This window comes from Macaca thibetana, chromosome 10, assembly GCF_024542745.1.
Source record: "Macaca thibetana thibetana isolate TM-01 chromosome 10, ASM2454274v1, whole genome shotgun sequence".
Taxonomy (NCBI): domain Eukaryota; kingdom Metazoa; phylum Chordata; class Mammalia; order Primates; family Cercopithecidae; genus Macaca; species Macaca thibetana.
Genome location: NC_065587.1, coordinates 87,785,108 through 87,857,196, shown reverse-complemented (window position 1 = coordinate 87,857,196; position 72,089 = coordinate 87,785,108). Strand labels below are relative to the sequence as shown.

Below are 72,089 nucleotides of genomic sequence, written 5' to 3'. Positions count from 1 at the left end.
ACAAACTGTCTCTCAGACCACAGTGAAATCAAACTAGAACTCAGGACTAAGAAACTCAATCAAAACCGCTCAACTACATGGAAACTGAACAACCTGCTCCTGAATGACTACTGGGTACATAATGAAATGAAGGCAGAAATAAAGATGTTCTTTGAAACCAATGAGAACAAAGATACAACATACCAGAATGTCTGGGACACATTTAAAGCAGTGAGTAGAGGGAAATTTATAGCACTAAATGCCCACTAGAGAAAGCAGGAAACATCTAAAATCAACACCCTAACATCGCAATTAAAAGAACTAGAGAAGCAAGCGCAAACACACTCAAAAGCTAGCAGAAGGCAAGAAATAACTAAGATCAGAGCAGAACTGAAGGAGATACAGACAAAAAAAAAAAAAAAACTTCAAAAAATCAGTGAATCCAGGAGCTGGTTTTTTGAAACAAAATTGATAGACCACTAGCAAGACTAATAAAGAAGAAAAGAGAGAAGAATCAAATAGATGCAATAAAAAATGATAAAGGGAATATCACCACTGATCTCACAGAAATACAAACTACCATCAGAGAACACTATAAACACCTCTATGCAAATAAGCTAGAAAATCTAGAAGTTTGTAAATTCCTGGACACATACACCCTCCCAAGACTAAACAAAGAAGAAGTTGATTCCCTGAATAGATCAATAACAGGCTCTGAAATTGAGACAATAATTAATAGCCTCCCAACCAAAAAAAGTCCAGGACCAGACAGATTCACAGCCGAATTCTACCAGAGGTACAAAGAGGAACTGGTACTATTCCTTCTGAAACTATTCCAATCAATAGAAAAAGAGGGAATCCTCCCTAACTCATTTTATAAGGCCAGCATCATCCTGATACCAAAGCCTGGCAGAGGCACAACAAAAAAAGAGAATTTTAGACCAATATCCCTGATGAACATCAATGCAAAAATCCTCAATAAAATACTGGCAAACCGAATCCAGCAGCACATCAAAAAGTTTATCCACCATGATCAAGTTGGCTTCATCCTGGGATGTAAGGCTGATTCAACATACACAAATCAATAAACATAATCCATCACATAAACAGAACTAAAGACAAAACGACATGATTATCTCTATAGATGCAGTAAAGGCCTTTGATAAAATTCAACATTGCTTCATGTTAAAAACTCTCTATAAACTAGGTATTGATGGGACATATCTCAAAATAATAAGAGCTACTTATGACAAACCCACAGCCAATATCATACTGAATGGGCAAAAACTGGAAATTCCCTTTGAAAACTGGCACAAGACAGGGATGCCTTCTCTCACCACTCCTATTCAGCGTAGGGTTGGAAGTTCTGGCCAGGGCATTCAGGCAGGAGAAAGAAATAAAGGGTATTCAATTAGCAAAAGAGAAAGTCATGCAAATTCATGAAGCATTCCATATTAAAAAAAAAAAAAAAGAAAGAAAAGAGGAAGTCAAATTGCCCCTGTTTGCAGAGAACATGATTTCATTTTTAGAAAACCCCATTGTCTCAGCCCCAAATCCCCTTAAGCAACTTCAGCAAAGTCTCAGGATACAAAATCAATGTGTAAAAATCACAAGCATTCCTATACTGCAATAACAGACAAACAGAGAGCCAAATCATGAGTGAACTCCCATTCACAATTGCTTAAAAGAGTATAAAATACCTAGGAATCCAACTTACAAGGGATGTGAAGGACCTCTTCAAGGAGAACTACAAACCACTGCTCAACAAAATAAAACAGGACACAAACAAATGGAAGAACATTCCTTGTTCATGGATACGGAGAATCAATATCATGAAAATGGCCATACTGCCCAGTATAATTTATAGATTCAATGCCATCCCCATTAAGCTACCAATGACTTCCTTCAAAGAATTGGAAAAAACTACTTTAAAGTTCATATGGAACCAAAAAAGAGCCTGCATAGCCAAGACAATCCTAAGCAAAAAGAACAAAGCTGGAGGCATCACACTACCTGACTTCAAACTATACTACAAGGCTACAGTAACCAAAACATCATGGTACTGGTATCAAAACAGAGATATGGACCAATGGAACAGAACAGAGCCCTCAGAAATAATACCACACATCTACAACCATCTGATCTTTGACAAACCTGACAAAAACAAGAAATGGGGAAACAATTCCCTATTTAATAAGTGGTGCTGGGAAAACTGGATAGCCATATGTAGAAAGCTGAAACTGGATCCCTTCCTTATACCTTACACAAAAATTAATTCAAGATGGATTAAATACTTAAATGTTAGACCTAAAACCATAAAAACCCTAGAAGAAAACCAAGGCAATACCATTCAGGACAGGCATAGGCAAGGACTTCATGAATAAAACACCAAAAGCAACAGCAACAAAAGCCAAAATAGACAAATGGGATCTAAGTAAACTAAAGAGCTTCTGCACAGCAAAAGAAACTACCATCAGAGTGAACAGACAACCTATAGAATGGGAGAAAAGTTTTGCAATCTACCCATCTGACAAAGGGCTAATATCCAGAATCTACAAAAAACTCAAACAAATTTACAAGAAAAAAACAACCTCCTCAAAAAGTGGGTGAAGGATATGAACAGACACTTGTCAAAAGAAGACATTTATACAGCCAACAGACACATGAAAAAATGCTCAGCATCACTGACCATCAGAGAAATGCAAATCAAAACCACAATGAGATACCATCTCACACCAGTTAGAATGGCGATCATTAAAAAGTCAGGAAACAACAGGTGCTGGAGAGGATGTGGAGAAATAGGAACACTTTTACACTGTTGGCGGGGTGTAAACTAGTTCAACCATTGTGTAAGATGGTGTGGCGATTCCTCAAGGATGTATAACTAGAAATACCATTTGACCCAGCGATCCCGTTACTGGGTATACCCCCAAAGAATTATAAATCATGCTGCTCTAAAGACACATGCACCCAGCACTGTTCACAATAGCAAAGACTTGGAACAAACCCAAATATCCATCAATGATAGACTGGATTAAGAAAATGTGGCACATATACACCATGGAATACTATGCAGCCATAAAAAAGGATAAGTTCACGTCCTTTGCAGGGACATGGATGAAGCTGGAAACCATCATTCTGAGCAAACTATCGCAAGGACAGAAAACGAAACATCGCATGTTCTCATTCATAGGTGGGAATTGAACAATGAGAACACTTGGACACAGGGTGGGGAACATCACTCATAGGGTCTGTTGTGGGGTGGGGGGAGGGGGAAGGATAGCTATAGGAGAAATACCTAATGTAAATGCCGAGTTAATGGGTGCAGCACACCAACATGGCACATGTATACATATGAACAAACCTGCACATTGTGCACATGTACACTAAAACTTAAAGTATAATAAAAATAAATAAGTAAGGTTGAAAAGAGTTGACAAACTTCTGGCTGAGCTGACAGACTAAAAAGGGAGAAGTCGTAGATAACTAAAAGGAGAAATGAAAGTGAGGTCATTACTACCAACCTTACAAAAATACAAAAGGTCATAATAATATATTGCAAACAATTGTGCACCAACAAATTAGATAACTTAGTTGAAATGGAACATTCCTAGAATCATACAAATTACCTGAACTGACTCAACAGACTTCTAACAAGCAACAAGCAAAGAGGTTGAATCATTTAAAAAAAAAACAACAACAACCAACAACAACAACAACAACAAAAAACACTTTCCAACAAAGAAAAGTCTAGGATCAGATAGCTTCACAACTAGTAAATTGTATCAAATATTTAAAAAAGAATTAACACCAATTTGTCTCATTCTCTTCCAAAAAATAGAAGAGGAAGTAATACTTCTCATTCATTCTATGAAGGTAACATTACAAAGCCAAGAAAAAACATCATAAAAAAATTACATACAGTACTATATACCTTAGGAATATAGATGTAGAGAAATTCTCAACAAAATACTAGAAAACTGAATCTAATAGCATATCAAAAGGATAACACACTATGATCAAATGGGATTTATCTAAGGAATGCAAGGGTGATCCACCAAATAAAAATCTATCAATGTAATATAAGACACTCAGAAAATTCAACATAAAATAAAACTTTCTCAACGTGATGAAGGGCATTTGTGAAAATCTCACAGCTTCACACTCAGTGATGAAAGACTGAAATATTTCTTCCTAAGATTAGGAATAAAGAAGGAACACCAACTTCTTGGTATCCTTGATACCAAGAAGGAATCACTACTTCTTTTCAACATTGTAAACATTGTATTGGAGTTTTTTCCAAAGAAATTTAAACAGAAACAAAAGGCAATCAAATTAAAAAGGAAGAAGTAAAGCTATATCTATTAGCAAATGGCATGATCCTATATATAGAAAATACCAAAGAATCTGCAAAAAAAAAGCTACTAGAGCTAATAAATGAATTCATCAAAATTGCATGATACAAGATAAACAAAAATAATATATGTCTGTAATAAACAATTCAAAATAAAATTAAAAAGGAATTCCAATTATAATAGCATCTAAAAAAATAAAATCCGAGGAATAAATTTATCCAAGGAAGTGAAATACTTGAAAATTTTAAAATATTACTGAAATAAATGAAGATCTAAATAGATGGAAAAACATCCTGCATTTATGAATAAGAGAAGTTAATATTGTTAAGATATCAATACCTACAGATTCAACGTAATTTCTGTCAAAATTCCAACAACTCTTTCTTCAGAAATGGATTTTAAGAGTCCACAGATAACTAAAAGTGTCTTTAAAAAATAATTTTTAAAAAGTTGGAGAACTTATACTTCTTGATTTCAAACTTACTACAAAGGTACAGTAATCAAAACAGTATGGTCCTAGCATGAGGATAGACATATAGACCAATGGAATAAAATGGAGAGTCCAAAAATAAACCCATAAGTGGAGAAAGAATTGTCTTTTCAACAAATGGTGCTGGGTATCTACATGCAAAAAAATATCTACATGGATATCTACATGCAAAAAAATAAAGATGGGCCTATCCCTCACACCACATACAGAAAATAACTCAAAATAGATCAATAATAGAAATAGAATAGCTAAAACTGTAAACGCTTTTAGAAGAAAACATAGGGGAAAACCTGCATGACACTGGTTTTGGTCATGGTTTCTCATACATGTCACCAAAAGCACAGGCAACAAAATAAAAATAGATAAATTGCACTTTGTCAACATTAAAAACTGTCGTGCATAAAAGGATATTATCAAGAGACTGAAAAACCACAGAATGGGAGAAAACAGAAATTTGAAGATGCACATAGAGGGAAAAATGAGGTTAAGGAATTTTTGGATCATTGTATTATCTGAGAAGATCATAAAGCTGCTGATTAATATTGGTTATTATTAGGTTAAATATGCTGGTTTAAATTTCCCACGTATTCACTAAAAAAATTAAAACTGGCTGGACACATTGGCTCCGACCTGCAATCCCGGCACTTTGGGAAGCTGAAACAGGTGGATCACCTGAGGTCAGGAATTGGAGACCAGCCTGGCCAATATGGTGAAACCCTGTCTCTACTAAAAACAAAAAAATTAACCACGTGAGGTGGCAGCCGCCTGTAATCTCAGTTATTGGGGAGGCTGAGGCTGGAGAATTGCTTGAGCCAAGATTGTGCCACTGCACTCCAGCCTGGGCCACAAGAGTAAAACCCTGTCTCGAAAAAAGGACACACACACACACACACACACACACACACAACTGATTATGTGTCTTCTAGTCTAGTACAATAAAAAATGCTAGAAATTTTAAAAAGGGACAAAGAGAGAAAAGACTGAAAAATGAGACAAATAAAAAGTAAAAACTAAGATGACTAAAAATAACCACGGTGATCATAACCGGTGTAAATGAACTGCACAGAAAAAGTACTTTTTTATGCTGTATTATGTTTTAGCCTAGTTTCTTATTGTGAAAATGACACACCTAAAACATGAAAACATGGAAAAATTGAAAGTAAAAAAAAAAAAGGAGAGGAAATATACCAGCAAATACTAACCCAAGGAGAGCTGGTTAGGTATATTACACTCCAGCAAAATAAATTCAAAGCTAAAGGCTCATGACACGTAGGTTAAAATACCAATGTCCCAGGAAGATATAACAATTTTAAACTTAGACCATCTAAAACATAACTTTACATTTAACATTTTTAATCTATTATCCAATCTAACACTGTTAGATTTTACTACACTTCTCCCAATAATCAATACATCAAGTATACTAACAGCTGACAAAATCAAAGAAGGTTTGAACAGAGTAATTATCACACTTGATCTATGAATAACATGTATTTACCAGATAACCCATAGGTCAAGGGTAAATAAAAATTTAAAAAATAGTTTTAACACTAATGAAATGTTGCTTATTAAAACTCTTGGGCCATTGCAAAGTGGTACAGTGGCATTTCTAAAGCTACAGCCTTACCAAGAAAACACATATTTTATAAGAAACAATTGTGAAAAGAAATGAACATAGCATCCAATTTAAGAAGTTAGTAAAAGAACAATAAACTGAAGTGAAATAGAAGAAAATAAAAAGGATAAGAACAAAATGAGTGAAATGCAAAGATACAATCGAGACAATCAATTTCGCCAAAAGTAGGTTTTCTGAACAGACTAGTAAAATTCACAAACCTCTGGCAAGATTGATCAGAAAGAAAGAAAAATAAGAATGAGAGAGAGGGAAGTAAGGAGAGAGAGGTGGGGGAGGAGGGAGGGAGGATGCAGAAGGCACCTGTGACTAATGTCTAATGTCAGGAAAGAAAAAGGACACCTCACTACAAATGCTGTAAACATTAAGAGGAATGAGAGGATATTATGACCATGCCAATACATTTCGATGAAACTGATACATTCTTAGAAATAGATAATTTACCAAAGCTGACTCAACAAATAAATAGGAACATCTGAATGCTGTTAAAAAAAAAAAAACTAATAAAATTTAATCATTAATTTAAAATGTTCCGCAAATGTAATATCAGCGCCAGACAGTTTAACAGTTGGATTCATTTGTGCACTCAAGGAATAGGCAATTGTACTCCTGTAAAAACTCTTTCAGAGCCCCAAAGAAGCATAAGTTTGATAGAAAAGCCAGACAGGGACAGGGAAGGGGAAATTAGAAACAACCTCAGCATGACCAGAAACGCACAAAGTGCTAAACAGAAGATTAGACACTGAATCCAGACAGGAAAATAATATGTATAATATGACTAAGGTGGATTTATTCCTGGAACGCAAGGTTAAATCAACAGTAGAAACTCTATTAATGAAATTACTGAAGGGAATCCAAGTTTATATAGAATTTCCCAACACGAATAATACTGAATCAGAACTTGCGCTGATGGGATGTGATCTGGGGCACCAAAAGCATCTTCTATGGAACAAAAATTATTTAAACACAAACAGGCAAAAATCAGAGAGTAAAAGACAGGAAAAGTTATATGAAAATTGAGAACTTCTGTTCAATAAAATACTTTGATAAATAAAAAGGCAGGCCACAAATTAAGTGACACCTGCCATACATATACAATGTAAAGAATTTGAATCAAAAGTATATAAATACCTTTTATAAATCCATAAAAGATAAATAGCATTAATAGGAAAATTAGTAAACCTGAAGAGATACTTCAAAGAGGAATGCAATGGACTGAATATTTATGTTCCCCTAAAATTTCTGCATTGAAATCCTAACCCCCAAGGTGGTGGTATTAGGAGGTGAAGACTTTGGGAGATAATTAGATTGTGAAGGTGGAGCCTTCATTCATGGGATCAATGTTGTCGTAAAAGGGCCCCTAGAGAGCACTCTCATCTTCCTCCTGCCATGCCAGAGTACAGCCAAAGTCAGCAGTCTGCAGCCTGGCAGACGGCCCTCACCAGAACCCGACCACACTGGCACCTGGATCTCAGACTTTGAGAAATAAATTACTTTTGTTTATAAGCCACCCAGTCTATGATAGATTGCTAGAAAAGCCCAAACTGATTAAGACAAGAAGTAAAAGCAAATGACCAATACACACACAAAAACATCCTCAAGCTGATTAGTAACCAGGGAAAAATGCAAATGAAAAACATAAAAGGTCTGATGATTCCAGGTGGCGGTGAGGATTTAGAGAAGTGGAAATCCTCATACCTAATTATGGTGTATAATTGGCTTAAAACTATTTTGGAAAATAATTTGTCTTTAAGCAGAAAACCCGACTCTCTCTCCCTTTCCCAATGTATATATTCAGTCATATGGTCCATAATGACATTTCAGTTACTGAGGGGCCACATACATAATGGTGGTCCCATAAAATTATACTGAAACTGAAAAATGCTTATTGCCTAGTGATGTCATAGACTTCATAACATAATAGTAGAATGCATTATTCATGTGTTTGTGGAGATGCTGGTGTAAACAAACCTACTGTGCTGCCAGTCATATAAAAGTCTAGCACATACAATCCTTGTATGTACAGTACCTATTTGATAATGACAATAAATTACTGTTACTGATTTATATATTTACTCTACTATAATTCCTATATTTGTTTAGAGTTTACTTCTATTTGTTTTTAAAAGTTAATTGTAAAACAGCCTCAGACAAGTCCTTTAGGAGGTACCATAACAGAAGGCATTGTTTTCACAGGCGATGACAGCTCCATATCTGTTAGTGCCCCCCTGAAAGACCTTTCAGTGGGACGAGATGTGGAGGCAGAAGACAGTGACATTGATGATTCTGACCCTGTGTAGGCCCTAGGCTAATGTGTGTGTTTATGTCTTCATTTTTAACCAAAAAAAAAAAAAAAATTTAAAAGTGAAAAAAGAATTTAATAGGAAAAAGTTTATAGAATAAGGATATAAATATTTTGTATAGCTGGACAATGTGTTTGTGTTTTCAGCTAAGTATTACAAAAGAGTTCAAGAGTTTAAAAAATGTAAAAGTTTATAAAGTAAAAAAGTTACAGTAAGCTAAGGTTAATTTAGTATTGAAGAAAGAAAACTATTTTTTAAGAAATTTACTGTAGCATAAGTATACAGTGTTTATAAAGTCTACAGTAGTGTACAGTAATGTCCTAGGCCTTCACCTTCACTCACCACTCATCACTGACTCACCCAGAGCAACTTCCAGTCCTGTAAGCAACGTTCACGGAAGTGCACTATACAGGTGTATCAATTTTTAGCTTTTTTACAGTATTTTACTGTAACTTTCATATGTTTAGATACACAAATACTTCCCATTGTGTTATAGTTGCCTACAGTATTCAGTACAGCAACATGCTGTACTGGTTATAGCCTAGGACCAATAGGTTATATCATATAGCCAAGGTGTGTAGAACACTATCCCATCTCGGTTTGTGTAAGTACACTCTATAATGTTTGCACAAAAAATGAAATCACCTAATAACGCATGTCTCAGAACATATCCCTGGGGTTAAGAGGCACAAGACTCTGTGTGTGTGTGCACAATGATTGAGCATTCCTACCCTAACATATTTGCCTTATTGGCCCTAGAAAAACAATGGTGTGCACCAAGTGAAAGGCACAAAATTTTTCCATAGCATCATTGTAGTATCAAAAAAATCTAGAAATAACCTTATTGTCTATTGAAAGTAGACAGAATCAGTAAGTTCAGTATATTTCACAATGGAGCAGGAAGAAGTGAAAAACATTACAGTTGAAAACATAAATATTTTTGAGTTTCAAGAAGATAATGCTGGATGGAAAAAGAAAATAACTTTTAGAAAGATGTCTGATACGTTTTGACTGTGTCCCCACCCAAATCTCATCTTGAATTGTAGCTCCCATAATTCCCATGTGTTGTGGGAGGGACCTGGTGGGACATAATTGAATCATGGGGGCAGTTCCCCCATACTGTTCTCATAGTAGTGAATAAGTCTCACGAGATCTGATGGTTTTATAAGGGGTTTCCCCTTTCACTTGGCTCTCATTCTCTCTTGCCTACTGCCATGTAAAACATGCCTTTCACCTTCTGCCATGATTGTGAGGCCTCCCCAGCCTCATGGAACAGCGAATCCATTAAACCTCTTTTTCTTTATAAATTACCCAGTCTCAGGTATGTCTTTATCAGTATCATGAAAACAGACTAATACAATGCTGAAGACATGATTCCATTTATATAAAGTTGAAAAGCAACTCATATATTTTTTAGAAAAACACATGTATATGACAAAACTGTAAAAGTGAAGCAAGGGCAGGAGGTGGAGAGGTGTACCTGAGGGAGGTACATGACAGATTCCAAAGGTTCCAGTGCAGGTTTCTGACTTTTATAAAATAAGTATTGTTCTTTAAAATGTACACACTAATCATATACATCCTTTGGTATGTGTGCTTTATTTCACAGTTTTTGCGAAGGTCACTTCTACTCAGAATGCTGGGTATGCAGGCGATATCTCCAGTGACCTGGAAAGAAACTGAAGTTCTCTTGGCCACAAATTGACCTTTTGGTCATGTGCCCTGTATCGGAAGACAGGACAAAAGCAAGATAATAAAACATGCAGATCAAGGTGGAGAGAGGAGAAAGGGAACAGGGAAATTTCCAGAACATGGTGTGAGTAAGGGCTGCCTTGGCGGATAACCCAAAATTTCCTCCCAAGTTTGGGCTAGGTTATCTGTAGATAATTTTTTGGAATAACCTTCAGGTAGCTTTCTTGAATTTTTAAACTGGAATATAAGACAAGTGTATCCAAACCCTCATGGAGAGCTAGAGCTGGGGCAGGGAAAGGAGAAGCTCCATCCTTCTCTGGCCAGCCGTGTGTCTCAGCTTCCTTGCCAGCTGGATTCCAGGCGAGTGTGGCCAGTGGGAGGCACTGGCAGAAGGCAGGCAGAAGAGAGAGAGGGGGAAGAGGCCAGGGCACTTCTCCTGTTCGTGGTTTGTCATCTGCCCAGGTGGCTTTTTTTCCGAGAAGTAATGTCTCCTCCAGGGTCCCAGATCCCAACAGGTGTGCACAGCTCTCCTATGATTTTGTCACCCTCAGATGGCTAGAAGGAGCATACGTTTATCTGATAATGTAGGTGGTATTTGAGCAAAATAGAAACTTTAGAATCCTGATGAACAAAAAATAGGAAATCAATAAGAGAAAATATAGGAAGCTTGGGTAGTAGTGAAGGCCCAGTCAAAGAATGAAATGCATATAGATTTGGTACAGTTAGCAAAAAGAACTGTAACTTGGAATCAGCAGATGTGGGTTTGAACCCCAGCTCAGCCATTAATGTGTGACTTCAGGGCTTAATCATGATAAGTCTCAGTTTAGTCATCTATAAAATGGAGCCAATAATAACCTTAATACCAATAATAACCTTAATACCAACCTCACAGGTCAGGGCTGCTGTGAGAATCATATAGTATGTAGCCTTTTCGGATTGATTACTTTCTTTTGCAACATGTATTTAAGGTTCTTCCATGTCTTGTCATGGCTTGATAGTTGATTTCTTTTGTTGGACCAAGTAATAGTCCATCGCCTAGATGGAACCTGGTTTAACACTCGCCTATTGAAGTGAGCACTTCAGTTGCTTCCAGTTTTGGAAACTATGATTAAAGCAGCTATAAATATTCATGTGCAAATTTTTGGTGGACATATGTTTTTAACAACCTGGTTAAATACCAAAGAGTGTAACTGCTGGATCGTATGGTAAGACTATGTTTAATTTTGTAAGAAACTGAAAACTATCTTCCAAAATGCCCGTACACTTTTTTGCTTCCACCAGCAATTAATAAGAGTTGCTGTTGTCCCACATCCTTGCCAGCATTTGGTGTTATTAATGTTTTGAATGTTAGCTACTCTAAGAGATATGTAGTGATATCTCATTGTTTTAACTTGCAATTCTTTACTGATATATGCTGTTGAGCATATTTTCATGTTTATTTGCCATCTGTATATCTTACTGAGTGAGATATCTAGTCAGACCTTTTTCCAGTTTCCTAGTTGTCTTATTGGTTTTCTTATTTGTGAGTTTTAAGAGGTTTTTTCCCCTATATTTTGAATGCCAGTCCTTTAACAGATAGGTGTTTTACAGAGACTTTTTCCTGAGTCTGACTTGTCCTCTAAGTCTCTTAACAGTGTCTTTTTCAGAGCAATTGTTTTTCTTAATTTTAATGAAGTTCAACTTATCAATTTTTTTCATGGATTGTTCTTCTGATGTAGTATCCAGAAAGTCATCACCAAACCCAAGGTCACCTAGGATTTTTTCCTATGTTACCTGGGGATATGTAGTTTTATATTTTACATTTAAATTAATGATCCATTTTGAGTTACGTTTTGTAAAAAGTATAAAGCCTATGCCTATTTTTACTTATTTGCATGTCAATTTCTAATTGTTCCAGCATTATTTGTTGAAAACACTATTTATTCTCCATAGAATTCCCTTTACTCCTTCATAAAACATCAATCGACTCTAACTGTGGGGGTCTTTCCCTGGGCTCCCTAGTATGTTCCAATGATCTATTTGTCCATTCTTTTGTCGATACCAAACTGTCTTCATTACTGTGGCTTTATATTTAGTGTTGAAGTCTGGTAGTGTCAGTCTGTCAACATTATTTTTCTCCTTTAATACTGTGTTGGGTATTCTGGGTCTTTTGTCTTTCCATATAAACTTTAGAATCAGTTTTTCTGATATCCACAGAGTAATTTACTGGGGTTTTTATTGGAATCGCATTGAATCTATAGATCAAGTTGTGAAGAACCTACATCTTGATAGTATTGCATTCTCCTATCCATGAACGTGGAATACATCATCATTTAATTAATCCTTTGATTTTTTCATTCGTTTTATAGAGTTCCTAATATAGATCTTGTGTCTGTTTTGTTTGATTTATACCTAAACACTTCTTTTTCTTTTCCTTTTTGTTGTTGACGTAAGTGGTGTTGTGTATTTACTGTCAAATTCAAGTTGTTCATCCTTGGCATATAGGAAAGCAATTGACTTTTCTATATTGATCTTGTATCCTACCACCTTACTATAATTGCTTATTTATTCCAGCAGTTTGTATTTTTGCTGTTCTTTGGGATTTTCTACCTAATCAGTTTGTTTGAGGAAAAAAAAAAAAAAAAAAGACAGTTTTATTTCTTCCTTCCCAGTCTGTATACTTGTATAATATCCTTTTCTTGTTTTATTTTTGTTTTATATAACGAGGATTTCCAGTACAATCTTGGCTAGAAATGGTGAAAGCAGATATCTTTGCCTTGTTCCTGATCTTACAAGAAAAATAACCTAGTTTTACATGATTAAATATAATGTTGGCTGTCAAGTTTTTGTAAATACTATTTTTTTCAAGTTGAGGAAGTTTTTCTCTATTTCCAGAGAAAGTTTTTTAAATCATAAGTAAGTATTGCATTTTTTCAGATGTTTTTCTGCATCTATTAATACGACTATACAACTTTTCTTTTTTAGCCTGTTGTGATGTGTTGTGTTAATTGATTTTCAAATATTGACCCACACTTGGAAACATGAGACAAATCCCAGTAGGTTGAGGTGTGTAATCCATTTTACACATTCTTGGATTCGATTTGCTAACATTTTGTTGAGGATTTTGAATCTATATTCATGAGAAATATTGATCTGTAGATTTTTTTAATATATTTGTCTGGTTTTGGTATTAGGGTAATGATGGCATCATAATAATGAGTTAGAAAATATTCCCTCAGCTTCTTATTTCTGGAAGGGATTGTAGATAAATGGCATAATGTCTTCCTTATGTGTTTGGTAGAATTCACTGGTGAGGCCATCTAGACCTGGTGTTTTCTGTTTTGAAAAATTACTACTTATTGACTCTTTTTTTCCAAATATACGGGCCTATGAATATTATCTGTTTCTCCTTATGTGAGTTTTGGTAGGCTGGGTCTTTCAAGGAATTGGTCAATTTCAAATAGGTTATGAAATTTGTGGGTAAAGTGTTGGTAATAATATTCCTATATTATCCATTTACTGTACCATGGGATCAGTAATGATGGCCCCTCTTTTATTTCTGAGATTAGTAATTTTTGTCTTCTTTTTTTCTTAGTTAACCTAGCTAAAGTTTTATTAATTTTATTGATTTGTTCAAAGAGCCAAATTTTTTTGTTTTCTTGACTTTCCTTACTGAATTCCTGTTTTTAATTTCATTTATTTCTACTATAATTATTATTATTATTTATTTTTTTCTGCTTGCTTTGGATTTAATTGCTCTTCTTTTCCTAGATTCCTAAGTTGGAGGCTTAGATTATTGACTTTAAACCTTTCTTCTTTTCCAATAGAAGCATTCAATGCTATCAGTTTCTCTCTAAGCACTTCTTTTACTGCATCTCACAAATTTTGATAAGCCATATTCTCTTTTTCATTTAGTTCAAACTATTTTTTAATTTCTCTTGAGACTTTTTCTTTGACCTTGTATTACTTAGAAGTGTGTTGTTTAATCTTCAAGGTTTTCAGATAGTCCACATATTCTGTTCCAGTTATTTCTGTTACTGATTTTTAGTTTAATTCTATTATAGTCTGAGAACAGGCATTGTATGGTTTCTTATTCTTTTGCATTTGTTAGTGTATATTTTGTGCCCCAAAATGCAGTCTATCATAAAGTGAATATTCTATGTGACCTTAAGAAGAATGTGTATTCTGTTGTTGTTGGATGAAGTAGTCTATAGTTCTCAATCAGGTTCAGTTAATTGATGGTACTACTCACTTCATCTGTGTTCTTACTCATTTTCTGCCTAACGAATCTGTCAGTTACAGATACAGGGGTGTTGACGTCACCAGCTATAATAGTGGATTCATCTCTTTCTTCTTGCAGTTCTATTAGTTTTTATTCCACATATCTTGATGCTCTGTTGTTAGATGCATAAACATTAAAGGTTTTTATATCTTCTTAGAGAGTTGACTCCTTTATTATTATGTAATGGCACTCTTTATTCCTGTTAATTGTTTTCTTTGAGATCTATATTATCTCAAATCAATTCTTTTGATTAGTATTAGCATAATATTTTTTCTCTATGCCTTTATTTTTAATGTATATGTATTTATATTTAAAGTCATTTTCTTTTTAATTGGTTTGCCCAGAGGGGTCCCTGTTAGGTTTTGTGTGTGTGTGTTTTATTTAGAGTCAGTCTCACTCTGTCACCCAGGCTGCATTATGGTGGCATGATCACAGGTCACTGCAGCCTTGAGCTTCTGGGCTTAAGTGATCTTCCCATTTCAGCCTCCCAAGTAGCTGAAACTACAAGTCTGCACCATCACACTTTTCTAATTTTTTTTTTTTTGGTAGAGATACGGTGTCACTGTGTTGACCAAGCTGGTCTCAAACTCCTGGTCTCTACTGATCTTCCCACCTGGGCCTCCCAAAGCTCTGGGATTACAGGGGTGATCCACCACACTCAGCCTAAACTGGGTTTCTTGAAGAGAGTGTATAGTTGAATCTTGTTTTTTGTCCACTCTGAAAGTGTTCGTCTTTTAATGAATAATAGACCATTGATTTTTAAAGTGATTATTAATATAGTTGGATTAATATTTACCATATTTTTGTTGTTTTCTATCTGTAGCCCTTATTTTTTTTCTTTTTTCAACTCTTTTTACTCTTCCACTCTTTTCCTGCCTTCTCTGGTTTTAATTGAGCAGTTTGTATGATTCAATTTTTTATTCCTCTGAGCATACAAATCATACTTCTTTTTGTATTTCTTTTAGTGACTGCCCTTGAGTTTAGTCAAAAATATTATTTTAGCTAATATATTAACTTAAAATATGTTAGCTGATCCAAGTCCTCTTTAAAATAACTCTATACCATTTAATGTATAATGTAAGCATCTTATAACAGAGTATTGCCAATTCCTCCCTTCTGTTCCTTATAACATTGCTATTATTCATTTCCCTTATCCATAAGCTATAATCACTGAATTCATTGTAGATACTATTATTTTGAACAAATTTTTATTTGTTCAATTAAAAATAGGAAAATGGAAATATTTTATTTTTCCTTCATTTATTTCTCCATTAACACTCTTTCCTTATGTAAATCCAAGTTCCTGAGCTATATAATTTTTCTTCTTTCTGAAAAATTTCTCTTCTTATTTTTGAACATTTCTTGCAATGTAGTCCTCATGGTGACATATTCCCACAATTTTTGTTAGTCTGAAAACATATTTCTTCTTTACTTTGAAGAATAATTTCAGTGAATAAAGAATTCTAAGCTGTTGAGTTTTTCTTCTGATGCATTAGACATTTCATTCCACTCTCCTCTTGCTTGTATAGTTTCTGAAGAGAAATCCAGTGTAATTCTTACCCTTGTTCCTCTATAGGTAAGGTGCTTTTTTCCTCTGGCTTCTTTTCAGACATTCTCATCTTTGATTGTATGCAGTTTTAATGAGTTATGTATATGGGTAGTTTTTGGTTGTTATCCTACTTGATATTATTCTAGCTTTCTGAATCTGTTCTTTGGTACTGAACATTAATTTTGGAAAATTCTCAGCCATTATTGCCTCAAATATTGATTCTGTTCATTTTTTTCTTCTTCTCCTTCTGGTATTCTCATTACATGTATATTATACCTTTTTAAACTGTAATTCTTGGATATTATCATGTCTTTTCTGTTCTTTTTCCTCTTTGCATTTCAGTTTTAGAAGTTTTCATTGACAATTTCTTCAGGCACAGTGAGCACAGTGATTCTGTCCTTGGAGATGTCCAGTCTACTGGTGAGCCTATCAAAGGCAGTCTTCATTGCTGTTGTATTAGCATGATTATAATACATAAATGAGTGTTTCCTTTTGATTCTTGAGAGAGTTTTACTCTTTCTGCTTACATTATCCCTCTGTTCTTACATGTCTTTTCACTTTTTCCATTAGACCCATTAACATATTAATTATAGTTGTTTTAAATTTCTGGTTTGATAATTCTAACCTCTCTTATGTGAATCTGGTTCTGATGCTCACTGTATCTGCTCAAACTGTGTTTTTTGCTCATTAGTATAACACATAATTTTTTGTTGAAAGCCAGACATGATGACCTGGGTAAAAGGAGCTCAGGCAAATAAGCATTTAGTTTTATCACACTAAAAAAAGGGTTTAGTGTGGTGTTTAGAATAGCCAAGGGTTAGGTTGTGTTTACTGTTTGTCATAGCTGTCAGTGTCCAAATCCAAAATGCTGTGAATGTCTTTGGCTTTGTCTCTCTTGTTGTCTTTGGGTTTCTCTAAATACTTCTTCTTAAAGTCTAATACTTAGTTATTTTCATTGTATTCCCTATTATTATACAGGAGTCCTATTGATATGTTGGTAAGGTGTGGAGATAGGATGAACACTCAATTATCCTATGGTAAGGTCTCATGGTCTTTTAGCGAGCCCATGGCCCTGGGAGGTGATCTTCACAAATGCTCCTCTCAGCTTTCCCTTCTTTGGGTGATACAGGGAGACTAGAGGGAGATAGAATTGAGTATTTTCCTTCTACCAGATTACTTAGGTTCTGGTAAAACTCCAGTTAGCTAGGCTCTGGTAAAATAGTTTCTCTTGAGAACAGGTGCTTGTTAAGAAGAACATAATGCTCTGCCAGAAGCACAGGAATTTTTCTCCAACCCTCCCTGTGAGGACCTGGTAGGGTTCCTTAGGGGAAAACTCAGTGAAACCTGGGGCCTCCCTAAGACCTGGAGTTGGTAATTCTAGGACCTGTCCACACTGAGCCTCCAGTAAGTCATCAATTACATTCAGGTTTTCCTTCTCTAGTACTAGTTCCTGTGGAGTTTTCTATTCCTGAGTTTTTGTCCAGTAAGTTGTGATTCTCTGTTTCTGCCTATCTGTCTCTCAAATTTGAGGGTGAAGGATTTCCCCTAAGGTCTCAAATCTCTGATGGAACTAAGAACAACTGATTTTCAGCATGTTCTGCTTTTGACATGTAGTGAGGACAGGAGTGATGACTTACAAGCTCCTTACATGGCAGATTGGAAAGCAAAAGCCTCACTATGAGGCTTTTAAAACTACACATCAGTCTTATCTCTTATCTGGATTAAAGCTCCATAATGACAGTGACCATATCTTATTAATAGTATTATATAATAGTTTTGAGTGCTCATTACATACTAAACACTGCACTAATAAGCACATTAAATATACATCATTTTTAAACTAATAATAACACTAGTTAGACACTATGCTAAAAACTTTCTCAGATTTATTCCAGTTAACCTTACTAAAAAAGAACAAAACCAAATTTAAAAATAATTTAAAAACAAGCAAAAAATCAAAGCCTGGTAGGTAAGAACTATTGTTATAGATGAAGAACTGAGGTTCATGGAAGTAGTATAATTTGCTAAAGTCCCACAGCTGGTGAATGGTGGTCCAGGGACCCAAACCCAATCACGTCAGACTAAATCCCAAGCGTCTAACCACGAGACAATACTGCATGCAGGTGGATTTTGTTCTATGCTCCATATGGTGTCTTCCGTATGACAAGCAACCAAAAAGTGTCTTGAGAGGATGACTCTGGAAAAAATACTTTCAGTTGTTCTACAATTTTTAAATAGCACTATTTAGTAAAAGAATATCTCTGATAGCTTCGTTAAACCCAGTAAATTCTCTGTCATAGGTCAATAGCATCTGAGTGTGATATGCTACATAAAATCATGAAAATAAAAGAAATAAAAGAAAAGAAACAAAAGAAAAGAAAAGGAACAGATACGGTTTCTGCCTTCAAAAAGATCATGGTTATTATAAGTAGTTAGAATATCCAAAGAGAAGAATAGATTCTGCTTTCATAAAGCAACTCATGAACCCAGGAAAATGAAAATAAATAACACATTTACAGACTTGGGATTGGAAATTATTTCTGCTACAACTACTCATAAAACTTGAGAGAACTTCTTAACCTCTCTGAGCCTTGGTTTTCTAATCCATCTAATACATATAATTGATGTCTTCATCATAAGCCTCAAATGAAACACTGTATGTAAAGAATCTGGGACACTGGAAACTGAATACATGTATGCACTCTTGCTTTTACATGCATGTACTATAATTTTGGGGCTCATACCTTGTAATGGAAAGTATATGACCTTTATTTAGATAGATAGGTTTTGATTTAGAACCATATTGTCCCCTGATCCTGAGAAAGTTGTATAACCTCCTTGAACATCCTTTTCTTTATTTGATAAATCTTTATTGAGAATCTACCATGTTTTAGGCAGTGGATTAGGCCATGGTATAGGCCAGCAGAGTTAAGGCCAACACAGTACCCCCTCCTCCAAGGGTTTACAGTATTTGTTAGTGAGAGGTATAATCATAGCCCGCTTCTGAGTGCTGAGGGATGAGACACCATATGTAGTACTATGTCCGGCACATAGTAGTTCAACTTGCATGACTATCCCAGGCCATGAATGATGAAAGGGTGCCAAATACAGGGGTACTACTAGGTCTTTACTAGTTTCCTATTGCTGCTATAACAAATGACCATCAAGTCCGTGGCTAAATAACACAAACTTATTATCTTACAGTTCTGTAGGTCATTATTTTGACATGGGTCCCACTGAGATAAAATCAAGATGTTGGAGGGCTACGTTTCTTTCTGGAGACTCTATGGGAGAATTCATTTTCTTTCCTTTTCTACCTTCTAGAGGCTGCCTGCATTTGTTGGGTCATGGCCCTTCCTCTGGAGCTTCAAAGCCAGTAATGCTGCATCTCTCTGACCACAATTAGACAAGATTCCCTGCTTTCAAGGATTTGTGTGATTAGATTGGGCCGACTGGTATAATCAAAGATAATTTACCCATGTCAAGGTTATCAACCTTAATCACATCTAAAAGCCGGTTTTGTCATGTAAGGTAATATCCCCAGTCTCCAGGGATTAAGTTGTGGACATCTTTAGGGAAGGGAGTGTCATTATCCCGCCTGTTTGGTGTAGAGCACAGGCTCTCTGGCGGAACATCTGAGAAATGCACAGAAAAAGAGATGGAGAATGAATGAGTCATGCCGTGTATTTTTGGTTCCGTTGTTGAGTAGCTTCTCCTGTCCCACAGGAAACCCATTAAGCCAAACAGAAGGAATGGAGGCGGTTCAACCACACATTTCCTCCTGTGGACATGGTTGTGTAGTACATGGTCCCAAAATACGTCACGTTTGTAACTCCGATTTTCCAGATTTCTTTCTGTAGTATACACTTGATTATGTTCATTGGCAAAAGATTGTACTGTGCTTTTTAAAAATCCAACTTCTTTTCTCCCTCTTTTACCTCATTAACAAAAAAAGCATTACTTTTATAATGGTGTTTTAATTTCCTTGAGTTCTCCAGGGGAAAGTAAAATTTTCTAAACACATGTAATGAGACAGTCTCAAGCCCTGCATTTTTCTGGAGTCACACTGTCCTTTAGTGTGCCAGTAAAGTGGCTCTGATCCTAAATTGTGTGTAGTGGGAATTCCAAGAATTTTCCTGGGATTGTCATCAGCTCCTACAAATTCTCCTCTGCCCGAATTCTCTCTCACCTTCCTCACTGAGTCAGCTGCCAAAGAAACCTTAAACATTTCTACTATACTGTAGACTATTATCCATAACTGTAATTTTTAAAAACTATTTTTTAAAAATTAGAAATTTAAATTTAAATTTAATTTAATTTAAAATTAATTTAACAGGAAATTAAATTTAAATTTAAAATTTAAATTTAAAAATTATTTAAAAACTATTATCAAGGGTTTCTCATCATTCAAAATCAAATCCACCATATTAGTTTTACAGGGCTGCTGCAACATATCACCAGAAACTGGTGGCATAAAACAAGATAAATTTATTTTCTCACAGCTCTGAAGGCTAGAAATCTGGTATCAAAGTACTGGCAGGGCCACGCTCCCTCTGGCTTATGGGGGAAGGATTCTTCCTTGCCTATTCTAGCTTCTGTGGGGTGCCACAGTAATCTGTGGCATTCCTTGGTCGGTAGACACGTCACTCCAATTGTCACATGATGTTCTTCTGTGTGTCTCTGCTTTCTCTTCTCATAATGTCATCAGTTGTTAAAGTAAGACCCACTCTAATCTAAAATGACGTCATATTAATAAACTGTATCTGCAAAGACCCTATTTTCCAATAAGGTCACATTTTGAGGTTCTAAATGGACATGAGTTTGGGGAGATTAATATTCAACCCAGTACAACACCCGTTATAATTACTTAACTAAATTACGGAACACCTGTCACCCTAAAGGGGTTCTGCCTTTTTCCTAAGCTATGCGAGAATGACACTTTTCTTCTCCCCGTGACCGTAAAAAGCAACTTAAAGGTCTTGGTCATTCTCTAACTCAAAAGAAGTAGGATCTGTTTTACTCTTAGGAGAAAATCAACACAATGACCTTTTATAAATCAAGGGCACACCCAGCGTTCTTTGGGGGAACCACTGTTAACTTCAGTGTTCTTTGTGAGGAATCATGTAATTGGGAGTGAGGCGTTGGATTTTTTTGGGGAATGTAAAGTTGTCATGTGTTCTACCAGAGTTATGCCTAGAGGATTTGTTGCTTAAATGGGAAAAATGTATATAGTCCCAGTATGAATTTACACTGCCATGTTATTGCTTGTACTTAACGAGTTATGTGTAAATTTCTGTGAGCAGACTAGAAGTTGAATGTAGTCATGGAGTCTGGTTTGTGCCTTATGTTGAGGACAAAATTGGAAATTAACTGAGCTGGGAGCCCAACACATTCTGGGTAGTCTTTCTATCCCTGGGTATTTCAAAGCCTGGATAATCCAATGTGTTCAGATCCTGGTGTCCTTTGTTCTGGAATAATTGACTTGTGAGAGGCAGACAGCAAACACACTCCCACAAGTAGAGAGAGTTGTATCTAAGCCACTGGGAAGACATCTACAGTGGTTGCAATATATTGCCTGGGAAAACAGGCCTTACACTGGGATGAGTAGAAGAATGTCTTCCCCTTCTGGAGCCATGTGGTTGGTTGTGCCTGAAGACTGAGCAGAGGCTAGAGGCACTCCCAAAAGGGAAAAATGAGCTGGCTCCTTAAGATTGGCAGCAGATGGGAAGCAAGGCAGGGAACACCCGTCAGAGTCCCTAATGGTGGACATACACTGGAGCCAGATGTCTCTAGGTGTAGACTCACATAGGAGTGTAAGTGCAAGCAATGCGCTCACCCCTCTTTTACCTCTGGATGCTTTTACCTCTGGACCCAGTCATAATTGATAGTCAGGAGACAGTTCTCATTACAAAGAGAACTTAGTGTAAAAAATTGCTACCTAGGGATTAGAGCCATGAAAAGGCAAAAAGGAGAACACGAAGTCATCATGGAGACAGCAACAGTAGGAAGTAGTGCCCACTTCTAGGACTGGAGGAGCACCAAGAAGAGGTAGAATTATTAAAACATAGATGCTTAGAGGAAGGGTCCCATGTAGGTAAAACTATCAGTATCACCACTGAGGAGAGGACATCAGGCAGCTTGTGTTGGTGCCTCTGAGATCAGAGGCATGGCCCTGTGGGGCTGGTTAAAGACATCTGAGGAGGCTGCACAGGCCACCTGGTGCTAGTGTCTGGAATGGAGCACAAGAAAGCTGGTTTTGTTACAGTTGGGAAAATGGCAAACTAGATTCAGCTGCTGCTGTAGGGGCAGTCACCACTTGTGTGGAGAAGCAAGGCATGGGAACTGCAGACAGGAACAAGGAGCAAATGAGAAAGAGCAGGTCCTTTTTCCCTCCTTGTGGTCTTCCTCTATGCCCCTACTGATGGGCACCTGCAGAGCAGGCGGCAGAGCATACATGAATCCCAGCCCCAGCCATGAGGAAGAGTACAGAAGAACGAGTGGGGAGTGGAGAAACAACACGTTCCTGGCATGTTCAACTCTCCAACTACTCATCACCCATATACATCCTCCTGCACACACTCCCTGAATCAACTCAATGCCTCTATGTCTCCAGCTAAGAAGATTCAACTGCTCTTCACATAACCCAGATAGTTTAAACTTCTCTTTAAAGAGGAAGAGCCCAAAGTCTCAAGAGTCATTGTGTCCATCTCTGAGTAGTTTGAAACCTGGGTCTTGACAGCCCACAGAGCTCAAGGCAACCTCGGTGGGGGGAAAAAAGTATTGTTGGTATTTGCCAGTTGGTCTCTCTGATCTTGAGGGCCTTTTATACACAATTCTAATGTTTTTCTTGGTGATTATCTTTCTGCCTTTTATTGCATTCAGGAATCAACAGAGGAACACTGTAATTTAATACGTGTAAAAAAGTCTCATGGCCCACGTTTCCTGGTAAATAAAAATGCTGGACTGAAATTTCAGGCTGTGAACTTTTCTCTCTTTTGAAGGACTTTTAATATTAACTGATTCTTTCCTAAGATAATCTGAGGTTCTTATGGCCCCCAAGCCTCTTGGAGTTTCAAAATGGCTCGTAAAAAAAAATACGAAAAGAAGTCATTGTCTAACAGCAAATAGTTTTAAAAATTGTTTCTATATTATATGCCTTTAAATTTCTAAAATGTTAACTGTAAAAGTCAGGCTGCTTGCAGGTCTTACACAGCTGTGGCCCCCATGGCCTCCTTGGAGAGGCCCTCATCCATCTGTTCTCAAGGTGCCTGTTTTTTCAGAAGCTGCAGTTGTGGCTGGGAAACTTGTGGTCCAGATTTTTGGCCCCATCAGAATCTGGAATCCTCTCCTTTAACTTGGCCTCCCATCCCAACACCGTGGTGCAGAAATCTTCTTGGTACTCACATCTAGCTTCAGCCTCGGTGCCATTCTCTGTAGCTTTTGGATGCACCAAGCCACTTTGCCCCAACACGGCAACTCCTCTGTCAGCCTCCCAAGGCTTCACCTCTGATTCTCCCTGCTCAGATCCCCAAGGTCTACCTGGATTCTGACCATGCCACATGGGAACCAACAGGCCATGGAAGTGCTAACTTAAATTTTCTTCCCCTTCTTTGCCTAATCAGAGGGCTTAAAACTCCAAGTGGAACACAGGACCAGTGATATGGTTCAGCTCTGTGTCCCCACCCAAATTTCACCTTGGGAATTGTAATCCCCATAATCCCCATGTGTTAAGGGCAGGAACAGGTGGAGGTAATCAGATCATTAGGGTGATTTTCCCCATGCTGTTTCTGTAATAGTGAGTCTCACGAGATCTGATGGTTTTATAAGCATCTGGCATTTCTCCTGCTTGCACTCACTCTACCCTGCCACCCTATAAAGAAGGTGCCTATTTCTCCTTTGCCTTCCAACATTCTTGTAAGTTTCCTGAGGCCTCCCCAGCAATGCGGAATGGTGAGACAATTAAACCTCTTTCCTTTATAAATTGTCCAGTTCCAGGTATTTCTTTATAGCAGTGTGAGAATGGACTAATACAGTAAATTGGTACCACAGAGAGTGGGATGATACCCAAAAATTTGGAAGCAACTTTGGAACTGGGTAGCACACAGAGGTTGGAACAGTTTAGAGGACTCAGAAGACGATAGGAAAAATGTGGGAAAGTTTGGAACTTCCTAGAGACTTGTTGAATGGCTTTGACCAAAATGCTGATAGTGATACGAATAATGAAGTTCAGGCTGAGTGGTCTGAGATGGAGATGAGGAACTTGTTGAGAACTGGAGTAAAGGTCACTCTTGCTATGCAAAGAGACTGGCAGCATTTTACCCCTGTCCTAGAGATCTGTGGAACTTTAAACTTGAGAGAGATGATTTAGGGTATCTGGTGGAAGAAATTTCTAAGCAGCAAAGCATTCAAGAAGAAGCAGAGCATAAAAGTTTGGAAAATTTGCAGCCTGAGGATGTGATAGAAAAGAAAGTCCCATTTTTCCGGGGAGAAATTCAAGCCAGCTGCAGAAATTTGCACAAGTAACAAGGAGCCAAACGTTAATCGCCAAGACAATGTGAAAATATCTCCAGGGCATGTCAGAGACCTTCATGGCAGCCTCTCCCATCACAGGCCTGGAGGCCTAGGAAGGAAAAATGGTTTCCCCGGGCCAGACCCAGGGCCCCCCCACTGCTCTATGCAGCCTGGAGACATTGTGCCCAGCATCCCAGCTGCTTCAGCTCCAGCCTTGGCTAAAAGGGGCCAAGGTATAGCTTAGGCCATGGCTTCAGAGGGTGTAAGCCACAAGCCTTGGCAATTTCCACGTGGTGTTGGGCTTGTGGGTACACAGAAGACAAGAACTGAGGTTTGGGAACCTCCCCTTAGCTTTCAGAGGATATGTGGAAAGGTCCGAATGTTCAGGCAGAGTTTGCTGCAGGAGCAGAACCTTCATGGAGAACCTCTGGTAGGGCAGTATGGATGGGAAATGTGGGGTTAAAGTCCCCACACAGTGTCCCCACTGTGGCATTGCCGAGTGGAGCTGTGAGAAGAGAGCCACCATCCTCCAGACCTCAGAATGGCAGCTCCACTTACAGCATGGATGGTGAACCTGGTAAAGCCGCAGACACTCAAGGCCAGCTGTGAAAGCAGCCAGGAGGGGCACTGCACCCTGCAAAGCCACAGAAGCAAAGCTGCCCAAGGATATGGGAGCCCACCTCTTGCATCAGCATGACCTGGATGTGAGACATGGAGTCAAAGGAGATCATTTTGGAATTTTAAGGTTTAATGACTGCCCTATTGCAGTTTGGACTTGCATGCGGCCTGTAGCCCCTTCGTTTTGGTCAATTTCTCCCATTTAGAATGAGTGTACCTACCCAATTCCTGTATCCCCATTGTACATAGAAAGTAACTAACTTGCTTTTGATTTTACAGGCTCATAGGCAGAAGGGACTTACCTTGTCTCAGATGAGACTTTGGACTTGGACTTTTGGGTTAATGCTGGAATGAGTTAAGACTTTGTGGGACTATTGGAAAGGCTTGGTTGTGTTTTGAAATGTGAGGTCATGAGATTTGGGAGGTGTCAGGGGTGGAATGATATGGTTTGGCTCTGTGTCCCCACCCAAATCTCACCTTGAATTGTAATCCCCATAATCCCCATGTGTCAAGGGTGGGACCAGGTGGAGAGAACTGAATCATGGGGCGGTTTCCCCCATGCTGTTCTCATGATAGTGGGTGAGTCTCATGAGATCTGGTGGTTTTATAAGTGTCTGGCATTTCCCTTGCTTGTACTCACTCTGTCTTGCCACGCTGTGAAGAAGGTGCCTGTTTCTCCTTTGCCTTCCACCATGATTGTAAGTTTCCTGAGGCATCCCCAGCAATAAAGAACTGTGAGTCAATTAAACCTCTTTCCTTTATAAATTAGCCCGTCTTGGGTATTTCTTCATAGCAGCATGAGAACAGACTAATACAGCTGGTGTCCCTCTGCCTCTATGTTTCCCCTGACCCAGGTTGGAGAGGATCAGGATGTACATCTCACCATCTCTTCCCCATCACTACTCCGCCTCCCCACAGTTCCCTGGGGCTTTCATCTCCACTTCCTGTCATCCAGGACTTCCTTTTCATCAAAGCCTCTTTCCTGAGAGGGCATCTCCACCTCCCCCTTCACCTGGCAATTTTTGCAAAATGGCTGCTGTGTAACATACAAGGGATAGAAATAAAAATCATGTTGATTTTCTTATACTTTCAAATTATTATTCTACCAAAAGCATGAAGATAACAATAAATCTTGGACAGAAGACCCTATTTTACTACAGAAAGAATTATTTATTCCTCTCAATACTTTGATTATTTATTCCTCTCAATACTTTATTTATTCCTCTCAATACTTTACTTTGATAAATATAACATCTCTTAGCATGCTGCCACAAATACACATTGACCCCTAACACATTCACCACTGCCCTTGACCAGGCAGTGCTACAGGAGCTGCACCTGTGCAGCCACTTCAGGTGGTGCTGCAGTCCCAGCATCTGGGCTGTCTCCACCTGCTCACCCCCTCCTCAGAGGACCCTGCTGTGCTGCCTTCAGGGTTGCAGGCACAGAGCCCAGTGGTAGTCAAGCCAGTCATGTTCCCAGAGTGATGGCTCATCTTCATGTTGGGGAAAGAGTAAACAAGAAAGCCTGCGTAGTAGTACACTGAAGTGTTTGCAGATATTTTCCAGGAGTCCTCAAAGCCCAGAGCATCTGATGGTTATAAAAGTCAGCATTTCGTGAGTACAATTAAATCAGTCTAATGTTCAACTGTGCCTTCTTTCATTTTGTCAGTAGGTGGCACAGGAAGGGACCACCACCCCTCAATAATTCTGAATTTTCAGCTGACCCATGTTCCATTTTCCCAGACTACAATTTTTTGATGCATTTTTCACAAGACTAAAACTGAATAAAACATTCACCCTCCCTTTCTCTCTCTAGCCATGTGTGTGTCTGTAGAATGTTCCCAGGGTCACCCTGCTGGGCATCGCTGCCCTCTCCCGTCATTCACCCTAAGAAGCATCCCCCTGTGGCACCAGGTTCAGTCATTTATATTTTCTCCCACACAGGCCCCTGTGCCCTGAGCCTGCCTGCCTTTTACTGTAATTATACATTAAAAAGCACCTAGTCAAAGTTTTTTTTTTTGAGACAGTCTCCTCTGTCACCCAGGCTGGAATGCAACGATCTCAGCTTACTGCAACCTCCACTCCCGGGTTCAAGCAACTCTTGTGTCTCAGCCGTTGAGTAGCTGGGACCACAGGCATGTGCCACTATGCTCAGCTGATTTTTGTATGTTTTTAGTACAGATGGAGTTTTGCTATGTTGGCCGGGCTGATGAACTCCTGGCCTCAAGCACTCCACCCGCCTCAGCCTCCCAAAGTGCTGGGATTACAGGCTTAAGCCACCACACCTGGCCTCAAAGACTTTTGACCTGCAATTTCCTTCTTCTTAACTCCAGGTATTAATAGCTTATAACATAGGATATGGGGATGGGAAAAGTGTAGACTTTGGGATGAGGCAGACCTGAGTTTAAATTCTGACTTCACTCTTTTCCAGCTGTGCAACCTTGGGCAAGTGACTTAACTTCTCTCACTCTTAGGTTTCTCAGCTATAAACAGCAATGTGGGGAGATAGAACTCTTCTCTTCCGGTAGAGGGGCTGAAACCTCACTGAGGCTGGGAGAACCTCACTGAGGCTGGGAGTACAGATCCCACAGGAATGAGAGAAGGCCACTGTGGCCCAAATGAGCCTGATCCCAGTAAGCCTGGGGAGGTTAGCAAGGAGGGAGGAGCTGACATCTCCCAAGAGAAGGAGATGTGACACAAGGACTGTGTGGTTTGACTGGTGGGACTGCAAGGTGGAAGGGAGGTTGAGAGAGGAGCAGTCATATGTGTAGCCTTGCCTAAAGGTTGGGTCTGCAAGGCTCTAGTGTAGGGTGAGGGAGAGGAGAAGCCCCCTCTGTTCTCCCAAACTGCCCTATTATAGCTTCTTTACAACCCTTTAGTTCACAAAGTCAGACAACTGCAGCATGACCCACTGTGGGTTTCTCTGAGGAAATCATGCAAAGGAAGAATTAGTGGGTAAAGAAATATCAACTCATGGAGCCTCCAGCAAAGACAGGGGTCTGTGATTCTCTGCCCCACCACACTAAGAGGTATGAGGTGGAGTTCCCCATCTTAGCAGCAGTGGAGAGACCTGTGGACCTACAGAGATAGAAAACATCTCCCATGACATGAGAAAATAAAACTGAATGATCATTGTCCCCAACAAATTGGTAATGGAACATTTTCACAGGCAGAAATATAGGTTCCTCCTATGCCTGAACTGTAGGATGAAAAATGTGGGGATGGGAAGGAGTGGAGAGCTCTGTGTGATCACAGGCCCAGCTCAGGATTAATTTTATCCAGTTCGTTCCTCAAACCCGAGTGAACTAATGGATCTAAGCAATGACCATTAGTGACTCCTCAAATCACATAAATAGAGATTCCAGGTAGCAGGACTCCCCCAGTGGAGTGGATACCACCACATATGAAGTAGTCCTGCCTAAACCAATTGAACATGAATCTGGTTGAGTCTTTAGAACCAGCTGCCAATTTACAAAGAAATACAGGGAACAGAGGAACATGTTAAAACACACCATGCGGAGGCCATCAGTGAAATCCAGATTGTGGAAAATTCTACAGATTAAGCAACCAGTTTATTTAATAAAATAAATGGCAAGGAAAAGGTATGGAGGGGGATCCTATAGAATAAGATACTCTGAATTTATGTCAACTAATCAACTAACATACAAAGCTTATTTGAATTCCAATTCAAACAACAAACAGAGAAACAGTTAACCATATGACACTTAGGAAATGAGTGGAAATTTGAACACTGACTAGATATTTGATGACATTAAGAAATTATTTTAAATATTTTAGGTGATAATTGTATAGTAGTTATGCTTATTAAAATGGTTCTATTTATTCAGAGATATCGTGTAGTAAAGAACTTAACTTTGCCCTAAGAGAGGGTCTGGCTTTTGCCCCAAGCTTCTAGGAGGTAATCTAAACTCTTGGAATGTCATGCCTAATAGGAGGGTCTTAGTGTGAGGTTGGTACTAGCCACTCAGAAAGTCTAAAATTGTGGTTTATGGTTGGGGCCTTGAGTCATGTGATATCAATTTGATCTCTGGAGGGGCTGAGTCTGAGGTTAGTCAAGTGGGCATTTGACCATGGAGCCCCAGTAAAGAAGGTGGACACCAAAGCTCAGGTGAGCTTCTCAGGTTGTCAATACTCTGTGCATATTGTTACACATTGTATTAGTGTGCATGGGCTTCTGTATAAAATATCAGATTGGGTAGTGTATACAATGGAAATTTATTTCTCATAGTTCTGGAGGCTGGAAGTTTAACATCAGGGTGCCAGCATGATCTGGTTCTGGTGAGGGCTCTCTTCCTGACTTGCAGACAGCTGCTTTCTTGCTGAGTTTCACATAGTGGAGAGAGAGTGGCTCTGATCTCTTCCTCTTCTTATGAAGACACTAACACCATTGAGGCTTCACCCTCATGAGCACATCTAACTTAATTTTCTCCCAAAGGCTTTACCTCCTAATATCACCATATTGGGGGTTAGGGCTTCAACATATGCACTAAGAAGGGGAACAAACATTCAGTCCACAGCACACACCAATACCAGCAAAGTAGTGCTGCCCATGGCTCCATGGGGAGAAGACAACAGAAGCTCTCCCACGCCACGCCCTAGGTTCTCCTTCCCTTGGTTGAACTTAATCTGTATCCTTTGCATGTAACAAACCATAACCATTAGCATAATAGCCACCATTGAGTTATTTGAGTCCTTCTAATGAATTATCTAACCTGAGAGTGGTTTGTGGAGCACCCCCATCTCTAATTTTGCAGTAGGCATCAGAAGTGAGAGCGGTTGTGTGTGTATTGTGTGACCTCAAACACCACAGATACACACTGAAGTATTTATAAGTGAAATGAATTGATGGGATACCTGGGGTATATAGAAGTGGGTGTGGAAAGAGCAGAATTATTCATGGATTGGAAGCCATCGTATGTTCAAGATTCTCTATAATAAAAAGTTAAAAGATTTTACCTAGTTTGTTCAGGCAAACCTCCCTGATTCAGACGAAAGAGATTCACCTTCTCATTAGCACTTCTTCATTAGGACTTCTAGGCCCCACTGCCTTCTCTTGAGTTTAGAAGTGGAGACAGGGCCACATGGCCTAAGTTATGTGGGCACTGAGAAGAACTTCAGCCAGAGCAGTCATCAGTCCCTATCAACAGTGCTGGGCCAGCGGTTGCTGAAGGAAAGCCCTTGCTGGATACCTAAGTACAGATGACAAAGCCATGAGGCAGTTAATGGATGTTACCTGTTGAATGGAGTCAGGTAATGTGGTTACTGAGGTGACGGCACAACGAATCCTGGTGAACAAGCCCCCCTGTGGGTGACTGTGCTGGGCATCAGGGTGCTTCACTCTGACCAGTATCTGCCCCTCCTCGCTCTGCTTAGAAATTGCACGATGTGAGCCTTTCAAGGAGACAGCACTTGTCTTCACTAGATAAATTATAGAAGACCAGATCCCCACTGTCTCCAGCGAGTGGAATGTGGGCTTGGCCTCAGAAAAGCCTGTCCTAGAATCTGGAACTAGTGGATCCGGAGGCAGGGACTGTTTAGAATCTGTTCTGGAAGCGGGGGAGGGAATCGTGTTCAACATGATTATAATGCTAGTGGCAGTTCAAGATAAGAGCTACAGCATCCAGAGCCTCAGAGTGGTTGGCCAGGGTGGTACTAGCCTTGGTGTTCAGGGTTTGGAGATGGCAGTCGACTTGACATCAGCTCCTGCATCCAGAGTCTGCAAGATGACAATGTGACAGTGTCAGCTTCTACATCCAGTCTCTAGCGGCCAGAGTGGCAGTGTTGCCTAAAGCATTCAAGGTCTAGAGTGGCCATGGCTGTGGTGTCATCTGTAGCATTCAGGGTCTATGGTGGTTGCGGCTATGGTATCATCTGCACATTCAAGGTCTAGGGTGACCTTACTGTGGTGTCATCTGCTGCATTCATGACCCACATCTCATCCTAACCTGGCTACTCCTTCACCATGACCTTGTTTACTCTTCTAACCTGCTCAGTTCCTTAAACTTCTTCCTATTTTTTGATAGTGGTTTCATAGCTTTTCTGTTGATTATATCAGCCACCTTTTACCCAGTCAATACATTCCTCCACCACTTAATTTAACTGAACTTAGTTTCTGTTCGTAACCAAGACTCTGAGCCAGTTACACGGCCCTTTGCTCACATTTCTCTCATTCCTGGCCCTGAAGTCTTGTCTGTCTTCCCTGGGGTCCTCTGACCTCATGATTGTGTCTCTCCCCCTCCATCTGTCTTCACCAAGTCTATCCAAGAGAGTCTTTGGTAGTCTGGACAGAAGTCCTGTCTTGTCTAAGCCTCAAACATTTCAGGATGCCACTTGGTAAAAACACGGATTATTGAAATTAATCATAAAACTCCCCATTCTCTGCCCTAAAGTTGTCAAAAAAAAAATAGCTCCAAGTACAGAATAAAGTGGATGCCTAAATGCGGTGGAACAGAGAGGAGGAAAAAAATATCTGCAAGAAAATATTTGTTCTGTAGAAAGACTTGTACATAAATGCTCATAGCAGTTTTATTCATAATAGCTCCAAACTTAAACAACCTAAGTGTCCATTAACAGAGGAATGGATAAACAAACTGTATTCATAGGACAGAATACTATCCAACAACAAGAGTGATGGAATTATTGCTACACACAACATAATGCTGAAGGAAAAGTATACACAAAAGAGTACATAATTATGATTCTAGTTACATCAAGTTCTGAAATGGGCAAAATTAAATGATGTTAATGTAAATCAGCAAGTGGTTGTTTGTGGTCTTGGAAGGGTCAGAATTAATTGGGAAGAGGTCCAAAGAAACTTCTGGTGATGGAAATGTTCATTATCTTGATAGGGGTGGGAGTTACACAGGTATATACATCAGGCAAAGCTCAAGGCCTGCAGGTTGCACTCAATATAAATTGCGTAGGAGGCTGAGGTAGGAAAATCACTTGAACCCAGGAGGCAGAGGTTGCAGTGAGCCGAGATCGTACCACTGCACTCCAGCCTGGGTGACAGAGAGAGAGATTCCATGGCAAAAAAAAAAAAAATATATATATATATATATATACACACACACACACACACACACATATACACACACACACACATATATATATACACACACACATATATATATATATATATATACACACACACATATATATATATATCTCAACAGCTTAAAAGCCAAGGGAGAGTGAAAGGAGTAGAAACCTCTTCCAAACTTGGCTTCTCACTGCACTGGCTTCTTGTCAAACCTACCCATTTATTGTTAGTTTGATTTCAAAATAAAATGCATTCTCCAAGGACTTCTAGGTCTCCAAGTGCAGACAGAGTGTGTCCCAGAGGCCTGAAGTCCATCCTCCAACAGAGACACGAGGGCTGGCTGTTGGAGGCAAATGCACGCTGGGTATGCACAAAAATGGTGATAAAATCCTACCGGCCACGGTGAAGTACTGACAGCAGCGTCTGCTACAGTGACTCCTCAGATATCCCCTGCCACCAATGCCTGCTCTGTAGGTCTGCTGTGAAGATTCCAACCACTGATGTAAAGCTCCCAGCATGTGGCAGAGTCTCTGTAAGTAACTGTCAGCATAATTGTTTTTCAGAGGCCGACCCGAAACCCTTAAGGAGCAACAGAGAGAGAGGGAGGGAGAGCAAGAGGGAGGGAGGGAGAGCAAGAGGGAGAGAGAGATAGAAGGAGAGTAGGAGAAAATGAGAAAAAAGGAAAATAAACTAAACAAGAAGTCCCCGAACCTGAAAGAGAGAACTACCACAACTGAATGCCAATATTGAGTACATGCAATCCCAAGCCAGGATGTCCCTGCAAAGCACAGAAGAGTCTTTCTGCCTCTGCACATGACTTGACTGAAACAAACACCATTTGGAGACAGGCACCATATGTGCACACCTGCACACACACACAGACACACATACACAACACACACACACATGTTCATTATCTGGTAGCCTAGTTTAAAACTAGTGCAGCCGGGTGAAGCTTTCCCTGGTGACCCTCTTGGAAGCACTTGCACATGCCTCAGTGCATAAGCAGCACTGTGAGAATCGAGGTAGGAGGATTCCCTGGGGTTGTTACTGCTACTTGTTCAATGGACAAGTTCTATTTTCAGAAGAAAGCGGAAGACGCTGGTTAAAGGCTATTATATTCTGCAAATCGTGAGAATTGCCCCCACATTCCCCACGGAGACTGAGTTCTGTTCTTTAGCTTGATGAAAGCTTTAACCACTTTTGGGTGAACTACTAAACACCACAAAATGGGTTTGGGAGAGGGAGTGGGGTCCCCTCATTGGCAGACTTTTAAAACAATAAAATCTCTCTGGAAGCATTTCAGTGTGATTGGGAAAGGGCAAATACATCGGGTAACCTCCCAAATGTCTTACTGTTCCTAAATGAATGCCCTCTGAGATTCGTTACTCTATGGACAATCCTATAATGCCCTACAGATAAGCCTAAGATTTGCTTTTTCTGTGAAAGTGTTTTTGTACCTTAAATCACACAGTTTTAAGAATCTCAAGCTTGTATGTGCCCTATCCATACCCCCTCCTATAAGGATTCCTGCTCCCAGTCCCTGGGTGGGCCAGTAGACCTCCTAACACACCTTCCCTCCACCTCACTTGGATTGGTATGGACACACAAGGTGTGGGGATGATCTGTTAGAGTGGGGAAGCCCGGATGCCAGGTCGAGGCATGAGGAGGTGAATTAATTTTCAGGCTATAGAATGGATTCAATCTACACCTTAATCAAAGCAGCTCTGCCAGTGCTCACCATCATCCTGGTCCACCGCAAGACTCCTGTGTGAATGTGTGAAATTCAACTTGGCGAGAAGGCAGAGCCCTCGCTGGAGAGGGTAACTGACACATGGCAAGGGAGTAGGGATGGGGGAGAATTAGACACTTTGGTGAAACAGTACCATTGGCCTCTCTCCACTTACATCATGTGAGCTGCACCTGCAGCCAGGAGGGTGTGCTCAGGTCTGGTTCTCTATCTTCCCTCTAAGTTTGTTGAACAAAGCGTTCGGCACGCCACTCAGGGTCATATAAATGCTTCCATCAGCAGAAGATCAAAGGTCTCCATGCCCTTAACACAGCTTGCCATCTTAAATAAACAACACAGAAAAAAGTGGTTTTGCTTTAGCTCTCATGACCACATGTCTTTGTCTTCAACTGAAAAGCTGGTACAAATAGTCTAAAGCAAACAGACTTGTTAAAGAAAGACAGATTCTTGTTGGCATTCACAGTGGAAAACTCCCTACAGGTCTTCCTGATGGCAGAGATGTCTGTGTGCCAGGTCAGCTGGTGCCCAGCTGGTGAGGGTACTGGCAGCGCCGGCAGGAGGCTGGCTGTCTGGCTCAGCAGGGTGTCTCATCTCCCTTCTCTGTCTCTAGGCCAGAGTGAATTTATCTTCTCTGAAAGATCAGTTCTCCCTAGTTCAAGTTCTGATCCTCTTCAAAAGAAGGGGATAAGGCAGGTTGCAGCTAAAGGGAAAAGAAAAAAGGAAAAGCAGGGATTTTTTTTTCATAGCCATAAATGTGAAACCTAAAATTCAAAGACATTTTAAAAAGGGAAACAATGGCAATGTACGATGCTAACAAAGGGGTAAGCTGGATAGTGAGGGACATGTGGGAACTTATCTCTATGGCATTTCTGCACATTTAAAATTGTTTCGAAGCAAGATGGCAGAATAGGAGATTTCAAAGCTCATCCCTTCATAGAAAATCAATTTGAAACACTATCCACACACACAAAACAATTTTCAGTAGAATTAAAGAATTCAGGTAAAAGATTATAGCACCTGTGGTGGGCGCCTGTAATCCCAGCTACTCGGGAGGCTGAGGCAGGAGAATAGCATGAACCTGGGAGGCAGAGCTTGCAGTGAGCCGAGATCGCATCACTGCACTCCAGCCTGGGCGACAGAGTGAAACTCCATCTCAAAAAAAAAAAAAAAAAAAAAAAAAGATTATAGCACCTGGATAGTGCGCAGAAATAGGAAAAGATACACTGAAGAGGGTAGGAAGGACAATTTCCCATTAACTAAGCAACGCCTACCCCAAGCCTGCCCAGTGCTGACGGAGATACCTTCACTGAGCTCAGAGAAGCGATGAGCACCCAGTTTCACCAAGGACCCCAGCACCAGGCCTTTTCCAGTGAATCCAGCCCTGACAGACCCAGACTCCAGGCCCTCTCCTGAGGACCCAGGTTCCATGGACCCCAGCATGAGGCCAGCCCCTGTGACCCCTGCAACTCCACTCCTGAAAACACTCCTGAACAGTGAATGAGTCAAAGACAAATTCAAAAGGAAAATAAATAAATATCTTGAAACAAATGAAAATAAAAACACAACTTACCAAAATTTATGGGATACAGCAAAAGTAGGTCTAAGAGAGAATTTTACGGCAATAAACATCTATATTAAGAAAAAAAGATCTCAAATAAACAACAAAATTTTACACCACAACAAACTAGAAATAGCAGAACAAACTAAGCCCAAAGTTACAGGAAGGAAGCAAACAATGAAAATAAGAGCAGAAATCAATGAAATAGAGACTAGAAAAACAATGAAAAAGACCAATGGAAATAAATGTTTTTTAAAAAACGATAAAGTTGACAAGCTTTTAGTTAGACTAACTAAGAAGAAGAGAGAAGACTCCAGTAAGTAAAATTATAAATGAAAGAGAAAACATTACAATTACCATAGAAATACAAAGGGTCGTAAGAAATTACTATGAACAATTATATGCAACCAACAGTATGACCTAGAAGAAATGGATAATTTCCTAGAAACATACAACCTACCAATACTGAATCTTGAAGAAATAAATAATCTGAACCGACTATTAACATGTAAGAAGATTAAATTGGTAATCAAAAGCCACCCAACAAAGAAAAGCTCAGGACCTGATGACTTTACCTGTAAATTCTATCAGGTCCTGAGCTGAAATAAAACTTAATGCCGATTCTTCTCAAACTCTTTCAAAAACTTAAAGAGGAGAGAACACTTCCAATCTCATTTTACAAAGCCAGCATTACCCTGATACCAAAGCCAGACAAGGATACTACAAGAAATCAAAATTACAGGCAAATATCCCTGATGAACATACATGCAAAAATCCTTAACAGAATGGTAGCAAACCAAATTCAGTAGCACATTAAAAGGATCATACACTATGATCAAGTGGGATTTATTCCTGGCACGCAGTGTTTGTTCAACATATACAAATCAGTAAATATGATCTATCACATTATAGAATGAAGACTAAAAATAATATCATCTCAATAGACACAGAAAAAGCACCTGACAAAATTGAACTCTCAATAAATTAGGTCCAAAAGGAATATACCTCAGTGTAATAAAGGTGATAAATAAATAGCTCACAGCTAACATCATAGTCAACAACAACAAAAAAAAAGCTGGAATTTTTTTCTCCAAGATTAGGAACAAGGTAAGGATGCCCACTCTCGCCTCTTCTATTCACCATAGTAATGGAAGTCCTAGCCGGAGTGATTCAGTAAGAAAGAGAAATAAAAAGCATCCAAATTGGAAAGGAAGAAGTAAAATTTTCTCTGGTTGTAGATGACAAGATCTTATATGTAGAAAACCCTAAAGACTGCTGAAAAAACTATTAAAATTATTAAATAAATTCAGTAAAGTTGCAGAATACAGAAATCAACATTCAAAAATCAGTTGCATTTCTATACACTAATAACAAATTATCAGAAAAAGAAGTTAAGGAAGCAATCCCATTTACAATGGCATCAAAGAAAATGAAATACTTAGAAATAAATGTAATCAAGGAGATTAAAGATCTGTACCTTAAAGTCAGAACTTTTACTTTGGGTTATTACACTATTAAAGTATATTGTTTATTAATTACATCATTTACATATTAAAGATTTGACTTTGTAAGAATATTGCTTTTTTTCAAAACTGAAAAAATAGGTCTCAGATTTGTTTTTTGGACTGTGAAAAAAAGGTGTGCTTTGGTAGATGTTACTACCATAACATCTTAAGATAACTCAAGGATGAATTATTATTCTTATTTTTGTATTTTATCACATATGCTTCTAGTAGCAACAGCACAGAGTTGTAACTGAAATAGATTCTGGGGAAACAGCATTAATATGTAGCTTTTACTGTTTCATATACCAAATTTTTAAAAATTCTGTATCTGATTACCTATAATGAGATACCATTACCAAAATAATAAAAATCAGTTGTTTTTTTTAAGAAAGGAAATTGAAGAAAACACAAGTAAATGGAAAGATACTTCACACTCATGGGTTGGAAGAGTTAATATTGTCAAAATGTTCATACTACCCACAGCAATCTACAAACTCAATGCAATCCCTATAAAAATTCCAATGCTATTTTTCCTAGAAACAGAAAAAACAACTGTCAAATTCATATTGAACCAGAGAAGACCTTGAATAGCCAAAGCAATCTTGAGCAAGAACAAAACTGAAGGTATCACACTTCCTGATTTCATACTATAAAACAAACCTATGGTAATCAAGAGAGCATGGCATTTTGAAAAGACATATAGACCATTGGAACACATGGAAATAAGCCCATACATTTAGGGCCAATTGATCTTCAAGAAAGATCAATTGTTGATCTTCAACAAAGGTGCCAAGAATATACAATGGAGAAAGGACAGTCTCTTTAATAAATAGTGTTAGGAAAACTGGATATCTTCATGCAGAAGAATAAAATTTGACTCTTATCTAATGCCATATGTGAAAACCAACTCAAAATTGATTAAAGATTTAAATATAAGGTATGGTCCTGTAAAACTTCTAGAAGAACACACAGGGAAGAAGTTTCTTGACATTGGTCTGGGCAATGATTTTTTAGATATGACCCCAAAAGCACAGGCAACAAAAACAAAAGTAAACAAATGAGATTACATAAAACTAAAAATTTCTGTACAGCAAAGGAAACAATCAACAAAGTGAAGAGATAATCTATGAAACTGAAGAATATATTTGCAGATCATCCAATCATCCATCTGATAAGGGGTTAATACCCAAAATATACAAGGAAATCATACAATCCAATAGCAAAAACAAAAACAAAAAACAAAAAACATGAATAAACTGATTGAGAACTAGGAAAGACTTAAATTGTCATTTGTCCACAAAAGACATGCAAATGGCTACATGAGGCATATGAAAAGGTACTCATCGTCATTAGTCATCAGAGAAATGCAAAGCAAAACTGTGATGAGATATCGCCTTGCACCCGCTAGAATGACTATTATCAAAAGTCTAAAGATAAGAAACTTTGGCAAAAACGTGGAGAAAGGGGAATCCTTGTTCACTGTTGGTGGAAATGTAGATTGATATAGCCATTATGGAAAATAGTATGGAGCTTAAAAATTAAAACTAGAATTACCATATGATCCAACAATCCCACTTGTGAGTATACTTCCAAAGGTAACGAAATCAGTATCTCAGAGAGATATCTGTACACCCATGTTCATTGCAGCATTATTCACAATGGCTAAAATGTGAAATCAACCCAAGCATCCAGGTGAAAGATTACAGCACCTTGGTAGTGCAAAGAAATAAGAAAAGACACATTGAAGAGGGTAGGATGGACAATTTTACATTAATTGAGTCACAACTTCCCCAAACCCACCCAGTGTTGACAGACACGCCTTCACTGAGCTCAATAAAGTGGTGAATAAATGAATGAATTTGTAAAAAGAAAATGTAAGGTATATTCATATATACACACACACACACGTATATATGCACAATGAAATATTCAGCTTTCAAAAGAAGGAAATCTCATTTGTGACAACATGGATCAACTTGAAGGCCATTATGCTAATTGAAATAAGCCAGGCACAGAAAGCTGAATACTGCCTGATCTCACTTACATGTGGAATCTAAAACAAGTCTAGCTCCTGGAAGCACAGAGTGGAATGGTGGTTGCCAGGGGCTGGGGAATAGGGAAGTGAGCAGGTGTTGTTCAAAGGGCACAAAGTTTCAGTTTTGCAGGATGAATAAGTTCTGGAGATTTAATGTACAGCATGATGACTACAGTTAATGATACTGTACACTTAAAATTTGCTAAGAGAGTAGGTTTTAAGTGTTCTTAACACAAAACAAAAATGGTAACTATGTAAGTCAATAGATGTGTTAATTAACTTGATTGTGGTAATTATATCACTAATATGTGTATTAAAACATCATGTTGTACACCTTAAATATATATATAATTTTATTTGCCTTGACAAAGCTGGAGAAAATACATTATTCCAAAATAAAATGATCATCAGTAAATAAAAGCTGCTATGGACTGAATGTTTGTGTCCTCCCAAAATTCACAGCTGAATCACCAATCCCCAGTGTGATCGTATTAGAAGATGGGCGTTTGGGAGGTAATTAGGTCAAGAGTGGGGTATCTTCATGATGGAATCAGTGCCTTTATAAGAGGAGACAGAAGAGAGCCCCTGCCCCCCTACCTCTCCCATGTGGGGACTCAGTGAGAAGAAGCCTGTCCACAAGCCTCACCAGGAACTGAATCTGTCAGCACCTTGATCTTGGACTTCCCAGCCTCCAGAACTGTCAGAAAGAAGTTTCTGTTGTTTATAAGCCACCCAGTCTATGGCATTTTGTTATAGCAGCCCCTACTGACCAAGACAAAAGTGGAACAGATAAGTCACACACCATGGCAATTAAGAGGCTTTGGAGTCAGACTCACTGGGTTGGGGTCCCTCCACCCATGGCTGGCTCCACGACCTGGACGAGAGAACTCACCCTTTCTGGGATCCAAGCCCCTCAGCACAGAATGGTGCTTTCTGTGGGGGGGCTTGTGCAGAGTCCCTGGGATCACAGTGCCTGGCACAGAGTAGGTGCTCAAGAAAAGTCAGCTATTATCACTATCACTAAAAGGCAGGGGCTGTGAGGCCATCAGCCTCAGGAGTCACACAGAGCCTGCTTTCTGACATCACCATGCCTGCGATGAGGACTCATCAACAAATGGAGCTAAAGCTGGTCCCATGGAGGGAGCAGAGCCCCTCAACCCCGCATTCCTCAATACTCTAAGGATTCCTCTAATCCTGAGACCGGAGGTGTCTCCTACCATGCCTGTGCCCAGAAATTAGACTGGATTTTTTGAAGTGTAGAATTAGGAGAAGTAGATATATAATCCATAAAGAACTTATAAAACTGCAAATCTTCACTCTAAAAGAATCTCATACATTGATAACTCTGTAATTTACTATATGCAAAGTGAAAGCTGAGTTAAGTAATGTCTAAAGTTGTATGGACCCCTGAATATGTTTCTCTTTCAAAACACAACAACTTTGGGAGGCCGAGGCGGGCAGATCACCTGAGGTCAGGAGTTTGAGACCATCCTGGCCAACAAGGCGAAACCCCGTCTCTACTAAAAATACAAAAATTAGCCGGGCCCAGTGGCGGGCGCCTGTAATCCCAGCTACTCAGGAGGCTGAGGCAGGAGACTCACTTGACCCCGGGAGGCGGAGCCAGTTAGCCGAGATCGTGCCACTGCACTCCAACCTGGGCGACAGAGCCAGACTGTCTCAAATTAAACACACACGCTCGCGCACACACACACACACACACACACACACACACACACACACACACAAAATTATGAAGCTCTGTTTAAGAAAATACTGGAAGCCACGGCGGGCGGATCATGAGGTCAGGAAATCGAGACCATCCTGGCTAACACGGTGTCTGTACTAAAAATGCAAAAAAAATTAGCCGGGCGTGTTGGCGGGCGCCTGCAGTCCCAGCTACTCAGGAGGCTGAGGCAGGAGAATGGCGTTAACCTGCGCGGCGGAGCTTGCAGTGATCTGAGATCGTGCCACTGCACTCCAGCCTGGGTGAGGAGCGAGACTCAGTTTCAAAAAAAAAAAAGAAAGAAAATACTGGTTTTTCTTTTTCTTTTAAGAACACCCTTTTGATTCCCTTCATAATTTATCAGAGCCAAGAACTGGAATGTCTCCCTACTTCCTTTCTTTGAATCCAAATTACCTTTCCCTCCATACACACTGAAGAGCCAATCAGTGAGCAAGTTCATTTAAAATTTAAGTTCATTTAAAAATTTAAAATATGTGTCCAAAAAATTATCTTACTAGTTTATATTAACATATATATACACACACACACATATATATATAATTGTAGTAATATAACTTATATAATGTATACTGGATTTAAATCAATTCTCTCTTCTAAATAAGTGCTCTAATTCATGACAGGATGGCTCCTTTATGTTAAAACTGGGAAATAATGATGCAAAAAGTGAGTGATGAAATAATCTGTACAATAAACCCCCATGACATGACACAAGTTTACCTATACAACCAACCTGCACATACATCCCTGACCTAAAAATAAAAATTAAAAAAAGACAGATGAAATGCAAAAAAAAAAGAGTGCTGACTTTCTCTAGAAAACAAAGTGTGAGGAAATTTTTGAGTGGTTGGTCAGGGGAGGGCTGGGCATAGAAGATAACGAAAGTAGTTGGAAGCTGGACCCCAGCTGGACACCAGGAGAAAAAGCCAGGGACTCATGTAACAAAACATGAAATTGAGTCTTCAGTTTTTGTTATCATTTTTCTGTCTTCATGGTAGGGCAGCATTTGACTCAGGCCTAAACAGATAGAGCATTTGTTTTTTCTCTCACCTGACAATAAATCCGAAGTTGGCAATTCAGGCATGATCTGGCTGTTCTATAATGTAATGAAGAACAAAGAGTCTTTCTGTTTTCCTCAGCATGTGCCTTTTTTCACTATGGTCACAAGGTGGCTGCTGTTTCTCCAAGCATCACATTTACCTTCCAGATAGGAATAAGACAACATAGCAAAGGAGAAAGGAGGTATTGTCTGTATTAGGAAAGCAAAGGCTTACCCTGTTAGACGAAATCACGTCACACTTCTAGCTACAAGAAAGTCTGCAGGAGTGACTATTTTTAACGAAGCCTGTGGCCATCACAAACAAAATTGGGGTTCTGTAACTAACAAAAAAGAGGAAGTGGCAGTTGAACAGGAATAAAGTGAATCTGCCACAGTGCTGCTGTGGCGTGGACCCCCTAAACCACTAAGAACCTTCAGTAAAATCTGCATCCAAAAACCTTGTATGAGTGGTAGAGTGTTGGAAACTGATATGAAAGGATTGAGCCCCATGTCTACATTGATGTATAGCCAATGAAGGAAGGTAAGCTATAACTGGGCTCAAAATTCCTTCAGAAGCAAGAGCATAGAGGCAGATGCGAAGATAAAACTACAAAGCTTCAGGCAGGAGATGAACGGGAAGCCATGTTTGTTGGTCATGAATCCATTGTTATAGTTGATGGATATGATATATATATATATATAGATAGATAGATAGATAGATACATACATACATACATACATACATATATACATTAGATAGGATATATAGATAGATGACAGATAGATAAGATAGGATGGATAGACAGATCCATCCTATGGATGGATGGATAGATAGATAGATGGATAGATAGATAGATAGATAGATAGATAGATAGATAGATAGATAGATAGATAAGATAGATAGGTAGATAGATAAAGATGGGATGGATAGATAGATGATAGGATGGATGGACAGATAGATGATAGGATGGATGGATAGATAGATAAAGAGATAGGTAGATGACAGATACACAGATAATATCTACTCAGCACATACTGCATTCTTGGCAGTGCTCTATGTGCTTTTTCTATTTTATCCTAATTAATCTTTCCAAACAATAAAAAAGAAATGAAAATTATTTCAATTTTACTAATAAATGCATAGCAGCAGAGAAAAGTTATTTCCTTGGCTTAATAACATTCAAGTTCTCCGCCCTGTTTGCACATGCACTGCCCAAGCACAAACTGTAATTATCTGCCTGTCTTGTCTGTCCTTGCCCTGTGGGAAAGCCATGCCTTCCTCCACCAGCCAGCAGGTAGCCCTAGCGTGTTGTACTTTGACTTCAGCTTACGTTCTTTTTGAATCATCAAAGACGCCAACTTCCCTTTCTCCCTCTGAGCATTTAATCTCTAATGAACTAAACCTCACCATAGGGTAGTTTGCTCACATACTTTATTTAATTTATCCTCAGAATTGCCTCCACCAAGATGGGAAGAGGACCAGGCCAGAGAATTTAAGCGTGCCAGCTCCCAGCCATCTCTTCTCTCTGTATCTGACACCCCAAAATATTATATTAGGATCCCATAACAATTCATTGTAGCTGATTGGCAATATTCTTAGGTAATTGATCAGTCTTTTCTGAAGTACAGAGTCCTGACCAATCTAGAATCTAGAAACGAAAAGCCCCAGAAAAGCTATAATGGGTGAAATTACTACCAAGCACTCAGTGGCCGATAAGAGTAAGAGATCAAATCCCACCACAGGGAGCCTGATCTGGCACTTAGAATGAATCGCTGAATTATAGAACCAGTGTCCTTCATCAGCCAACCAGAATGGGCCACCAATCAACCTTGTGCATAGGCGGCTTCATGGGACGAGATGGTGGAGTTTCACTCCAGCTCCACACCAAGTTGACTGGGAGACCTTGGGTCTCAATTTCCTCAACCATAAAATAAACAATTTGTGATTCTAGTTCTGAAAGTCTTCTCCAGCAACTAAGATCCAGAACTCTGTTGCTACCTGCTTGACACCAATAAATGAATATTTATGTGCCTGGTAGACTGATGTTGCTAGCCAATAGTGGTCACAGGTCTCCAAGAAGTTAGCAATTCTATTTTGGGGAAGATAATCTCCAGCCAAGGTGTCAAAAATAAAGGACAAATTGTCAACAAATAACTCAGCCTGAGGTATTTCAAACACATCATAAAACGATTTGTGAGGGGTTTTATAGGCTTGTCGGGTTGATGGAATTTTGCCTTGTATGCAGAAGAACTCAAACGCTTCATAAAAAAATTTGTAAAAACCTTGCCAAACTCATAAATAAACATCTCTGAGTTCTGATATCATGTTTTCATGGTACATTCTTCAATTCCTTTTGCCATACTGGGTTAATGTTGAAACCTGGATTTCACATCTTTTGTTTTGAATATTCCCAGAGTCACCAGGCAGGGTCAGCATTTTAAATGAACACCCAAGCATTTGACAGGAGACAGGATAACACCAAGCCCAGTCACAGGATTTCCCTTATGGACCTTCTACATCCCTACCATTCCTGCTCCCTTCCCACCACAGTCCCAGCCCCACCAGGACAGAAGCATTGGTAAGATTGGTGGGGTGGTGCCTAACAAGAAAAGCAGAGTGCTATGGCAGTGGATGTTGTTGGTACCTGGCCCATATCCCCTCAGCCCTCATCACGCTTGTGTGTGTCAACCCAGTGCCTTCAGATGGAAAGAGCTGTGTGGTTCTGGCAAGGTAAAGAGCTTTTCAGGTACCTGGAGCCTGCTCGGCCTGGGCATGGAGGCTGAAAGTGCCAAAGAATTGACACACTCTCTGATCATCCTTAAACCAATAGCAGATGGAAGTGGCAGAGAAATACCCCCAGCTTCCTCGCTTCTCAGGAAGAATAATGCTGCAGTGTGTCCCCCTTTCTCTCAGAGGTCCCAGTGGGATGAAGCCCCCGTTGCCCAGTAGCAGCTTTCTTCCACTCTCTGTCTCATTTACCTGCTCTCAGATTGGTGCTTCCTGGGATCACTTCTCAAATAAAGAGAGCACAACCTAAGAAAGCCACTCAATGTAATGAGATGGGTATTCACGTCTTTCCATGGTCATATATGCAGGCAGGGACACCTGTGCATTTATACACATCCTCTCCACACAGGATTTAAGGGAGCCAAAAATTATTTCTTGAGCCTTTTATACATGCTTAGTGCAGCGGCATCTAAGAAAAGGAAATTACATCCTTGCATTACATTTTAGGGTTTTTTTCTAGTAAAATTTCTTTCTTTTTTTTGTTATAAAAGTGATAGATGCTTATTGCAGAAAATTTAGAAGTTATAGCTTGAAAAACAGGATAACATTTACATCATCACTAACCTTGCCACCCAGGCTGTATCACTGCTGATATTTTGGTAAGAACTTTTCCAAATACAAGGATGAATATGTGTTTGTGTGCTCAAAAACAGAATCATAATGTGTATACTGCTTGGAATTCACTTTTTCCATTTAGCAATGTCTTAAACATCTTGCCACATAAATATTCTGCTGCAACTTCATTTAATGATGAAATAGTGTTCCCTTGCACAGTTATGTCATCATTGAATCAATTGCCCATCACTGGACACTCAAGCTAACATTTGGTTTTTAAAGCACCATCACAGACATCGGTTCTTTTGATCCTCCCAACAAGAAGTTGTTGGAGAAGTTGGCCAAACAGGAATTGTTTGACAGATGGGCCACCAGAGGCCCATCTCATAAAGGAGACAAGATTCAAACACCTGAAACACCAAAAGGACGATTAAGTATTAAACTCTGTGGGAATGAACATAAGTTGTATTAAAGATGCCAATTTTTTTCTTTGTCCTGCCAACATGCCTTTAACGAGGCCTCCATTCATACACCCCAGTGGAATGGGCATCATAGGATGTCACCCTACCTCGTTTGTGAAAATACAAATCCTTTATTGTTACAATAAGATAATCAACTGAACCTCTTTCTTTAGCTCCATTAAATGGGTGTAATTCTGCTTTGTTTTTATAAATTCATAGATCTTTAGAGCAGGAAGAAAACTTCTGCTTCTAGGAAGAGGTTTTTGAACTCTCTCTATATTTTTGAACTATATATATATAATCTATATATGTATTTTTATTTTATATATAGAGAGAAAATTATGTAAATATATATATATGGGTCTCAAACTCCTGAGTTCAAGAGATCCGCCTGCCCCAGTCTCTCAAAGTGCTGGAATTACAGGCATGAGCCACCATGCCTGGCCTGACCCTGTCTCATCTTTTTGATCACAGTTGGTTGGGCCATGGTGGACACGAGGCCCAAGGAAAGTTCACCCATTGGTTAGCTAGACCTATGGTCCATGTGTCATGGTTCAAAACGGTGAATGGGTCTACCAAAGTCTTCTTGGCCCAGGAATTAGAACTAAGAGACAGAGGGGGAAGGTTTGGGTCAGCTGTGGGTACCAGTGGGCATAGAGAATGGAGGACAGGAGAGCCATTTGGGGCCATTTTGAACACCAAAGGAAGAAAAGCTCAGAGGATGCAGGTTGGGAAGGAAAGATTGGATGAAAGTAACAGAGAAAAGCAAAGAAGGAGATAGATGGACAGCGACAAAGAGAATGATTATGCTAGCTCGAGATATAGTAGAAGACAACTCCATTCTTGGAACTGACCAATTTATCCTACCCAGAAGCCTAGTTATTCAGTCATTCTAGACCTTTCTCTGTTCTTGAGTAAATTTCCCATACACTACCTTCATTTGGTTTTCCTAACTTGAACTCCTCCGTCAGTCAATAATTTACAAATAAAAGATTCCCCCCTTGGATTGGGAATCCAAGGCTACAATAATTGGTCAGTCCGATTAAAGGCTACAGAAATGTACAGATTCTGTACAGGTTATAGAAATGTATAGATTCTGTACAGGAAATAGAAATGTAAAGACTACAGAAATGTATATATTCTGTACAAGCTATAGAAATGTAAAGGTTACAGAAATGTATAGATAAGAGGGCATGGTATATGCCAAAATCGTCAGAGGAATAATCTCAGAGGAAGCAAGAAGTGTCCAGGCCTTAGAATATGTGTGAAATTAGGATGATGGTGGTGAGAGGAGGATGATGGAAAATGGGGGAGTAAGCCTGGCAAGTCTGAGGGAAGATCCTGGTGAATTCCCATATCAAGTCCCTTTCTGAAGAGAAAGGAGAATCGACACTCAAGGAGGAAAACCTCAAGGAAGACCAAGAGAGCTTTCATGTCATCAGATAATTCCTAAAGAGTGGCCACAGAACATGAGGAAATGAAATGCCCAAGGAAGCACCCATTAGTACCACCACCAGCTCTCCTGGACCACTAGCTAAGGCCTGAAGGTCACTGGCCTCTCTGAAGTTAGGTAAGGAATAGCAGAGGAAGTGAGGTGGTGGGAGAAAAGAATAGGGGTACAGGCTAGGCACAGTGGCTCACACATATAATCCCAGCACTTTGGGAGGCCGAGGTTGGTGGATCACTTGAGGTCAGGAGTTTGAGACCAGCCTGGCCAATATGGTGAAACCACATTTCTACTAAAAATACAAAAATTAGCTGGGTGTGGTGGTGCATGCTTGTAGTCCCAGCTACTCGGGAGGCCGAGGCAGGAGAATCGCTTGAACCCAGGAGTCAGAGGTTGCCATGAGCCAAGATCACTCCACTGCACTCCAGCCTGGGCGACAGAGTGAGACTCTGTCTCAAAAAAAAAAAAAAAAAAAAAAAAAAAAGAATATGAGTGTAATACGTTAAATCTGAGCCATACGGGGAAACCTGAACTCTATTGTGCTACTGTGTACCCCTGCCCCTGGCCTCAGTTTCCTTCCCTGTAGAATAGAGCCAGTGTTGTTTCTCTTACACCATGTGCAGGTCAACTGGAGTTCCTTCACTGCTTACGTATTAGCCCTGTTAAAACCTCATCCCGACACCAAGAAAAAGCTTCCCAGAATTGCTGAGGAGTCAAAGGAAGGTCAGAGAGGGCAGTACCATTTTGTCCTCAGAAGCATTCGAAAGTCAAGGACTCAAAAATTTCTGGGTAGCAATAATGTCGCAATAAAAAATTTCCAGTGTGCAGGCAAAGAAGTTCATGATGCTTGTGAACACATTGATAGGAAAAACGATGAGTTCTTTAAATCCCTTCCATGTGGGTATTGTTAAGTATCTAAGAATGTAAGGCATCTACTCCCCAAGAGATTGAAAACATGTGCTTTCATCTACTGCCAATCAATCAATCATATATTAGACTTTGTTTCCAGTCCCAGCTTTGCTGGGAATACCGGTATAGTATTCCCATACAATACTATAACACGTCACAACACAACACAGCATTCCGCTCCAGGGTGAGGGGAGATGAGGGAGTGGTGAAGGTGCCTCCCAAGATCAACCTCACATTTCTCCTAGTCTGCCTCTGAGTGCTGTGCTAGACCCTGGTGCAACTTGAGAGAAGATGGGTTAAGTTGTTGGAGGAAACCCATTTCCCATCCTCGAGCTTGCCTGGGGCACTTCACTCACCGGACCACAGCAGGCAGTATAGGAGAGAACCGTGCCCTCTCCTTCTCCTCTGTTGCTCTTCTGCAATCCAACTCCACCATTAATGAAGCAACGCTATATTTTACTCCCTCTATTGTGTCCCATTCAAACTGCTTACTATTAGGCCCCAGGTGACCGAGCTTTCATGGCTTTCTCTCCTCCCCACTTCCGGGACCTCTGCCATGTTCAGATGGTCACACAGTTCCTCAGACACATTATTTTAGTCTGTTTTCATGCTGCTGACAAAGGCATACCTGAGATTGAAAAGAAAAAGAGGTTTAATAGACTCACAGTTCCACATGGCTGGGGAGGCCTCACAATCATGGAAGGCAGAAGCAGAGGTTGGAAAACAGGAGGCGGAAGGTGGAAGGTGGAAGGCATGTCTTACATCACAGCGGACAGGAGAGAATGTACCAGCAGGGGAAATCCCAGATGCTTATAAAACCATCATGTCTCGTGAAAACTCATTCACTATCACTAGAACAGTATGGGGGAAACCACCCCTATGACTCAATTATCTCCACCTGGCCCTTGACATGTGGGGACCATGTCAAGGTAATAATCTTACTTTATTACAATTCAAGGTGAGATTTGGGTGGGGACACACAACCAAACCGTATCACACATGGAGCTCATTTCTGCCTCTGAGACGGTGCACTCGTTGTTCCAAGATCTTCATGGGATCGTGCACAGTCCATTGTATAACACGAGATACGTGTTTCTAAAAATCACCATGCTATGCAAAATCATGCAATAAAAATGACAGGGCTCGTAAGGAAAATGGCGATAGGGGTCCAGCATTCAAAAACGTACGTGACACAATTAAAAAAAAAAAAAAAAAAAAAAAAAAAAAAAAGATGGGAACCTAATAAAAATGGTAGCAGTATTTTATTCAGGTGAATGAATAAGATATAGATAAATATGAAAATAAATGTGCCACTTGACCTTGAAAAAGGCCTTAAACTTACTTGTGGAAGTGGACATCTGAGGGGCTGCAGCTTGTGAATTATTATGAATGCAACAGGAGGAGGTGATCTGAAGTTAAGCAAAAGCTGTGTCACTAGAGGCATAGGTGTATCTCATAACACTTGTGGTGAGCTGAGGTCACGATTAGATATTTAAGGCCCTGCATGTGTCTTTTGTGTATTTCTAAACAGCTCAGTTCAGCTGGGTGCAGTTTTCTGTTTACCTAGTGTTTTTACAGATAAAATCATGCATAAGCAAATGCAAAACTTGTTTCCTAACATAGCAATCTCCTTGGAACAAATTCACATTTTCAAAACAAGCATGAGAGCAGAACTGACTGTAATTCAGATTTCAGCTGCTACTTCTTTAGACAGGACTCACTTGGCACCAGTCAAGAGTAGCCTCTCTTCCACCACCACTGGGCTTGAACTCAATGCCCTGTTTTATTTTCCTCTTAAGAGTTATCTTTATCTAAAATGATTTTGCATATGTACATGTTTGGAATTCACTCTCTTTAGCCTCTAAGCTCCATGAAAGGAGAGATGTTATCCCCTTATTCGGCACCCATGTCCCCAGCATTCAGCCTAGTGTTTTGCACAGGGTACGTACAAATAATAAATGTTTTTAGAATTAATTTTGTTCCTGGTGTTTTTCATCACCTATTAGAACTCCTCGTGGGCAGGGGTGGTTAGCAGGCCCCACCATCTCACCTGTATCTGAGACCTTCAAAAAATAGTGAGAAAATGTTCATTCTTTTTTACCTTCAAATTTGTCTCAGTTACTATTGCTCATAACAGGTTACCTCCAAATGTAGAGGCCTAGACAATCATATTATTATATTCTCCAGTTCATGGGTTGGGAATTTGAACAGGGAAGGCACAGTGGGAATGGCTTGTTTCCCATTCTGTGACTGGGCCTTCAGCTGGAAGACTTGAAGACTGGGAGTGACCCCACATCCGGGGCTAGAATCATCTAAGGCCAGTTCACTTCCAGGTCCGGAGTCTGGTCAGGGATGGCTAAGAGTGTAGGACTGACAACCAGAGTGCCTGTCTGTGGCTGCTATGTGCATCTGGGCTTCCTCACAGCATGGTGGCCTCAGAGTAGTTGACTTCTTCTATGGTATGGTGGGGCTCCAAGCAGTAGTGTTCGTCCCAGTGCACAAACATGTGTTACCTGTTATGACCCAGCCTAAGAATCTCCAGAGTCATTCCTACCATATTCTATCAAACTGTCACAAGCTGTGGCATAGTTTCTAAAGTGCCACCCCAAGGTTCTCCACTCTAATCCACAGAACATGTGAGTGTCCATGATTATGTGCTGTTCTGTAGCATATGTGACCTTAAGATCTGAAGATTATCCAGGTGAGCATGATTTAATCACATGGGTCCTTCAAAGCAGAGAGCTTTCTCTGGCTGATGGAAAAAGAGGTAGTCATGGAAATCTGAAGAAGAAGGGAGATTCAATGCACAATTGCTGGCTTGAAGATGGATGAAGCCACATGAAGAAAGGAATGCTGTGGTCTTTGGTATCTGAAAGAAGTCCCCAGCTCACAGCCAATAAGGAGAGAGAAACCCCAGTCCTGCAACCACAAGGAACTGAATTCTACGAAAGCCTGAATTCAGTTCAGAAATTCAAACTGATTGGATTTCTTGGAAGCAGATTTCTCCCCAGAGCCTTCAAACAAGAATTCATTCTGGCCAACATCTTGATTTTAGTCCTGTGATACCCGGAGCAGAAAATCTAGCCAGGCGGTGCTGAACTTCAGACTAACAGGCCTAAGACCTACCAAATGGTTATTGCTTTAAGTTGCTAAGTTGGTGGTAATTTGTTTCATATCAATAGAAAGGAAACTCACCCAGGAGCCTACCGAGATTCAAGGGCAGGAAACATAGATCCCCATCTCTCAACGGGAGGAGTGGCAATTAATTTTGTAGCCTTTTTGCAAAACTACCACAAGATAATTTTCAGAAGTCTCTGCCCCTTATCTTAATCAATCTATACCATAACAGCAGCCTAGTGACTTCAGAAAACCAGGCCTGAACTCAGCTATCTGTATCCCCAGAGGAGCACCCAGGCAATGGCACTCCTTTCCCCATCACCTCACATGCAGCACAGCTGAGGACCACAGCACCTGCTTGGCACCTAGTGCCAGCCCTGGACATTCCTCTGCCAACTGGCAGGACTCACTGCAACTATTTATAAAAACCAAACACAGAGACTTGGAGAGTCATCCAATGTTACCTAAACTAACGGTAGGATATATTCTGTAAAAAAGAAAAATCTCGGAGATGCTACAGTTATGATTTTCACCAAAGCAGTATAAATGCCAAAGTTGCAGCAGATCTTCAGGTAATTTTGGGTGGCAGACGTAGAAACAATAAAAGAAACAATAACTACTTCCTAAAAGAACATATAATATATAAAGCTATTATCATAGCTTTGTTAAATGAGGATACAGTAACAACTTTGTAAGAGCCCGAGGCCAGAAAATCAGAATTTCAGGAATATTGCTTCCACTACCTGAAACAGGCAGAAATGCTATGTGCTCCAGAGACAAGCACTGCCCAACTGAACTTTATGTTATGATGGTATGTTCCATATGTGTGCTGTCCAATATGGTAGGCACCGGCCACAGGTGACTGCTGAGGACTTAAAATGTGGCTAGTGCTACTCAGGAGCTGAATGTTGAATTATACTTAAATTTAAATAGCTGTATGTCGCTAGTGACCACAGTATCAGAGAAAACGTATCTAGACTTTTTTCAATGTAATATTTTAATTAGGCAACCCAGCTCTAGACCTGACAAGCACTAGGTAAGGTAGGTTAAGAAATTCAAGTGGACCTGTTTTCACCATTGGGGTGAATAACATCCCTTACCATCCTATCATTTTGCTTGAAGAACTAATTGAGGAGACCTGGATATGAATTATAATCACTTAGAGCACATATCACTGGTAATTTCTCCCAACCACTTTCCCACTAAGAGCTACAGGTTAACTTTTCAAAGGGTAGCAGTCTAGAAATTATCTAAAGCAACTGCTACCTGAAACTGTGTTTCTCTTCTCAGTAAGGCAAAAAAGTTGAAGGGAAGTTTGTTTGCATATTTGTAGCTAACAATATAAAATCTTAGACTGTGGGAACTTATTTGGAAGATCCAGAAGCAATAGGAAGGGTCCACTTGACCAAAACTCACAATAGTTTCTCTGAAACTTGGACCTGTGTCCAGAGACGGTGTTTTCCTTCTCTGTAGTAGTACCTTCCTCTCTCCCACCCACTGGCTTCTCAATTCCTAATGTATACAAAGCATCTCATAAACCATCAATCTCACAAGGAAAAAATAAAAGATAAAGTATTATCCTTGGTCTGGGGGTTAGTGGAGCCTTCTTTCCAAGTCAGTAGTAAAATGGTGAGCCACTTCCTAACTCTAGCAGTTTCTAGTCATCTGTGGTGCATACATAGGTGACCACAAAAGATATGGCCGAGGATTTCGCGTAAGCCGTGGTTCACATGACTTCCCAATATGGGAGGAATATTCCCACAGAACCAAGTGCCAAGAAGGCTAATAGTTGACTGTTTTGTACAAACATCCCTAAAGTCTTAAAACAGGGGGTATTGAAGATAATCTGTGCAAAGTTGACTGTCCCCCCTACACACATGAACCGATAAATTTGGTAACTGAGACATAATAGAGAGTTGTTCTTCTGAGACCACACGAAAGATTTGTATGGGAACGTAAACCTCGGGGATCACATTTCCACTCACGCAGCCAGCAAAGCGCTTTGCTTCTCATCAAAGAGTTACGCTGAAGGAGATACCTGGCAGTCAATTTCAAGCTAGGCCTCCGGGGATCTCCAGTTAGACTAGGCATTCAGCTACTAAAACAAAATAATAGGACTCATAGAAAAAAGGGTAAGTTAATGAGTAGGATTATCTCAATTTTAGGGTTTTCTCTTAGAAATGTTTCTTAAATGGGTGATATATGTCATGTTTATTTAAACTGGAATCTAATACAAGATGGCATTGGATTCCGCACCAAAGGGTAAAGTAATAGTACAACATGTTATAGTGAGCCACAAGACTGGTAGTTTCCTAGTGCCATGCCCCGTGATAGGTCTGAGAACAAGTGACCTGACGTAAACACAGTTCCCACATGTCATATCCCTGCTCAACAGTTCAACACCCAGAAATAGCTCATTCACCCTGGTGGGCATGTCACTCCTCCAACATTTGCCTGGCCCAAGGATCCTGATGTGGCCTCACCTCCTGTAGAGATTTTGGTCATAAGATGAGAATATTGGTTTCAGTAAGTGAGATATAATTGGAAAAGGCTCTTCCAAGAAGAAAACATCAGAATTCTAGGCCTAACTCTGTCTGTAACCAGCGGAAGAGATTTAAACAAATCTAACTATGCTTCATCTTCATCACATCATTACTACTATTTTAAAATGTAAACTTCTGCAATGGAAAATAACACTGAATAGAGAAAACACAATCTGGAAAGGAAAAATCTGCACCCATATACAGACTTTTATGTATTTTTTAATGGTTAATGGTCTTAATAGAAATATTTTTGATGAGTTTGCTTCTGTTAGAACTAGAAAAGAAAAAAATTCTGACTTTGGTATAAATGAAACATTTAAACTTAAAATAATGTCAAGTTTTAATATACCTACTTTCAATTTTTTATATTTTTCAAGTACTTTAATGTTCTAGAAAATTACTAAAGTTCTAGAAAAAAAATCATAGGAGTGCAGATTTTCTTTTTGCCTCAGGCTCTAAATATCTCAACATGGCACGACCAGATCCTGTCTTTATTGAAAATTTTGATATTTTGTTGGCCACAAGTTTCTTTGCATTAGATTTTGTTTTAACAAATATTTAAAATACTGTATTAAAATATGATTTATCTCAATTACTGAGTTTTTTGGCTACTCCTCAATTCTGTGCCCAAAACAAGTGCTCATAGTCTCAGCCACGACAGCTTAGTCTCAGCCCTGCTGTGGGAGGACAGGGAAGACATAATGGAACGTTTCCAGAATCCATGAAGAAAACCAAGAATGGAGAATAAATTCCAAGCAGGATTAATAACAAGAAAATCACTGACTGGGTGTGGTGGCTCACACCTGTATTCCCAGCACTTTGGGAGGCCGAGGTGGGCGAATCATGAGGTCAGGAGATCAAGACCACCCTGGTCAACATGGTGAAACCCCATCTCTACTAAAAATACAAAAATTAGCTTGGTGTGGCGGCTCGTGCCTGTAATTCTATCTACTTGGGAGGCTGAGGCAGGAGAATCGCTTGAACCTGGGAGGCAGAGGTTGCAGTGAGCCGAGATCACACCACTGCACTCCAGCCTGGCAACAGAGCTAGACTCTATCTTAAAAAAAAAAAAAGGCCGGGCGCGGTGGCTCAAGCCTGTAATCCCAGCACTTTGGGAGGCCGAGACGGGCGGATCACGACGTCAGGAGTTCGAGACCATCCTGGCTAACACGGTGAAACCCCGTCTCTACTAAAAAATACAAAAAAAAAAAATAGCCGGGCGAGGTGGTGGGTGCCTGTAGTCCCAGCTACTCGGGAGGCTGAGGCAGGAGAATGGCGTAAAAACCCGGGAGGCGGAGCTTGCAATGAGCGGAGATCCGGCCACTGCACTCCAGCCAGGGCAACACAGCAAGACTCCGTCTCAAAAAAAAAAAAAAAAAAAAAAAAAAGGGAAAGCTTCAGAAGCATCAAAGACATAAACAAGAAAATAAACTATTCAGGAAGAAAAGACAAATCGCCTGTAAACTGAAGTTTAACTTCACATCGTCAACCACATGATTTAAAAAAAAAAAAAATACCTTTTACATGTGCCTAGGAAAGAAAAACTTCTACCTAAAATTGTATGTATAGTGAAGCAATTGTTCAAGAATAAGTTCCAAATAAAGACATTTTCAGGACCACGGGCACACAGTAGCAAACATTCACTGAAAGAAACTCTGAAGGGTATACTTTGTGCAGAAGATTCCAGAAGGAAGTTCTGGAATATAAAAAGGAATAGTGGACAAATGTGATGAAAATGTGGGTAAATAAAATCAAACATTGCATGAAATAATGTTTTGTTTTCAAATCTCTAATTTTGGAGGACTAAAAATCAAGACTGAATTAAAATACTAGAAATTAAGTGCATCTAAGAGATAATGGGATAAGCAGGGTTAACATGTTTAAAGTCTAGTGTTGCTCCAGAAGAAGTAAAGATATTGATTAATTTCAGACATTTTAAAGTTCATTAAGTATGTTAATTAACATTTCTATGGTACGCATTAAAGCAAGAAGAAATAGAGTGCAAAACTTCCACAGCAATTGAAGGAATTTTTTAAAAAACAAAGAAAAGTAATCCAGGAAAAAATGCAAGAAAGATCAAGAAAGAAAGACTGGACAAACAGAATCCATAATGTTAGATGATATTTGGCATTGGCAACAACAGACAACCACACAGCCACACAAATGAATGAACTGTGGCCACTCAAACAAAATGGGAGAATCTCAAAACCAACGCTGAGGGGGAAAAGTAAGACTCGAAGCATATGTAGAGTATGAGTCAAATGTTAAAGTTAGAAAGCATGCCCCTCCTCTGTATACAGCAAGACCTCATAGATGATATTCCACCTATTGTAGTCAGCCCTTCAGGGTACGGTTAGGATGCATCGGCACTGAACTGAACAGAACTGAACATACTAATTAGAAACCCATACATATGTAAACAAACTATAAATAAAAGCAAGATCATAATAAACACAAAGTCCAAGACAGTAGTTAACTCTGTGTGGAAGCAGATCCTGGGATCACATCAAGGAGTGGAGGCCCACAGGGGCTGTCGCAGAAATGGTAATATTCCAATTCTGAAACTGGGTGCTGCATATAGGATCTCATGCATTTGTCATTCTTCTTATTGTAAAAATTATTTTGCATTTATTTACACTTAAAATTTCAAAATTAAGAAAGATATGGGTATTGAACAACAGGTGCTCCCAAGCCCCTCCTTGTAACTAGGTTCAGAGGCCTAAATTTAGAAATTTGTTCTTCCCAAGGACACCCAGGGAATGAGGCATCATCACAATCAGGACTCAGGGACCCCAGCTTCCAGAACGTGATGTGACAATGCGCAGTGCTCCACGGCAGATCCTAAATGTCTGCCAAGTGTTTGTGTAGATATGTGAGGCCAATTAAAATAAAAAGTGTTGAAATCATATTTTTAATACCTAAAACCTTATTATATTTGAGTTAAAATAGTTGGGATTCCCTATTCAGGTTTTTAAACATCTCAGAGCTGCAAAATTCTCTGCATAAGTGTTGGTGGATCATCTCACTCCTTACAATAATGAAGCCTGGTGTGCACGGGTGAGAAAGTAGCAGAGGAAGATAAAATGCAGAGGGTGTTGACCAGTGTGGGGAACATCTATGGCATTATGTGGACCAAGAGAGGGGAGTGCCCCTCCTCTGTACACAGCACAACCTCATGGATGGCTGTCCGCTTGTTGCAGGATCGGCCCTCCACGAGTATGATTAGGATGCGTTGGCATTAATGCCCCATGTTACAATGACTTCAGGCCCATGCTTGCTAGCTCTGCAGAAAATCTAACCTTTCTCCAGAATTTCCCTCTCCAGAACTTTTTAGAATTCTTAGTGGCATTCACACATCTCTCAGAATAGGCCCCCGTCCCCCACAAAATCTGATGCAGTGTAGAAGATGCTGCTGCTGCAGGCACCCCAGCTGCTTCCCTTCAGCGTTCCCCATGCTCATGCACACCTAGCAGCAGCAGGTGACTCTGCCTGGGGGCCCTCTGGCCCCAGAGTCTGCTGAAGCCTGAGCATGCTACAAAACAACAGTCCTGACAATAGTGACGACACAAAAACTTCGATCTCATGGGTCATCTCATGTTAAACCTCACAATAACCAGATGAGGTGGGTTCTATTCTATTCCCAATTGACAGATGGAAAAACTGAGGCTCATAAAGGTTAAGTAAATGGCTAGAGCCCATGAGGGGTGATGCTAGAACTGCAACCCAGACCCACTGAATCTGGAGGCCCAGCTCTTAAGCATGAGGCCAGAGAAAGTCATCCAGGTCCAAATGTGTGAGTCCTTTATAAGTGCCATGTTAAACCACCAGCCAGGTGCTGCAGCCCTGTGAAACTTGCAGAGGATTTGAAATAACTTCTGAGTAAACCAGCCCAAACTCGATCCAGTCTTTCATATATTCTAGCACAACGAGAAGCTCTTCAGAACTCTCTTCTCGTTAAGGTAGAATGGGAAAAGATTAGGAATTGGGGTAAAGCACCAGTGTTTTGATTCTGGCTCTGCCACCTCCCAGGTGCCCCCAAATGTGCAAGAGGCACAACCTGCCTAAAGCTCAGTTTCCTCACCTGTACAACAGGGTCAGAGACACGTACGCAACAGGGTGGTTGTGAGTATTCAAACGATTGATCAGATGATGACATATTAAACAATAAAGCACTCTGTGAACAATAATGTTTTATAGTGTGGTTCCTTAAGAACCATTTTGTAGTATGAAAGTTTAAAATGCAAGCAAGCTTTGGATTAAACCAAACATCACTGGGAGGTCTCAGGATACCTTGGGAAATAACTTAATCTCTGATCCTGCATTTTTATCTGAGGAAATCCCCAGCCCCTATTAGGTGAGATGATGTGTGTAAAGGTGTGTGGCACAGTTGACATGTAGTTAGTCCCAAGTGGAAGGTAGTTTTAGTAGCAGTACCTGTAGGATGAGGATTTTCTCCACATTGGAACACCCAGGCCCATCTTGTGTACCTCTGTGGCTTTATACACATTCTATCTCCCCACCTTAATAATGCTTCATCCCAGAAGTGCTGTGAATAAATCAAGTCTCGCTCTTTCATTGTCCAGGTGAATTAATTTAAAGCGGTGCTTACTCTGATTACCGGCATTTAGAGGCATTATATAAGTACAATTTCTAGCATCCAGGCACCCAGAGTGATACTCTGGGTAAATGAGAAAAGTCAACTTTCTCCCTCCTGTGCGCTGCTGCACTGGGATTCTGTGTTCCCAACCCAAGTGGTGATGTCCATTCCTGTCCACCCCACCCCGCCATCCAGCCTGGTAATAGCACAATAACTTCATCATCGCACATCACAATAAATGCTTTTTAAAAATTATACCATGAAGAAATAATAATTCCCTCCAGCTTGCCCACGACTCTGAATCCCAAGAACGTAGCAGCTTTAGCTCCAGCTGCCTGGCCCAAGCTGACACCTGCATCTGTATGTACACAGCCACTTGCAGAGCTCCATTAGCTGTTGGCACATTGCAAAGCATTGCATGTCATTCTATCTCCCCACCTTAATAATGCTTCATCCCAGACGTGCTGTGAATAAATCAAGTCTCGCTCTTTCATTGTCCAGGTGAATTAATTTAAAGCGGTGCCTACTGACGCATAAATCTGATCTGTAACAATTATTTATGCATAACCCTGCAGGCTTTAACCTGGTGGAGGTGGGTAAAGAGCAGGTAATGCACAGCTATCATGTTGACGAATGCTCAGCTGAATACGAGGGACTTCTGAAGAGCTCTGAAGTGTTCCGTCTGAGCAGCTGTCTCTCCTCTGATAATCTGCTGTGATGCTATGGCCACTTTAGTCTGTCCAGACTTCCAGCCTCATCTCCTCAACACTGGGAGTCTAACCGGACTCTCTGTCTGTCTCCCAACTTTCCAGCCATACCTCATTCTTCAAAGTGACCCCCTCCTTTGTCTTGCTGCCTTGAAGCTTTCTCCAGGCAGTAAGCTGGGGTAAGAATGGATCTCACTTTATCTATTTCCAGTCTTTCCTGGTGTCCAATGACTTGAGAGCCATTTTTCACATTCTGTCCTTTTTTTCATTGTTTCAGGTGGCAGGGTAAATCGAGTTCATCTTGGCTGAAAGTGAAAGTTGCTTTCATTGATTTTTCTCTAACTCTTGTAGCCAGCCTATGATTGCAGTTGACAAATGAGTATACTTACCTCATGAATGTTACTTGGTATTTTTGTTTACATCAACAAGTGAGACAAAAGTGACACAAAGCTGAATATTGGCATATCCATTTGTTCATCACTGAGGGATTTCTTTGCTCAATTGAACCATAATTTTAAAATATTGGGAATATGTTTATTTAAGTTTTGTGCTATTTACAACATAACATATACGGACATGGCAGACATCTAAGTTTGATATGCCTCACTGATATTTTCTTATGTCTAGCCAATCAACAAAACAATACACCAAAACCTGTTTTGCAGCATTTGCTGATTTTTGTGATATAAATAGTCCCACCATGATGATTTCAAACTTCTGATGTGATGGAGTCGGGAAGAGAAGCTCAGTGGCCACCATCACATAGATATTTCCACTATACAGATGCCATCAACATAAATAACCGCAAGAGCACAGATTATAGTAGAATAATTAGGAAGTAGTGAGTGGTGAGTATTTATGTCCTTTATTTTTTAATATGAGAGATTTAGTTTTAAGTTCTTATAATTTAATTTTTAATAATGACTTGCAAAATTCTCGAAGATGTTTTTAAACAACTTTTAACCAGTAAAAGCCGGGCTTGCACACTACTGGATGGAGCCTCTGACTGGGGCACAGGTAGGTGGGACACAACTGTGGGGATGGGGATGCTTGTTGCTGCATCTTGCAGAGGATTTATTTGCAAATGGAGAATGTGGATAAGAGCAAACTGTTCGGGGGAGCTGTTCATATGGGAGTGAGTAGGGATATCGGACCCAATTTTAAACTCCCCTGGTTCTGAGTGGGTATCAGGATAGCTTCATGACTTTGAAGTCATGGACTCTCAGCCAAAACATCTGGGTTCAAATCTCAGTCTCACTATTTAACTAGAGAAGCCCAAAGCTCGCTATTTAACTATTCATGCCAATAAAGCCTATGTCATAGAGTTTTGGCAAGAAGTAATTATGTTAATGCATGTTAAATACAGAAAAAAGTGCCTGGTATGGAGTAACCATAGGGCAGGGGAAAGTAGCTAGTGTTATTATTACTTTTAAACAGCACCGTCCCAGAGAAAGTCCTTTCCATAAGCACTTTGGATTCATCCTGATTGATCCGGTGCTGACTTGAACTTCTAAGAAACTCCACATAGCACATAAATGCCATGTCCTCTCTCCTAGGAACACCCAGCAAGTGACTCCATCTCAACAGGACAGCAGCATGAGCAGCAGGGTGGTAGAGCAAGTTCATACAAGTGCACTTCTTCTGAATCTTCATTTGGGACATCATCACATTGGCAGCTTAAAGTCTGCCACGTAGGAGTACTTATACCATGGAAATTCTCAAATACTACAAATCAAGACATTTTCTCCCAGAGAGCTGGTTGTTGAACATTTATCAGCACACCACTGCTCCTTCTTGTAGCCTTCTCGACCTAAGTAGTTTAATTTGTTTAATAGAAGGGATGCATTGTACTTCACATGGAGAAAATCAATCTTACTCTAGCAAGGATTTAAAGGAAATGCCATAGCTTGTCGAATCCTATTACCAGAACATGTTCCTACAAAAGGAATGAACAAAATTAGCCTAATGCAGTTTCTCAGGGTAGTTTTGGGAACAAGTACACAAATTAGAGATAACCTCATTCCTAATGCATTGCCATTAATATTGGCTTCCCTGGAACTTAGAAATTTGCAGAGTGCAACTTGGAATGATACAGAGCCTTGCCTCCAGAGAGCTCATGAATAGAGCACATCATTAAGGTACCAACTCCAACTTTCTGGGCCCTTCCAAAGACAGATGGCCCCTGTCATGCACCCCATTTGAGGAAAGTGAGGCCCAGAGGGGAGAAAGCCATGGTGAGATCCCCAAGTCCAGCTGAGCAACCCAAAACAGAAGTAGAAGTCATCTTTAAGATAGTGATTGCTTCTCGTGTTTAGCTAGAGTGGATTTCTAGAAGGTGGATCTAAGGCCAATGCATGATGTAGAAGATTGCATTATTGACCCCGATTCTTCACTCCTCTCTGTATTCATGTCTTTTACTACATGACTTTGCAATCTCTCACAGTAAAGAGGCAACGGTTTCCCTGCCCCTTTGACTTTGGGCTTGTCCATGTGACTTGCTTTAGCCAACAGAATGAGGTGGAAATGAGCCTGTGCCTTAGGAGACCTCACATATTTCATTTTGCTTGCTGCAGCTCCACTATTACTATGAGAAGAACATGCCTGGCTAGCCCACTGGTAATAAGGAGTATGAGAATAATGTGGAACAGATACTCCAGCATCACAATCTGATGCTACCCCATCTCAGCCAACCTGCACACAGGGAACAAGAAGCCGAGCCACTCAGCCATATCCAGTCCAGATCAGCCAAACCCCAGCCAACCGCAGACCTGACAGTGAGCCCAGCTGAGGCCCTCTGAGCCACCCAGCCCAACTGCAAGCTCTTGTATGCCATGGAGACTTTTTAGTTGTTTGTTACATAGCATTATTATAACAAAAGCTAAGTGAAAGAAAAGCTAAGAAGAAAGTTATTTTTTCCCTGTTAAAAGGAATACTTTCTTTAAAGTTGAAAAGAATTTAAACCATGAAACCACTGAAGATTTAGACTGTCATATGCATTTGTAATCTCCAAAGCCCACTCAGCGCCTGGGCCACTGTTGGTGTTTAACGAATGTTTCTGTATGTCTGTGTGTCAGGAAAGTGTTTTAATAAAAGCTGTATTCTGTAAAGTGCTTCACTAGATGAAGAATTTTCTGTCGTCGGAAATAAGGTGGCATCAGCAGTATTTCATTTCTAGAATACAATAAAAGACATTTTTATGGAACAAATAAGTTAATTAGAACTCATTCACATGGAAGTAGCAAAAAGGTGACTCCAATTGGCTTGGTTTGCTAGCTCACAAATTTAGAATGTCTGAGGATAGAACAGGGTTGGACCAAGTGGTCAGGACTCAGACCTTGGCTCCCCACCCCCATCCCTTGCCCCTGGCTCTGGATTGCTCTGTGTTGGGATCAGAGGCTTGCAAGAATTTAACCCTGTATTTCCTCCAGGACAGTGGTCTAACATTAACTAATTCAGTGTTTGCAGTGACTTTATAGAACATAAGGACCTTGAATAATAACTGTGTGTGTGTGTGTGTGTGCGCGTGTGTGTGGTATTTGTGTGTACATACTCGATTTTGGTTTTGATTTATTGATTTCTTGCCTATGCCAACATTGAAGACACAAATTAGAAAGCCACAAATTAAGCAAGCACCAATAAGAGCAAAACTTGACAACTTACAGCAACGCAAAGAAGAAAGCTGCTAAAAGTCCTATACACCAACTCAAAGACCCAGAACGTGCAGCATTAGAGGGAACACACTGTTGATCACACATTATTGACTTTCTACTGTGTGCAAGGCTCGTGGCTAAGTTTCCTAAGTGGTGTTACAGTATACACGTGTCCTTGGGAAGGGTATAGTCTAACAGGAAAGATAAGTCACCTGTTACAGATACTCACTGCTGCCAAGAGAGGTCAGTGCTGCAAGAATATCAACCCCAAATTAAGTATTACCAGAGAAAAGAGAGATGGAGAGCAAGACCACTTTGCTATTTCCCTGTGTGACCCTGGGAGAGTCACCCTTTATCTCTGGGCTTTATTTACTCACTCACTCAATCATTCATTCATTTATTCATCCAAGTATTTTTTGAGAACCTGCTATGTGTCACATAGGCCATGTGGTTGGCACTGTGATTTTTTTAAATCTAGATTTGTTATTAAAATTTGAATTACAGTTGCATGAAAAGATCTCCAAGGCTGAGATTTAGGGGCCAAGTTTGCAAAAGGCGACCCGAAGCTTGAGCTATTTAAGACCCAGGTGACAGCGCCTGTGTCACCAAAGTACAATGCCAGTGATAAATCCATAGAGCTGTCCAGTGGGATGGTTCTGACCAGCTCCCCACAGTGACCAACAACAATGACCTCTCCAACAGTAAGCACCACACTCAGTGGGATTTTTTACTTGGAGAAGTTTGAAATATATCCAGGTTTTGCTTCTGGCTTTGTCAAAGAAACTGGACACTAAGAACTTAGGTGCCTTTTATTGAGAAAGGATAGAGAATGAGGCATGGAGATTGGGCTATAAATGATTTTTGTGCTCCTGCAAATACTCCCTTAGTGAGGAACACACCTCTGATCTGCCCAGTGGGATAACTCAGAAATTGCAGTTCTGCCTTAAGCTGCTTTCTTTTACGCTCTGGGCTGGACCTTCTTTCCCTGTTCATGTCTGTGGGTTAGTGGGCTGATCTTGTGTCATCTGCTCTGCTTAGCTCAGTGTTTCTTAACACTGAGCTAATGGCACTGATGGCACTAATCAGAGCAGTGGCACTAATGACATTTGGAGCTGGATCATTCCCTGTGGTGGGACTACTATGTGCATTGTAGGATGTTTCTTTATGTCAGTGTCTACCCACAAAATGCGAGTAGCATCCCCGGAAAATGCCTCCAGACATTTTTAAATGTCCTCTTGGGAGTAAAATCATCCCAAGTTGAAAGGGACTAGCTTAAGATAACACAAAGAGGCCAGGGCAGTGTGTAGGGTCTTAACAAGTTAGGACAAGTTAAGGCATTCACAGGGGACACAGGCCCAGCTTACTGATGTTGGCCACATGGCGTGGTCGCTGACTCTTCTCGTGAACCTGTTCCCTAGTTTAGAGAACTGCCTTCCTGCTGGATTTGCTGTGTGCAGGGTTGATGGCTGTTTTCCTCTTTCCCACAAGCCAGGGAAACTGAGCTGTTGGACATGCAGGCCTGGTTTGTGATTCAGGAGCCCCAGTTCTTCCTTAGCAAATGGCACTTCCTCCCTGTGTCTCTGTCCTCCCATCCCTATAGAGCCGCTGCCTTGTCGTTGTCATGGGAGATTACCCAGTGTCATCCCAAAAACCGAACTCATTGGAAACTCAGTTTCTTTTTCATCCAATAAGCAAAATAAGAACCACTGTCAGTGGTTTTAGGTGAGGGCTCAGAGGTAGGATGTCCAGGGAGTTGCCTGGCAAAAACCCCAACATGTAAACTTCAGCCCACCATGGGAGCTGCAGGAGCAAGGACTCTGAAGAGACAGAGCTGAGTTAAAATACAAACTCTGCCATTTCCAAGCTGCCTGACCTTAACCTCTAAGCCTCAGCTTCCTCATCCATAAAACAGAGATTAAAATATTACTTACCTTCTTATCTCATTAACAGAGATGATTCAAATAAAGTGTGCAGGAACCCACCTGGCTCACGGTAAAGGCACACACCCTGCCCGAAAGTAGAAATGTTCTTGGGAAGTGAGTTGTAATCTGACTCTGTGCTTCCTCTCCTACCAAGCCCCACATTTCTGGATGCCCTCCCTAGGCCCCTGGTGCCTCCCTTAGCGGTTGCTCTAGTGTCAGCAACGATGGGCAAAGGAGCTAAGGCCAAACCCACTGAAAGATTGTGCCCACCAAGCACTGCCACTGTGGACATTTCTGAAATTTGTGCCTGATTCTTCTTGAGAGACGAGGACTAAGAAAAGTCCTCAGTTAGCATATGAGAGAGGGTTCTGAAGTCTCAGGCCACAGCAGACAGCAGAGGATTCTGAAGTCACAGGCAATGTGGAATTTCTCTTAATTTGAGTGTAAGTCACTCTAAAGCCAGGAAATGCTGTCCCTGGAACCTCAGCCTTCAGGGAAGCTTCTGTTTTTGACATTCTATGAGCACATTCTCATCGGTCATTCAGTCAGCATCTAATGCACACTGACCCTGAGCTAGGGCCTGTGCAGGGACAGAAGGTGAGCTGTGGCCCCTGCCCACAGTGAGCTCAGAGACCAGCTGGCAGAAGGCAGAATGCCTTCCATCTATCTTGGCCTCAGCCAGCCTTTAGGAACTCAAAACACACAGCCACCTGCCCTGAAGGCAGCAGGCTGTGGCTGGTCAGACCTACCATGTGCCACCTCTGTGAACTCCCTGTCTCTCAGAACTTGAACGGTATGGAAAGGCCACTTGGGAAGGCCAAAGGTCAGGTTTGAGTTCTGTCTCTGCCACAGTCATCTGTGCAACCCTAAGACCTTCAGTTTCCTTCTCTGCAACACTGAGAACTTCAGTTTCCTCCTCTGCAAAATGGAGGCCACACCTGGCCTGCTCACTGCCAGGCTGTTATCAGGGTCAAAGGAGATGGTAGAAGAGCAGTGGCTTTGCAAACTGTGACGATCTGGGCCAATGTAAAAGCTTTAAAGATAGTATTTTTTTTTAATGCAAGTGGTTTAAAACTAAAAAAATTAAAAAAAAGAAATAAGCAAACAAATAATTGCCAAAAGCCTATTATAAAAAGTGCCAAGGTGCTTCCTTCCTGCCTACTTGCAAATTAGCAGACAGAAGTTTCACAGACCAGACCTTGAAGTTTGTTGAAATCCATGATATTTCACAGGGCCAGTACCCCAGGGCTGGTGAAAGAGGATGTCTTCCATGCCGGGACATTGAGAAACCCTCAGAAGCTCCCTTTGTGACCCAAAATATCTCTTCTCACTTCCCTCACCCACTGCCTGCAAGCCTCGGATTCCATATTAAATAGCAGCTTATCTATTTTTTTTAACTCAGTAGGTGATATAGTATATATGGAGGATTTGTCAACGTTTAACACAGTTAATCACTCGTCACTGCATTAGGGAAATTTGTTAAGAGTCCCTCCCTCCCCAGGATAAGTTCTGAATCCCATGTTCCAGCTTCCTTTGCAGCTAAGGTCTGTGATTGGGCTCCACAGACCAGACTCGCGCTCCTGGGACTTTGGGTTGAATGACAGCCACAGAGAGAATCAGACTGTGCTTGGTACTCATGCTTGCAAGAGCAAAGGCAAATACGTCCATTTCCAGGAGAGTCAGCAGCAGACATCTAGGGGTGGAGCCCAGGGCTGGCACTCCCACAAAAGCGTGTCTGCGTGGCAGTGGGGCCGTGGTGCCACTTGGGTGTCCTCCTCGGGGAGGTGCCCCAAGCCTTGTTCTCCTCTGTGTGTAGCCTATGGGAACATCTACTTCCTCTAATAAATTCTTTTTCTGCTTAAGTCAGCTGGAGTGGGCTTTGAATTAATTGTGGCCAAGGACCACCACCCCTCAAATCAAACATGGGATGCAGCTACCACCTTGGTGTGCAAGGATTATCAGAGTAACTTTCTTGACTGACAAGAGGAGTGGAAAAAACTACAAGCCTTCACAGGGCAAAGCAAAGTGAAATAAAAGAGAAAATTGCAGAAGCAAAAGACTGGAAGCTGGTGGGGAGCAAAGAAAGGCAGGTATTTGTGGTTGTGTCCATGAGTAAAGAAAGCAGCTCATGCTGAGTAACTGCCACATTTCTGCCGTACCCATCTTCTGCCCATGCCCTGATCCACTCTGTATTGCTGGGAACAGGTAGATTTTGCCAGTGAGAGCCCTGGTGGAAGATCGGAAGAGAGAAGGAAGACAAGGTAAGGTGCCTTCTCTCCTCTCCTTTTCTCCTCTCTCCCTCTTCTCGCTCTGCCTCTGTCTCTGTCTCTGTCTCTGTCTCTCTCTCTCTCTCTCTCCCCCCCACCGTCCTGGTATCTCCTTCATGGTCCCACCACCCATGGGCAGTCTTAACTTCTGGGTTCTGACCTTCTCCTCCTCTCTCCTGCAGCACGGGGGGGCCCCACCTTCCTCCAGGCTGTCTCACAGGCCCCTCTGTTGTCTCTTGGCCTCTATCATATGTGCCACTAATTCCCTGTATTAAATATTCTTTCACTGAAAGACTTAGAATGATTTCTGATTTGAGGACTGACCCCTGACTTATATAAAAGTTTGGGCAATTTGCCAGTGACGGTTCTGCTTCAGCCTAGCTCAGGTTACTTAAACGCCATTATGGTCATTACTATCAATGGTAATGATGCTAAATTTATGTATATCCCAATATATCCAAAAATAATGTGTGCAAGAACACAGCACAAAAAGACAGCAACAACCTAACTGAAATCCATGAAAAGAAGAATCATAGAATAAGATTATGTATGGGAACACACACTGGGACATTTTCTGAGTCACTGTGCACGTTCCCACCAGGCCACTGCTCAGCAAGTCAGCTTGGATTCTGCAGATGTGGAACTGAGCCAGGCACTACTTCATGGGAGAAACAGGCACCCTGTTTATGGCAAAGGCAACAGTCCTCTGAGACACACTATTTATCACTAGTCCTTTCAATCAAATTTTAAAAATATATACATATATACATACACACAGAAACACACACAAGTGTGTATATATAATACACTATATAATAGTATATATAAACATTATATACTACATAATATAGATACCATATATAATGTATATATAGATTGTATTATATATATTGTACTATATATTATATACTGTACTATACTGTACAATAATATACTATATATTATCCTATACTATATATGCCACATATACCATATATTACATACTATACATATAATATATAGTATATATTATGTTATATAGTATGCAATATGTATATATGTACATATACATATATAAATATACAAATATGTATATATGTACATACATGTGTATATATATTTTTATACATAAATATTACATGCACATATATATACAAAATACATATATATGTGTGTGTATATTATATACACACACATATAATATTATATACACACACATATATATATACACACACACATGTGTGTATATAAGAAGAAGATGAAGGCATAGTATCTCTGGGCCTGCATTTATTCCATTTTCTGTTTAACAATTGAATTCTTGTGGCAATTAGCAGATCCTTAGTTTACAAAAACCTGGTGCCTCTGCAGGAGATAAACAGAACAATCAGATATTTTTGAAGTGCTGTTTCTCTAAATATACAGCCAGTCACCAGCAAGCAACACTGTGAACTGCTGAAACAGCCAAAGAATCAAATAACTGTGCAGGGCTCTCAACTGGGGAGAGTGATTCCAGGTTAAGCAAACAAAGGAGTGGTGCCTTTACCTCCTGGTGAACTGCAAGTTTGCAATGGGCCAGGATTTCAGGATAGGCGCCTCCCCCACTTACCAAGTGAAATGCCCCCTGCAGGGCTTGTGAGCGAGGCTTTTCCCAGAGCGCGGGACAGGGAAGGAGGTTTACCTCAGGGTGGCTCCATGTCTGGATCTGCTCACGCCTCCTCTCCCAACCATTGTCCCAGGACACATCAGCAGACCTGCCCTGCATCTTCTAGCCAGCCGTGCCCTAGCCAGCCATGCCAAGAGGGACCCTGGCCTCAACAGGAGCAGGTAAGACTTTTCCTGGTCTCACTAAGACAAGGATTTGAGTGCAAATGCTTTATTTGAAGTGTAAACCCAGAAAACACCAATAGGTGAGTGGGGAAGTGCAACAACAAGAAGAAAACCAATCAAAAGTCTGTTAGTGAACAGGTTACAGGCATGGACAATGGGGCTCTGTGTTGCTGGATGTATCAGATATTTTTGAAGTGCTGTTTCTGTAAATATACAGCCAGGGAACCCCGGGAAGATGGCGGAACTCATCTCAGATACCGCACCAAAGTGAGAGTGTTTATCCTCCAACTCTTGTCCATCACCAGCCAATACCAAGGACACTAACTTCCTGGCACTTCCAGGTGAAGGCTGCGGGTACTCATAGCAGGATGGGTCAGCACCTGTAGGACAGTGGGCATTGGGCAGACATGGGAGGGGTGCCCACAGCATCGCATCAGCCACAGTTGTCTTGGCTGGAGGCCTCCCGGGAGTGAGTGCTTTTGATTGGCTGTCCTTCTGACTGGTTTTTTATCTCCTTTGTTGCTTTGACCTAGACCCTCTGCACACTTTCTGACTGCTTGGTTTCTGATCTTATGCCAGGCTTAGACATAACCTGCTACCTGCTTCTGTAGTCTCCCACTGCTCATAAGGCCAGGCCACTGTGTCATACAGACCTCAGTCATGGGTATTTCCCAAGTGTGCACTTGGAACAACTAATCATCCCAACTCAGTTTAACAACCAGCACCCTGAGAGGACAAAAATACCTGGATTTGTAGCATTTCCTATTTTCATGTGTAAATTCTGCCACCATGGTGAATTTCAAGATGCAAAAGTGATGTCACAGTTGGGAGGAGTGTAGTGGCACACCATTTACTGTGTAGTACTTCCACTCCATAGAGGCATAGACAATAAATAATCAGAGAAAACAGGAGAATGTAGTAAAATAACAAGGAAGTGATGAACCATGCTATCTATTTATTTATAGTACAATGTATTTAATTATAACTAACTTTATGTAATTTAATGAATAACAATGACTGTGTTTAACAACTAGCTCACGATACCTGAATATTTAACAATTGGTTCTCACGAGCTGGTACATGCCCACTTCAGCAGTTAGAATCATGCCCAGCAACTGGGTCTTGAGAAGCTGGACATTGTGGGTAAGCCCTAAGTGGGCTATGCCAACCAGCTGGGAACTGCAAAACTGGGAAGCAAGGCAAGTGTGAAAACTTCAGCCTGTAACCCAGGGTAGCATCCTAAGACGATTGGGGACTGAGCTTCATTAAGTATTAGCTGGGTTTGCCTTTAGGAGATCATATCCCCAGCTCTCTCTCTCTCAATCTCTCTCTCTCTCTCTCTCTGTCTTACTTGAAGCAGGCAGTATTACCACCTTTCAGTCAGAGAGAACCGAGCCTAATCTCTAGGTTTTGTTAGAATCTTAGATCTTTTGTTCCCAGGGCCTGCCTTTCAAGAAATGGGATGAAGTATGAAATGAGGGTGGAACAGCAAAAATTTATAGTTCTCTGACAGCACTGTCCTGATGGCCATGTCTTTTTTGTTTTTGTTTTTGTTTTTGTTTTTTTTTGAGACGGAGTCTCGCTCTGTCGCCCAGGCTGGAGTGCAGTGGCCGGATCTCAGCTCACTGCAAGCTCTGCCTCCTGGGTTTACACCATGATGGCCATGTCTTAAGGCAATATTATTTTAAAAATCCATTCTCAAACCAGCGTTAAAGATCAGTCATTTACACACTAGCAAAACTTAGAGCAACTAGATTTCTTTGTCTGGGGATATACATACGCTACCATTGCCTTGGTTTAATAAGTCCCCTGGTTGCTAATAATCCAGGTCACCATCACTCTTTGGTTAACTGCTTGGAGCTCTGTGGGAGGCCAGAGCAGAGTCTCTTCTGAAAACTGGGTCATTGTGAGCTTCTTTTCTATAAGTACAGGCCTCTGTGTGGCCAGCCAGAAGAGAATGGAAACTCTTAAGATTCCAGAAGTTGATGTGGTGGGAGAAGGGTTAGGGGGATGTGGTAGGCGCTCCTAGAAACTCAGGTCTAAGCCATTTCTTCCAGGACAACTTTGACCACACATCTTGGCATTCAAGGGTCATCAGGGACTTGAAAGCCATTAACAAAGTGGTAATGGGACTCCAAGCTGCCTAAAGTCTCTCCCCACCTAAAGTTAAAAGCTGCCCTCAAAACCATGTAGCATAGGAAGTCCCACTTCTTTCTTTTAAGATGTAGTCTCACTCTGTCTCCCAGGCTGGAGTGCAGTGGCGTGATCTTGGCTCACTGCAACTTCTGCCTCCTGGTTCAAGCAATTCTCCCACCTCAGCCTCCTGAGCAGGTGGGATTATAGGCATGTGCCACCATGCCTGGCTGATTTTTGTATTTTCAGTAGAGATGGGGTTTCACTATGTTGGCCAGGCTGGTCTCAAACTCCTGACCTCAAGTGATCTGCCCACCTCGGCCTCCCAAAGTACTGGGATTACAGGCATGAGCCACCGCACCCAGCCAAGTCTCACTTCTTAATAGCATCCCATGAGTTCTCCTTAAAATCTGAAAATTCCAAGCCCCTGGCCAACCCTAGACCATTCAAACCACAGTCTCTGGAGGTGAGACTCCACATTAGCACTGTCTGAAGGCCCCTGGGATGCCAGTGTGCAGCCAAATGTGGAACCACGGACTCAGCCATATTAGGGATTGTGAGAAATCCATGAATTCCTCACAGCCAGTAATTCTACCATGCAGAGATGAACATCAGGATTACATAAAAATATGGTCAATTATGACCGGGTGGCTCACCCTGTAATCCCAGCATTTTGGGAGGCCAAGGCAGGTGGATTGTCTGAGGTCAGGAGTTCAAGACAAGCCTGGCCAACACAGTGGAACCCCGTCTGTACTAAAAAATTACCAAAAATTAGCTGGATTTGTTGGTGGGTGCTTGTAATCCCAGCTACTTGGGAGGCTGAGGCAGAAGAATAGCTTGAACCTGGGAGGTGGAGATTGCAGTGAGCAGAGATCGCGCCATTGCACTCCAGCCTGGGCAACAAGAGTAAAACTTCATATCAAAAAAAAAAAAAAAAAAAGTATGGTTAGTTATGTACTTGAAGAGTATTTTAGGGCAAGGGAAAATGTCCATGATATATAATATATAACCCCTATTTTGTAAAATATATTCATGAATAGGCATATACGTTTTTAATGAATGTTAGCAGGTTCTATAGTGCTATTTTTGAGTTCTAGAATTAT

The 72,089-nt window shown here is 40.5% G+C and overlaps 1 long non-coding RNA gene across 1 annotated transcript; it reads right to left on the bottom strand.

Annotated features, from left to right (window-relative positions):
* Window positions 1-30,304: 30,304 nt before the first annotated feature.
* On the bottom strand, window positions 30,305-40,061 carry LOC126964163 (uncharacterized). The gene is made up of 3 exons (XR_007729326.1): window positions 39,951-40,061; window positions 34,364-34,906; window positions 30,305-30,603 (listed from the first exon to the last, which is right to left on the bottom strand). It is a non-coding gene; the product is annotated as an uncharacterized LOC126964163 (long non-coding RNA).
* Between the last annotated feature and the right edge of the window lie 32,028 nt (window positions 40,062-72,089).